At 44.4% G+C, this 72089-nt stretch overlaps 1 protein-coding gene across 1 annotated transcript; it reads right to left on the bottom strand.

The window, feature by feature from the left end:
* Positions 1 to 14946: 14946 nt before the first annotated feature.
* Positions 14947 to 70666, bottom strand: ppm1ba (protein phosphatase, Mg2+/Mn2+ dependent, 1Ba; the record flags this gene model as incomplete). Its single annotated transcript, XM_084321054.1, has 6 exons — positions 70597 to 70666; positions 48878 to 49781; positions 48121 to 48238; positions 24151 to 24262; positions 20743 to 20800; positions 14947 to 14976 (listed from the first exon to the last, which is right to left on the bottom strand). The coding sequence occupies exons 2-6, from the start codon at positions 49754 to 49756 to the stop codon at positions 14947 to 14949; spliced, it is 1197 nt and encodes a 398-aa protein (XP_084177180.1). The 5' UTR covers positions 49757 to 49781; positions 70597 to 70666.
* Between the last annotated feature and the right edge of the window lie 1423 nt (positions 70667 to 72089).

The raw sequence follows: 72089 nt of genomic DNA, 5'->3' as shown, positions 1-72089 counted from the left end.
TTCCTTGCATTGCAACAGGACATTTATTGAGACCTTTTAGAACATTTGTGTTGTCAAATTGAACCAACACGTGTACAGTACTATTACAAGACAGAACAGTCAACAGAGAGAGAGAGTGTGCTGTACTCAGTCCATGCAGTGGTAGTAGTAGTATTTGTAGTAGTATTGTTGATAATGGTTATATTACATCAGAAAGACCTCCCTCCCTCCTCTCCCAGCCCAAAGTGTGATAATATCTTAAACGAGTATCTAAGGAGTGTGCAGTGTGTGCTGGTGTTACGTTACACAATGTTAAAGGTCCCATGTCTTATAAATTGCCTTTTCCAGTGTTTAGCATTGTTTTCTAGCAATGTGGGGTTGTATCAATGGGGTCTGTGTCTTTAATTCTCATTTTGGCTCATCAGTCTAGTCTCGAGTTCACGAGATCCTCCCTCACTGAACTAAGCCATTCTGATTCGACTGTTTTGCTGACGTGAATAAGGCACTGGTTGTAGTCACCGCCCACAATCAACAATTCGCTCAACAACAGAGCGAGTGGAAATACCGACACTTCCTCAAACGGGTTGACGTGGCGCGGGTGCCGACAGAGAACGAGCGAGCGAGAGGGATACAGAGCATTTACACGGTTTATTTACACCCTCTCTCGTTCTCTCTCTGTCTGCACCCACGTCACGTCAACCTGTTGCAAAATATTATAGCGCACACGCGTATTCCGATCCGTGCAATAATATTCACGGGGGTATATATTCTCATTTGAAACAAGTTACCAATGCATTGTCCCGTTGTATTATGCCCCCCCCCGCGGCAAAATTAATTAGTCTCCCTGTCTATCTCTATATGTCTCTCTCTGTCTGCCGGTGCAGACTGTGGGTGACTGTCACTCAAAGCGCTTTGCGAGTATGGGCGGAGCCCGGCCCAAAACAGCTTGAAATCTTGAAGTGGAAAAATGCTGCTTTCGAGTACTTGATTAGAAATACAAAACAATGATTTAAAAAAAATAAAAACTTACAGATGTGTTCCATAGACTCACAGGAATTGTGTAACATTGCCAAAATAGTGAAAGGAATAGCAAAACATGGGACCTTTAAAAATAGAAAAGCATGTAGAGGGTAAATGACATCTCTACTCCAGAGGTCGGAGAACAGAGAATCACTATTCAATAAAAAAAACACTTGTTTTAAAAAGACTGTTTCTTGATTGGAGGGGGGGGGAATGTACTTGCACAATTGAACATTTCGTCATTCGTACGTTTTTTGACAGCTTCATTGGCACGCGGTCAAGTTGTAAGCCTAGTTAGTATTGACCGTATTCCATCATCATCATCATCATCACGGACATCTTGGTAGGCAAATGAGGTGATTGTAATCTAAACAACAGGTGATCATCATTAAATGACCACCTCACTGTAGCTGTGACACATCATACTATGAATATATCATACATTTCTACATGACAACATTGTGTTATTGTTTTTTTTTACCACCACACTGAACACACCCAGGGAAAATGAACCCTTCCCGCCCAAACTGAACACGCCTAGAGAACATTAACCCTTCCCACTCCTCCGGTTCTCACAAACACACCCTTCCCTTACACAAGACATGCAAAACTAAATAAGAGATCATCCCAACAAATGTAACGCAGTTGCAAAAAAATAAAGACAAAAATCTACAAATGTCAATCAAGTACCTATTTGTGGAATGGCACCAAAAGGGGGCGGGTGTACCACCAGCACATGAGCCAATCAGCGAGCAGTACGAGGCCTCTTCTGTTTACAGTATAGTACTGTCCCTACAAAAAGCATCGACTGCAAAACAAGCGTATATTAGGGCCTACGCTTTCCTATGTACCATAGAATCTATTGGAAATGTATGTTTTGAAAACCTATTGTACGCAATATATACGTGTGTGTATTTTGTCGTACGTGTGGAGGTTTAGAACCTTTTCCAAAGACTGGACAGAAGCTTTGCGTGAAGTTCTTTTGAAGGTTTAACAAATATTCACTTCCTGGGTTTTTGACAGAAATGAAAGGGACTTGGGGCCAACAGTCTTTAAAGACCCCCCCAGACACCTTTTAAGCACTTCAATTCTACATTGAATAACATTTTGTATAAATGAGACAATTTCCACTAAATTGTTCAATAAACGACTGTGGCGGGTGGCATTAATGAGAAAGGAGGAGGGGCCTCAATGAGCCAGGATCCGTTATAGGGGGCGACCTGCGGGAGGAACGTTAGTTGGAATTGTTTGTTGCGGCCGGTGCAGTGAGGTAGGTGCACACCTCACTCCGGGATGCAGGAACAAGCATTACACACTAAAGGCCCTCCCATAGTCGAGCAGACTGTACACAGAGCAGACTCCGCGGAGGTCCGCGCGGACTCTTTGAGCTTTGATCTCAGCGGACGTCTGCGTGTCAGAAAATAGGAGCTTCGCACTTTGCACTCTGCTGTGGGTGTGCTGTCCGCTGAGATCAAAGCTCAAAGAGTCCACGCGGACCTCCGCGGAGTTGCTCTGTGTACAGTCTGCTCGACTATGGGAGGGCCTTAAGGTAGGCATTGGTAGTATTATGGTTTAGGAATAGCGGGTTTTAATATGTGCTGTGCAATATGTGTGACATGGAGTGTTTGTTCCAAGTCACTTGCCTGGTTCCCAGCGGGATTGAAGGTAGTCGGTAGGATAATAGGACCACCGACGGACCAGGTAGTTTAATGTAGCACTTTGTTTTAGCATGTAATGTTGTCTAATAATTATGTGTGTTAGTTTTAATAATAAAGTGTTTTAATACTGTTGATATTAGGTTATGACGCTCCTCTAGTTCCACTGGACACAACTTTTAAAAGCGGTGGTTTTGAAACTGGATCACACGCGTCGTCACGGGCACAGCTAAGAAGAAGCAAGATATTTGTCGACATATCAACGAGAGAGGAGATTGAATCGTCCTCCGACTTGCTGACGCTGCAGTGTGTTGGCTAGTGTTCTTCTGCAAACATGGCTTCGAACAGCAGCAGCGTGAAACGAGAGGAGAAGTGGAAACGCATCCAAGTGGTCGTCAGGTGCAGAGCACTGGTCAGTGGTCCAGCTGCTCTTGTCGTGAAACACGTTTTTAGTTATTGTTTGGTAGTTATAATTATGTCTAATCCGCCCGGGCCAGTGGGCCGGTAGACGGGCAAAAAGAATTGGGTCTTTCCCTTGGGGCGGATTAGTTTTCTTTATCTACGTTTGTTTGTTCATTTGTGTGTCCGTTCCCCCCCCCCCCCCCCCCCCCACCATAACACCAACCCATGGTTATAATACGGGCAGGCCTAGTGTGCCATTATTATATGGATGCCGTGGTTAGGCACACGTGTGCCAATGTTTGATAAAGTTGAATCACCGAGTGGCATGATATCCGTTTACTTCGTTGTGAGAAGTTTGATATCTCTTTTTATACAGTTCTTGAAGTGGTATTTATTGATGTGTGATAAAGTTTCCTTCATTGTGTGAAGTGCTATTTATTGACATTTGATATCGTATGAAGTGCTATTTATTGACATTTGATATCGTTCTCCTTCATTGTGTGAAGTACCACCAGGTTGCCGTGAATCAAACCCTGCCCGGTCAAGGCTGATTGGGGTTCCTGACATGAGGTTGAAGTGGGCTTATAGTATTTTTGTCCACCCCTTTTTATATAATAAATGCTATTGTTAAATTAACCTACTCTTGTGTCTTTCTTAAAGCTAGGAACTTAGCGGGTGTAACACTACTTTAACACTTTCAGCGGCAGAGGTTGCTGTTTACTGTTACTGTTGAAAGGCCACCGCTTTAAACGAATGGGAATACGTGGCAGTGTTTAAAGCACTAAAGCTATATTATATAGTATAGCTATGGATCTAATAATATAGTCGATTGTCATTGAGTTTCTTCCGGTCAAGATGCAAAAAACAGGGCGGCTAAGTGGCGCAGTGGGCAATGCGCTCGCCACTAACGCAGGAGATGCTGGGTTCGAGCCCAGCTCTCGCCGTTGCTACCGGCTTGGCTGGTCGTTCATACTAACACAATTGGCAGTGTTAGGGGTGGGTGGGGATTGGACGTTGTGGACAGCGACTCCTACAGGTCGGTTGGTGCGCCTGTACAGCAGAATCAGGAAGTATCGGGGGCAGCGTGAGCCTCCCACGCGTTACTCCTCACCACAGAGATTGCGCTGTTCAGGTGAAAAGATGCGACAGCTGCCTCCTCGTGTACCGGAGGGGACACGTGATGCAAGGCTTGGTCCTCACTGCAGCCGACCAGTGGGAGGCATAGTCTACCAACGTTCGAGACAGGGGAGAGGAGAATTGAAGGGAGAATTGGCATTTTTGAAAAATAAGGAGAAAAAGTGGATAAAAAAAAAGATGCAATAAACAAAAATAAATTTGTGCTTTGATCGCCACCAACGGAACACGTTACACACACACGCTCCCATCGCAATTAAGGAATTTTTGGATCAACGCAATATTGATACCATACCTTGACTAGGATCCGTCCCGAAAATAATATTCCAATTATCTGATCGCCATTCCAAGTATTGATGTCGATCGTGTTGCCAACGTAATCCAGCAATGAACATGAACCGGAGGTGCTTGATTCTCGTCGATGCATGCGCTATAAGCGCTTGGCCACCCCCGACTAGTTAGACTCCGCCCACAGATCGACCCACACACCAAACCACATCGTTTCAAATGGAGTGCAATAGCGGCCGCAAGGCAGCAGTATTGGACTTTTGCGATCTCAGACTCATCCCCAGTGATAACACAGGCTCCCAGGATGTTTTATGAATGGAAATATCGAATAAAAGAAATAACGATGAAAACCCGACTATACTCAGGTTTTCGGGGGTCCTGGGGTTCAACGTTCGGTGAGTTAACCCGACTATCATCGGGTCCGGCGCTGAAAGTGTTAAGTGGCTTAGCAGCATCTCTACACATTTACCCTCATTGAGATGCAAGGGTCTATTAATATGCAAATTGGCAAAACGCACTCATTGATATTTACCAGGAATTCCAAGTTGGGAGCTTATATTCTTTCAAGACGTGTCGATACCTACTCAGCTTTCTGTGTAGCTGAAGCCAAAAGGTGTCGATCGGTATCGGCCGATATTCAGTATAAATATGAGATTGCTTTGCTTTGTAAAAGACAGAAATAAAATCATTCATTCATTAAAAAAAAAAAAAAATATGAGATAGGTGAATTCCGATGCTTTATTTTCGCCAATCGTGAAAACCGATTGAAAAACATGATCCAATTCTTAGCGGAGATCTCACTCGCTGAGTTCTGTCTCAGACACACAGAGCTGCAAACTCCCGCTCCTCCTCCTCCTGCCCCTCCCTTCCCCGTGTAAACAAGCTCCAGCAATAGTCTGCTCTAGTGCATGCAACCTCTGTGAGCTAACGTTAGCTACCGTTACTGTTTAAAAAAATTACCCAGTCAACTATTCACTTTTAGTTTAATACATGAGGCATTGTTAACGGTATCTAGCCGGCTAGCTACTGATAGCTCCTGATATCAACAAATGCTCCAGCAATAGTCTAGTAGTGCATGATAGCTCACGTTAGCTCACGTTCAAAACGAAATGTCCCATTCAACTAAATAGTTCACTGAGGCGTTGTCTTAACGTTATCTAGCCGGCTAGCAGTAGCTACAGATATCTCCTGATATCAATGTCTTATAACATTGATTCGATGCGTATTCGAGCTGAGGGCATGCTGAATGTGATCAATAGGGTCCAGCTGCAGCGCCGGAGAATCCTGGCCGTAGCTGGAGGCTACTCGAGTACACACAGACAGTGGAGCTGTTTGCAGATAGCGAGCATTTTGACTTGTTGCGTGGTGGCGATGTCTCGCAGATAATACAACTACAAGTATGATTATATAATATATATTTCTTAGTAAAAAAAAATATATATATATTTTTTTATACCAAAACGATCGATATCGGCCGATATGGCTCAAGACGATCGGTGATCGGTATCGGTGGCAAAAAACGTGATCGGGGAATCCCTAGTGTCAAGTTACCACATGTTGGACCATGAGAGCTTCGACCCGTTAGTGACATCATACATGTAACTCACATTTCAGGGAAGTACCGAAAAGTTTAGTCAAAGTCACGAATAAACAACCTGTATAGTGAAAGTCATGTCTCCTAGAGGAGTTAACAGCTAGATCTATAAATGATTGAGCTCTCGTTGATGACAAAACAATTGAACTTCCCTGACAGCAATAGGCCTTTTACCATAGAGACACATAGCGTGAGCACTTATAAAGTATCCTGTTCCTCACAGCATGACACCATGTGAGTCAGAAGATCTTATTCTACATGTATGACTAGGGGCGATTGACTGTTCTCTTGTCTATACTGCCACCTGTTGGCCCCCAATCTATTCTATCATGAGGTTACTGATCCCCATCACTCTTTCCACTAGGTGGCAGTAAAGTTCAGTGTTCCGACCACCACTGAATCTCAGATGAGAAAGCAGTGTTGTCTTCTGGGTAGACAACAGGTGGGCTTTTCTGAAGGTAGATGCTAGGAGGACGTTTTTAAAGGTGCTATAGATACATTTATTTATGTAAAGTAATCAAAAAATTAATAAAAATGATATATATACAGTATATATATATAGATCCACAGAGCTTTTAGAAAGGTGCGGAATAAAAGTATTGATTTTCCCCCCCAAAAAATATTGATCATGAATAAATAAATGTGGCGGGTCCAAAATTATTGTTGTTGTTTACATGTTGCAGCCATGTATCCTGTCCCTACTTCCTATTTCCCCACGTGGAATGCACCTGATTGAATAAATTACATAATGGTGCTCTAGTGCGACATCCAGTGGCTGAATGTTATCTATAGCACCTTTAAGTTATATTTTTTAATTTATAGGTAGTGGGAGTGATTAACTCATTCTGCATCTGCCATTTTCCTCATCCTGTTCTAGCTAGGCCACGCTTTAAATATAGGAGTGCGTCACCTTGTTTGTAGAGCTATATCTATATTATAGCTATGTCGACAATACTATGGTCATTTAACAGTATCTTCCGTCGAACATGCGCAAAAAATAATAAAAATTGTCATGTACACATTCGCGTGTTATCCCGTGGTGAATATAAGTATAGTTTCGGAGTGATCCGGGCTAATTCCTGGGAAGTTGAGTTATAGGGCGCTACATGAATTCTACTAAAAGCATTGGTGTTTCATCCCTGGACACGCTACTATTTCCAAATCAAATGTATATAATAGGTATTATGTTTCATCATGAATGCATGAAAGGGGGGGGGGGTCGTTTCTGATGCTTTGATTGCCAGTAACGGCATTTGTTGTGAACACAACACACGCTGATCAGCTGGATCGATATGAAAACATTGTACGATCAAACTGGAATTGACGTCAGATAGTCATTACCTTTGATCGGGGGTATTCCAAAAAGAATATTCCAATTGTCTGCTCGTGATTTTCAGTATTGGTGCCTATCTGGTCCCGGACATAATTTGGCACAACTTATGGAGTGTGCTAGATGCGTTTCGAAGTGGTCGGATGAAGCGATCTACTTGGCTCCGTTTAAATTCAGCGCCCGGAGGGGTTTAAACGTAACACACTGTCTGGAACAGGGGTTACAGCATTCTCGATACTAGTAGGATCTGGCCGGTACTGCACCCTCGGGGTCCCAGTATACATTTTAACGTATCTACCTGTACAGTGTAGAGGTACTGCCCCCTCTAGCTGTGTAGAGGAACTGCTCCCTCTAGCTGTGTAGAGAGGAACTGCCCCCTCTAGCTGTGTAGAGGAACTGCCCCCTCTAGCTGTGTAGAGAGGAACTGCCCCCTCTAGCTGTGTAGAGGAACTGCCCCCTCTAGCTGTGTAGAGGAACTGCCCCCAGCTGTGTAGAGGAACCGCCCCCTCTAGCTGTGTAGAGAGGAACTGCCCCCTCTAGCTGTGTAGAGAGGAACTTCCCCCTCTAGCTGTGTAGAGAGGAACTGCCCCCTCTAGCTGTGTGGAGGAACTGCCCCCTCTAGCTGTGTGGAGGAACTGCCCCCTCTAGCTGTGTAGAGGGGAACTGCCCCCTCTAGCTGTGTGGAGGAACTGCCCCCTCTAGCTGTGTGGAGGAACTGCCCCCTCTAGCTGTGTAGAGAGGAACTGCGCCCTCTAGCTGTGTAGAGGAACTGCCCCCTCTAGCTGTGTAGAGAGGAACTGCCCCCTCTAGCTGTGTAGAGAGGAACTGCCCCCTCTAGCTGTGTAGAGAGGAACTGCCCCCTCTAGCTGTGTAGAGAGGAACTGCCCCCTCTAGCTGTGTAGAGGAACTGCCCCCTCTAGCTGTGTAGAGAGGAACTGCCCCCTCTAGCTGTGTAGAGGAACCGCCCCCTCTAGCTGTGTAGAGCGGAACTGCCCCCTCTAGCTGTGTAGAGGAACCGCCCCCTCTAGCTGTGTAGAGAGGAACTGCCCCCTCTAGCTGTGTAGAGGAACCGCCCCCTCTAGCTGTGTAGAGGAACTGCCCCCTCTAGCTGTGTAGAGAGGAAGTGCCCCATCTAGCTGTGTAGAGGAACTGCCCCCTCTAGCTGTGTAGAGAGGAACTGCCCCATCTAGCTGTGTAGAGAGGAACTGCCCCATCTAGCTGTGTAGAGGAACTGCCCCCTCTAGCTGTGTAGAGAGGAAGTGCCCCCTCTACCTGTGTAGAGAGGAACTGCCCCCTCTAGCTGTGTTGATAGGAACTGCCCCCTCTAGCTGTGTAGAGGAACTGCCCCCTCTAGCTGTGTAGAGAGGAACTGCCCCCTCTAGCTGTGTAGAGAGGAACTGCCCCCTCTAGCTGTGTAGAGAGGAACTGCCCCCTCTAGCTGTGTAGAGAGGAACTGCCACCTCTAGCTGTGTAGAGAAGAACTGCCCCCTCTAGCTGTGTAGAGAGGAACTGCCCCATCTAGCTGTGTAGAGAGGAACTGCCCCCTCTAGCTGTGTAGAGGAACTGCCCCCTCTAGCTGTGTAGAGGAACTGCCCCCTCTATCTGTGTAGAGGAACTGCCCCCTCTAGCTGAGTAGAGGAACTGCCCCCTCTAGCTGTGTAGAGAGGAACTGCCCCCTCTAGCTGTGTAGAGAGGAACTGCCCCCTCTAGCTGTGTAGAGGGGAACCGCCCCCTCTAGCTGTGTAGAGAGGAACTGCCTCCTCTAGCTGTGTAGAGGAACTGCCCCCTCTAGCTGTGTAGAGGAACCGCCCCCTCTAGCTGTGTAGAGAGGAACTGCCCCCTCTAGCTGTGTAGAGGGGAACTGCCCCCTCTAGCTGTGTAGAGAGGAACTGCTCCCTCTAGCTGTGTAGAGAGGACTGCCACCTCTAGCTGTGTGGAGGAACTGCCCCCTCTAGCTGTGTAGAGAGGAACTGCTCCCTCTAGCTGTGTAGAGAGGAACTGCCACCTCTATCTGTGTGGAGGAACTGCTCCCTCTAGCTGTGTAGAGAGGAACTGCTCCCTCTAGCTGTGTAGAGAGGAACTGCTCCCTCTAGCTGTGTAGAGAGGAACTGCCACCTCTAGCTGTGTGGAGGAACTGCTCCCTCTAGCTGTGTAAAGAGGAACTGCTCCTTCTAGCTGTGTAGAGAGGAACTGCCACCTCTAGCTGTGTGGAGGAACTGCCCCCTCTAGCTGTGTAGAGGGGAACTGCGCCCTCTAGCTGTGTAGAGAGGAACTGCCCCCTCTAGCTGTGTAGAGAGGAACTGCCCCCTCTAGCTGTGTAGAGAGGAACTGCCCCCTCTAGCTGTGTAGAGAAGAACTGCCCCCTCTAGCTGTGTAGAGGAACTGCCCCCTCTAGCTGTGTAGAGGAACCGCCCCCTCTAGCTGTGTAGAGAGGAACTGCCCCCTCTAGCTGTGTAGAGGGGAACTGCGCCCTCTAGCTGTGTAGAGAGGAACTGCCCCCTCTAGCTGTGTAGAGAGGAACTGCCCCCTCTAGCTGTGTAGAGAGGAACTGCCCCCTCTAGCTGTGTAGAGGGGAACTGCCCCCTCTAGCTGTGTAGAGAAGAACTGCCCCCTCTAGCTGTGTAGAGAGGAACTGCCCCCTCTAGCTGTGTGGAGGAACCGCCCCCTCTAGCTGTGTAGAGAGGAACTGCCCCCTCTAGCTGTGTAGAGAGGAACTGCCCCCTCTAGCTGTGTAGAGAGGAACTGCCCCCTCTAGCTGTGTAGCTCCAAGGATCCAAATCATTTTGTGAAAATCTGACTTAGACCTATTCCTTGATTTTCATAATTAACACTTTCAGTGCCGTTCACGTAGAACTACGTTTCTGTCGTCCGATCGTTGAGTGCCGGAAATGTAGATCTACGTTTCTGTCACGGTATTTCTTTTATTATCTATATCCATTCATAATTCAGCGGGGCACCTTGTGCATACTGTTCTGAGTGTGTCTGAGCTGGCAGACGGTATTATACCGCCCTTTAACGCCTTCGGCCAGTAATGCACCCGGTTAGAAACGGGTTTGTTTATTTTCTATACCGAGCTGCGGCGTGGGGGCAGGTCCTAAACACTCCGGCAAAACACACGCTTATAGGGATGGCTTGGACAACTGACCCCGCCCGCCGGTTGAAGAGCAATGCCCAATAACGTCGGAGGCACAATCGCTGTGGATAACTGGAATGGCGATGAGATTATTGGATTCTTTTTTTTTTTCATTACTTCAGAGACCAGGTAAGGACACTATATATGAAAGCTTGCGTTGATCTGATATTTATTTCAACTGCGATTGAGCTATATGTGTTTATGTGTCTGGCTGTTCTGCCGTTGGGATGCAGAAGGGGGCGGGGGGGCACGCCGGTCTAAACCACATTGCATGCGTGCACCACAAAGGATAATAGTGATGATCTAGCGTTGATTTCAGGAAGATCCGATAATCAGGCGAAAAATTACGTGTTTATTGAATTACACAAAAACGCTGTTTTCGTGTCTTTTCCCTGGAATTGCTCAGAAGCGGCCGAACTATGTTCATATTCAAAACGGTATCAAACAGAAGTGTACGGATGAAAAAATAATCAGTTTTTTGCACGTTGACCAGAAGTAGCTCAATGAGACTCGAGGGCGTTATTAGACCCATAGCGATACTATAAAATATAGGTTTAGTTCTACAAACTACAACTACGTTTACATGGGGTTAATGGGCGGCACGGAAGTGATCACTTCCCGGAAGGGGCGTGGCACTCAATGTGTTAAGTAAAAACAATATATAAAACAAAACAATAAATAAGGGGATATTCCCCAGCCTGGCCTGTAGATATTATGAAGCCCAAGCCACTAAGCCAGTGTCCATCCCATCCTATGTTACACCGTCAGACCGACTGTCTGAAATGAAACGACAGCCACAGTACTCTGAAAACACAGCATTTATCAAAAATAAAGAATTAAAAAATATATATTAAAAAATGTAAAGGTGAAAGATAACGCAAAAAATCTTTGCCTCGTCATTTACTTTTGCAGAAAGAAAAGAAAACGCAGGTGAAATGGCCACGTTGGTGCAGTGTCACGAGATGAAAGAAGGCCAGCAGTTAAAGGTGGGGTTCTGTGTGAGTTAAAGGTGGAGCAGCTGAAGAGGATGAACCTAGTTGTTTCGTGCAAAAATGACCCGGAGACATTAGATCGACGCACAGGCCAAGATACAAGGTTTCAAAGGGTGCTCGATACCGCCGTCTAGCTGGATGCGGCCTGTATTGCACTTTGGCTATCTCAGACTCATTCCCTATGGTAACACCAGGCTCCCTGGATGGATAATGTATGAAAATACCGGAAAATAAGGAAAAACAACCCAGAAACATAAAAATACGTTTTTGGCACTCTACGGTCGGGGCACAGAAACGTATTAAGCCATTTTTAAGTTAAGTTAAGTTGTGTGTAACGTTAATCAATAACATTAAGAATAGAGAGCTGCAAATGGAAATAAATAAGCAGTCCTTGAGAGAACGGTTTCCTGGTTTACTGTCACCACCTTACAGAGGGAATTACCCCGAAGTCCAGCTAGTTATTAACAAGCACGTTACATGACCGGCACTTCGGCCCTGGAGTGTTAGGAGAACGCTCCCCTGTACTCCACTATGATTCAGATTAATACAGGGAAGGGTAACATTGGGGGCTCGAGTCCGGGATATGAAAATAAATCCTGATTTCATCTGTGAGTTGTAAACTGTATGGAAATGTGAAGTTAGCTCATGCTACTGGAAAACGGACGCACGAGGCAATTTGTCATTAAATTAACTGAGTTAAAAATGATGACTGGTATGGGATTTACTTTTTGTCGCGGTTGTTTGTTATCCATCCGCGGGTGCCTTGACACACGTATTGCAGTGATGCGGTTACCGCGACAGCCCTAACACACACACACACACACAGTGTATTGCACATGTAATGCGCACACACACACACGTTATGAACACACACATGCTACACACACATACCATGTACAGGCATGCAGACATACATGCACACCTACACGCACACACATACACAGTAGGCCACAATGAATACCATGGGTAGAAATCAAAATGAAACAAAAAGATAATTATATATATATGTGTCTGTGTGTGTGTATTGTATGTATTTTCTATAAAGCTTATGAGTCTGGCGATGGCTGCTGATGCAAACGATACTGTCCTTCAACTGCCACAAAGAAAGTCGAGAGGAAGAAAGAAACATAAAGAGGCTGAAAGATAAACATGTCGTAGTTCCGTGGATGTGACCAGAGACACAGGGAGGAGAGAAGGTGAGCAAAGAGCTTCCAGAAAAAGCAGCCACACATTTCAGTTCAAAACACTTCACACAGAAAAACAGTTAATGCCCATTGTGTTTGCCAGCCAGGCCAGAACCCTCCAGAGACAAGCTGATCCTGGGCCATAGTGAAGTCTACAACCAGGTCAGAACCTTCCAGAGACAAGCTGATCCTGGGCCACCATAGTGATAGTTAGTCTACAACCAGGCCAGGCCCAGGTCCAACTCCCCTGACCCAGGGACAGCAGTCCTTCTTGGGCCTCATTGCATCACACACAGAACGATTGATTTAGTAAATGATTGGTCTTCAAGCCAAAACGTCTGTGGTCTAAAAGAGGGGGCGCTTTGATGCTTCAGACCAGGGGTGACTTGAGTCCTGTGAGGGTGGGTGGGTGTGGGACCGCAGGGGGCCGTGAGGATAAGGCCTTGGGCCCCATTGGAGGTACAGGTGTACCTCAGGGTACCTGCCTGGGCCCTGTTTGAGGTACAGGTGTACCTCAGGGTACCTGCCTGGGCCCTGTTTGAGGTACAGATGTACCTCAGGGTACCAGCCTGGGCCCTGTTTGAGGTGCAGGTGTACCTCAGGGTACCAGCCTGGGCCCTGTTTGAGGTACAGGTGTACCTCAGGGTACCAGCGTGGGCCCTGTTTGAGGTACAGGTGTACCTCAGGGTACCTGCCTGGGCCCTGTTTGAGGTACAGATGTACCTCAGGGTACCAGCCTGGGCCCTGTTTGAGGTGCAGGTGTACCTCAGGGTACCAGCGTGGGCCCTGTTTGAGGTACAGGTGTACCTCAGGGTACCAGCGTGGGCCCTGTTTGAGGTGCAGGTGTACCTCAGGGTACCAGCGTGGGCCCTGTTTGAGGTGCAGGTGTACCTCAGGGTACCAGCGTGGGCCCTGTTTGAGGTGCAGGTGTACCTCAGGGTACCAGCGTGGGCCCTGTTTGAGGTACAGGTGTACCTCAGGGTACCAGCCTGGGCCCTGTTTGAGGTGCAGGTGTACCTCAGGGTACCAGCGTGGGCCCTGTTTGAGGTGCAGGTGTACCTCAGGGTACCAGCGTGGGCCCTGTTTGAGGTGCAGGTGTACCTCAGGGTACCAGCGTGGGCCCTGTTTGAGGTACAGGTGTACCTCAGGGTACCAGCGTGGGCCCTGTTTGAGGTGCAGGTGTACCTCAGGGTACCAGCCTGGGCCCTGTTTGAGGTACAGGTGTACCTCAGGGTACCAGCCTGGGCCCTGTTTGAGGTACAGGTGTACCTCAGGGTACCAGCGTGGGCCCTGTTTGAGGTGCAGGTGTACCTCAGGGTACCAGCCTGGGCCCTGTTTGAGGTGCAGGTGTACCTCAGGGTACCAGCCTGGTATACATTGGGCTGCAGACGGAAGTCCAGAATTCCAAAACTGTTTATAATGTAGTTGAGTAGATCAGAGTAGTCACTGTATCTTCTCTCACTGTTGACCTTTAGTGAATAAAATATTAGTGAAATTAAAACACAATTTTGCTGGGGACCTCCTGGAACCCCCTCAAGGCCCCCTGGGGAGCCCGACATTGAGAACCACTGGCCCCAGTACGGGAGGCCCCAGGCTGGACTGGTCTTCTACGACCAGTATGGGAGGCCTCAGGCTGGACTGGTTATCTGTCACGTCGCCACACTTCAAACGTCCTTATAAATAAAAAATAAAAAATAAAACGAACCAGAAAAGGAAAACTCAGCCAGCAAGCCACTTTAGTCCAAGTGGTGGGCGTGGCTTACTGACAGGTCGTCTAGCGGTGAGGTACTACTCCCCTCCTGCCACTGGTAATTGAGCAAGGCACCGCAGGCGTCCAGAGAGAGGGGCTGCCTCTGTGGCTCAGTTCAGTTCACTACGACTAACAACAATCACCACAAAGAAAGCAAAACCACAAAGCACAGAGGGGAGGGGGGGCATCAATCCCTTGCTCTTGTCATACGAACAACTTCCTCCCACCCTCCTCCTCCTCCTCCTATCCATTTTAGAAAAAAAAAAAAAAATCTAGATCCATGTTGTAATCCTCTGGGTCGGGTTGCGTTCTGTGGAGTTTTCCTGTTCCGATTGATCTCTCTGCGCAGCAGGTAAGACGGCGAGGGAAATCAATAACAGGTGAGCGTGGATGTGATCTCGGTGTGGGGGGGGGGGGGGGGGGGGGTGGAGACACACATCCTGGGTCGGTGCTGTTATCTGGGATCGGGCAGTTGAGCTGGACGGCTACCACGGGTCCTCCAAGTCAGCTCCATTCTGTAGGAGTCAGGAGAGAGAGAGAGAGAGAGAGAGAGAGAGAGAGAGAGAGAGAGAGAGAGAGAGAGAGAGAGAGAGCGCAGGGACAGAGAAGATAGAGACGATGAGAGAGAGAGAAGAGGGAGGGAGAAAGAGAGGGGAAGGATAGAGAGAGAAGAGAGAGAGGAGGGAAGGGAGAGAGATAAGATGAGAGAAATGAGGGGAAGAAGAGAAAATAGGAGAGGAAGAGTGTTCAGAGAAGACCGGTACAGAGGAGAAGAGAGGAGAGAAGAGAAAGGAGGAGAAGAGAAGGGAGGAGGAAAGAGGGATATAGGGTGAATGGGAGGTGGGGGGAGAGAAGAGGACACATTGTTAGAGACCAGGTCACTCCTCCAATCCAATCAGTTATTTATTTATTTATTGGGTTGACTGGGTTCCAAGTAATTTTTATATCAAGACAAGAATGACTTAAAGCCAACATGTCACAAAGACTGGTCTGGTCCGTTAAGAAGAATGACTTAAAGCCAACATGTCACAAAGACTGGTCTGGTCCGTTAAGAAGCGGAGGGGGGGAGGGTCCGAGGCCGCCTCAGCTTCGTGTGAGACGACAGGGAAACACGACGGACCAAGATAAATAAATAAAAGGCCGACTCTTAAAGGAGCGGTTCACCCAAACATTTAAAAGAAAAACAAACATATTTTTCCTTTTGCCAGAGTGCTATCCATCCATCCAGATAGTTCATATAATTTGCAGAGTTTTGAAGATATCTGGCGTAGAGAGATATCTGCTATCACTCCAATACAATAGATAGGATTTAGCAACTATTTACTACCGAAATACACGTACCCCCATAATAACAATAATAATAATAATAATAATAATAATAATAATAATAATACTATGATAATATAATAATAAAATACTGATAGTAATAACATAACAATAATAATAATAACAATAACAATAACAATAACAATAACAATAACAATAATAATAATAATAATAATAATAATAATAATAATAATAATAATAATATATGGGGGGTGTACCTTGGTAGGGAATGGTTCCTAAATTAAACTGTATGTATGAAGCCACTGTACTGGAGTGACACGACAGACATCACAGCAGATATCTCCAAAAATCACACGGAAACAATCTGGATGTTACGTCATGCCAATAAAGCAATTTTAATTAAATTTAATTGAATTGATAGATAGCACTTTGATATTATTTTGAGTGAACTTCCCCTTAACATTTTTAACTCTTGCGTGCAACTGTAGAAAGAGAGAGAGGGAGAGAGAGAGCCGGAGAGAGAGAGAGAGAGCGTGGTACATGCAGGTATGTGTCAAATGGAAGAGACAGACAGACTCAAGAGGAACATACACTCATCCTTAGCCTTGTTCACACACACACACACACACACACACACACACACACACACACACACACACACACACACACACACACACACACACACACACACACACACACACACACACACACACACACACACACACACACACACACACACACACACACACACACACACACACACACACACACACACACACACACACACACACACACACACACACACACACACACACTTTAGAGTAGATAGAGTGAGGAGGAGGACAAACTGACTGAGAAGTGAGGAAGAGGAAGGGAGGTCATTATAGAAGCATATTAGATGATCACTGACATGCCTGTGTGTGTGTCTGTGTGTGTGTGTATATATATAAATGTATGTGTGTGTAGGGGTGCGGATAGAGAGGGGTGATACAATACTTATATTAGGGCTGGGAGATATGGCCTAAAAATAAAATCTCTTGATTTAAAAAAAATAAATCAGATTTCCGATTTTAATAGATTTATTTTTCTCTTGAAAACTAGAAACGCCAAGGAAATCATTCGAATAAACTTTGTTTTTATTTGACACAGAAAAATGATCAAACTAAGATGAATTTCCCTATTGGGATTGAAGTGCAAACCTAACTTTCACCAATCTTCACTTAAAAAAAAAAAATAATAATAAAGGTAAAGGGTACTCTTGATCAAACAAAGATGAATGTCCCTATTGGGATTAATAAAGTGCAAATCTAACTTCACTTTTTGTAAAATATATATATATTGTTTGAAAATGGATTGAAATTTTTCAAAATCGTCCTAAATCATTCATTCGAATTAATCGATACAATCGATTAATCGCCCAGCCCTAACTTATATACGAGGTCACTTACATGCCTGTATGTGTGTGCACAATATGTGTGTGCGTGTGCGTGTGTGTGTAGGGGGGTAGAGAGGGGTGAGGTAACAGGTATGTGGTCACTTACCAAATGAAACAGGAAGGCTGCATTAATCAGAGGGTGAACACAGTTAGACAACTATATGCAGCATGTGTGTGTGTGTGTGTGTGTGTGACGTGTGTGTGTGTGTGTGTGTGTGTGTGTGTGTGTGTGTGTGTGTGTGTGTGCGTGTGTGTGTGTGTGTGTGTGTGGAGACGTATGCCATTTCTGAAGGCTAAGGTTCATAGAACTTGAATTGATATAGCAGCGGTCATTCCCAAGTCTCAGCTCCAGCCTGGAAGCAGCCCCCTGAATAGCTTCATTATATATTATTCAAATCAAGCGATTCTGAATTGTCTGAACTGAATCATAAAGAGTTATTTTAGAAAGAAATACTGCCTTTGTGGTTGTATGCCTCCGCCAACCAGTAACCAGTGGAGGCTAGGAGGGGCAAAGATAGAGTAGGAGGGGCTAACATAGAGTAGGATGGGCTACCATAGAGTAGGAGGGGCTAATATAGAGTAGGATGGGCTACCATAGAGTAGGAGGGGCTAACATAGAGTAGGAGGGGCTAACAGAGTAGGAGGGACATAGAGTAGGAGGGACATAGAGTAGGAGGGACATAGAGTAGGAGGGACTAACATAGAGTAGGAGGGACTAACATGGAGTAGGAGGGGCTAACAGAGTAGGAGGGACTAACATAGAGTAGGAGGTGCAAACTGCCGCAAGTCTCTGGCGATACATAAGGAGACGGGGCTTACGCTTAGGGGGCGGGGCAAACCAATGTAAGCTGATGTTCCTGCTGAGTCCAATGACGCCACCCGTGAGTCTGTATGACAAATAGTTAACGAAATATGAAAGGGGGTGTGGCTTAAGTGTAGAGGCAGGGCTTAAGCATGAGAGCGTCGTTGACTTAGACTTAGGTTAGATGGCACCGTTCCAAGGGACTTTTGACAACGAAAACCCCTTTTGAGCGCTGCCGCTGGGCCCGCTAAAATGCCAGCTAAAACGCTGTCGCCATTAGACTTGGACGTGCAAACGAAATCATTTGAAAATGCAACGTCGCCGTTTTCCTGTCGTGTAACCCTGGCCTTAGACCAATGAAAGAAGTAGTCTGTACTGAGTTCAATAACAACTCCCATATGTCTCTACAAAACAAACATATCATGAAATATGAAAGGGCCGGTGCTTATGCATAGAGGCAGTGGTTAACACTTTGAGTGCCAACGACGAGATTTCTCGTTAGTTCATACCGACCGTTGGGTGCCAACGACGAGAGATCTTTTAAAAAAATGTATTCGTGATTTTGATTTCCATTCATATTTCATCAATCTAGCCTCACGTTACCACTGCAAATTCTCTCTGAGCTCCATTGGGAAAATACCGCCCCCTATCGTCTCTCCCTGTGGTACTGCACCCCTTTGGATTGGATTGAATTAAATGCATGGGGGGGAAAATCCTGCTTCCACATTTGACTTCTCAGGCATGTAACTCGAGCCGATCGGATTCATTGTGGACCATCAGAACAGCGTGGAATCGGTGTTTCGACCACCAAGCGTTGGATCAATAAACGCGATCGATATTTGGAATGGCGATCAGGAATTGGAATAATCTTTTTGGAGAACATCTGATCTGAGGTATGGAATCTATTTTACCAGTCTTAGGATAATCAGAGCTTTTTTCACAGAGATATCAACGTGGGCCCTATGTGCGTGTGTGTGTGCTGATCAGGAAATGGATAATCGATTTTTCAGCCTGCTTCTATAGCGTGCATAAATACACATATACTATCGATAATCTAGCGTTTATTTGAAAACTATTCATAAATAGGCCGAAAAATTACGATGTTTTTTGTGTATTCCAGTATATTCCAGTAAAGGGCGATTATCACAGAATCTTTATATTTTCCTGAAACTTTCAAAAAACGAGTTTTTCAAAATGGTATAAAACGGAAATGAACCGATTAAAAAACAATCCGTTTCGACAATGTTGACTGCAAACAAGTCATTGATAAGCGACGGCCATATGCAACAGGGTTCTGGGGCACCGGACCCGTGGCACGGAAAGTGTTAAGCATGGGGGGCGTAGCTAACCTAGACCAAAGTAGTAGAAAGAAGTAGTCTGTATTGAGTGGACATTTGGGCTAAATTTGAAGAAATTCCCTCCAGGCATTCGAGAGATATAGTGTTCACGAGAATGGGACGCGTAAAGATTTTGCCCAACCCACTTTCAGTCCCGCCTTCGGGATCCGCGATCTGATTGGCCACTGACGTTTCTCTCAGCGCCAATCGCGTTACGCCTAACCCAACCCCAATTGAAAGTGACTGAAAACTTACCGCACTGAGAACTAGGCGTAACGCGATTGGCGCTGAGAGAAACGTCAGTGGCCAATCAGATCGCGGATCCCGAACGCGGAACTGAAAGTGGGTTGGGCAAAATCTTTGTGATTCAGGGGACTGGATCCTGGCAAACTCAACCCTACGTCATTTGAGCGGTAGACCTTAAAATGGCTGCCATATGATGTTTGATAATGCACGGCAATCAATAGGATAATAAAAAGAAATGTGTCCGAAATGTGTGAATTCTTTCCATACTGAAAGTGTATATTTATTGGTATATTTAGTGTGTTAAAAGAATGTACTTTTCCGAGTATACTTGTAATGTATTTTGGTGCTCCAGAATCAGATCATCCAATTATCACTATATGAGATTACCAATAAAATGCTATCAGCCACATTTCTTCTCTGCCCCCCCCCCCCCCCACTATCTCTCCCTCCATCTCCTTCTCCTTCAACAACATTAGGGCGACCGGTGGAATGAAACTCAATGCAGTCAACTGTCAGACCTAATAGAAATAGGTCTATACGCCTTTATGATATTATAAATGCTCTAGTGTTTTATCCGAGTGAAAATTACAACATATTAGGTTTCTTTAGGTTGAGATTGTTAAACTATTGGAAATATGAATGCAGTGTTTCAGTGCCATTTTCACACTTATTTCTCTCTCTCTCTGAAGACTCCTGTGACCATAAGTACTTTTGATTACTTCCCCTAACCATGTTTTCATTCATTTCTTAACGACCACAGCGCCTACAGATGCATTTGTGTTAACCCTTTCACTACCACACTACCAAACAGTTAACGCTTTTCACTGCGACAATACAGAAGGTTAACCCTTTCACTACCACACTACCAAACGGTTAACCCTTTTCACTGTGACAATACAGAAGGTTAACCCTTTCACAACCACACTACAGAAGGTTAACCCTTTCACTACCAGACTACAGAAGGTTAACCCTCTCACAACCACACTACAGACGGTTAACCGAGCTATAGTCACTTTTCCTTTTTTGAGAAACAACTCTACCCTTCGACAACAGCATCGACGAGGAGGAAATAGGGAAATATTTCACATGGCCTTTAAACAAATGGGACAATGACATCACGGTGGAATCAGTGTAAGTAGGAGTGTTTGTGTTAGAGTGTGTGAGAGCTACTCACCCCATCCTCCTCCCTGTGTGGATTCAGACGCTGATACACTGCTTCAATAACACTGCGTCTGGTGGGGGAACACACACACACACACACACACACACACACACACACACACACACACACACACACACACACACACACACACACACACACACACACACACACACACACACACACACACACACACACACACACACACACACACACACACACACACACACACACACACACACACACACACACACACACACACACACACACACACACACACACACACACACACACACACACACACACACACACACGCAAGCATGGTGAGACTGAGAATTGTACACATGTGTAATCATGCATCTATCCAAGAGTTGGACAGAGTAGAGGCTGCAGTGGACAGATGGAGGGAATAACAAGGAGGTTAGAGGGGGTGAGGTTAGATGGTTAGAGGGGGTGAGGTTAGATGGTTAGAGGGGGTGAGGTTAGATGGTTAGAGGGGGTGAGGTTAGATGGTTAGAGGGGGTGAGGTTAGGGGGTTAGAGGGGGTGAGGTTAGGGGGTTAGAGGGGGTGAGGTTAGGGGGTTAGAGGGGGTGAGGTTAGAGCCAGGGTTAGAGGGGGTGAGGTTAGGGGGTTAGAGGGGGTGAGGTTAGGGGGTTAGAGGGGGTGAGGTTAGAGCCAGGGTTAGAGGGGGTGAGGTTAGGGGGGGTGAGGTTAGATGGTTAGAGGGGGTGAGAATTAAACATTAAAATGTGATATCGGTATCGGTTTAAAAAAAAAGTTTTTTTATTTATTTTTTTACATTTCTATAACCTTTATTTACCCAGGCAAGCAAGTAAGAACTAATTCTGATTTTAATTATTGTCAAAAGTATGCATAATGTTTTGGGGGGGAACCCTGCATATATCGGTATCGGTTGATATCGGTATCGGAAATTAAGAGTTGGACAATATCGGTATAGGTAAAAAAGCCAATATCGAGCATCCCTAGTTGGCACCTTGTATGGTTGCCTCCGCCATCGGTGTGTGAATGTGTGAATGAATGGGTGAATGCGAGACATAAGTTGTAAAGCAATTTGTATAAAAGAGTTATATAAATACAGTCCAAATAAATGTAGTCCATGTTGGCGAATATGTTACATTTGTAATCTCTACATCCACTGCTGTAGTTTTATGCATAATAATCATGAATGCATTGATTAAATATTCCCCAACAATGTTTGTAATGTCAATATGCATATATTATGGTAATAATGAGCAAATCCAAAGATAATTTGCATATTGTATTGTGAAACTTTCCCATATCAAATTCAATATTCTCCACCAGCCCTGAAATGTCATTACAATATGATCAGCCTAGCCTATCAAAAGTTTATTCAACAAAATATGTTGGAATTGTATTGTAATTTGGCTCAATTTGGTGCAGTTTTTTTATTATTGTGTTCCACTGACTTAATGATAAAGCTGTGTGACTTTTTCTGACCCAGTGTGTCGAGCAACAAAATCTCTGCATTGCTAGGTCCTATTCTCATTCTCATTCTCAGGCTGTGTGACATACACTCGTAGAGACATCTCTGTGTAGGAGTGTGTTTCAGGCTGTGTGACGTAGAGGCAGCTCTGTGTAGGAGTGTGTTTCAGGCTGTGTGACGTACAGGCAGCTCTGTGTAGGAGTGTGTTTCAGGCTGTGTGACGTACAGGCAGCTCTGTGTAGGAGTGTGTTTCAGGCTGTGTGACGTACAGGCGTAGAGGCAGCTCTGTGTAGGAGTGTGTTTCAGGCTGTGTGACGTACAGGCAGCTCTGTGTAGGAGTGTGTTTCAGGCTGTGTGACGTACAGGCAGCTCTGTGTAGGAGTGTGTTTCAGGCTGTGTGACGTACAGGCAGCTCTGTGTAGAGTGTGTTTCAGACTGTGTGACGTACAGGCAGCTCTGTGTAGAGTGTGTTTCAGGCTGTGTGACGTACAGGCGTAGAGGCAGCTCTGTGTAGGACTGTGTTTCAGGCTGTGTGACGTAGAGGCAGCTCTGTGTAGGAGTGTGTTTCAGGCTGTGTGACGTAGAGGCAGCTCTGTGTAGGAGTGTGTTTCAGGCTGTGTGACGTACAGGCAGCTCTGTGTAGGAGTGTGTTTCAGGCTGTGTGACGTACAGGTGTAGAGGCAGCTCTGTGTAGCAGTGCGTTTCAGGCTGTGTGACGTACAGGCAGCTCTGTGTAGGAGTGTGTTTCAGGCTGTGTGACGTACAGGCAGCTCTGTGTAGCAGTGTGTTTCAGGCTGTGTGACGTACAGGCGTAGAGGCAGCTCTGTGTAGGAGTGTGTTTCAGGCTGTGTGACGTACAGGCGTAGAGGCAGCTCTGTGTAGCAGTGTGTTTCAGGCTGTGTGACGTACAGGCGTAGAGGCAGCTCTGTGTAGGAGTGTGTTTCAGGCTGTGTGACGTACAGGTGTAGAGGCAGCTCTGTGTAGCAGTGCGTTTCAGGCTGTGTGACGTACAGGCGTAGAGGCAGCTCTGTGTAGGAGTGTGTTTCAGGCTGTGTGACGTACAGGCAGCTCTGTGTAGGAGTGTGTTTCAGGCTGTGTGACGTACAGGCAGCTCTGTGTAGGAGTGTGTTTCAGGCTGTGTGACGTACAGGCAGCTCTGTGTAGCAGTGTGTTTCAGGCTGTGTGACGTACAGGCAGCTCTGTGTAGGAGTGTGTTTCAGGCTGTGTGACGTACAGGCAGCTCTGTGTAGGAGTGTGTTTCAGGCTGTGTGACGTACAGGCAGCTCTGTGTAGCAGTGTGTTTCAGGCTGTGTGACGTACAGGCAGCTCTGTGTAGGAGTGTGTTTCAGGCTGTGTGACGTACAGGCAGCTCTGTGTAGGAGTGCGGCACTGTTGTTAATTCTTCCGCCTAGCCCCACCTCGCATTGTATGTGTGTTAGGGCTGTCCCCGACTAAGGATTTGGATGGTCGACTATGATTGGCCAAAATTTGCCGTTAGTAGACTATTGGTAGACAAAAAAAAGTATAATATTAAAAAAAAAGAAGAAAAAAAAATCATCATTCCATTTGGGCTGTGGGGGTGCTTAATGTCTGAAGGAGTCGACTGAAGGCTTCTTGTCCTCTGCAAAAGCATGCAATTGGTCCACTAATGGATACATCTTGATATTTGTCTAGTCTAGTGTGTTCATTAGATGGGTGAAATCCTCTTTCAGTGCCTCTGTGCCTGTTTTCGTAGGCAGTTAGCCTCTGGTATGCGTGCCATTAGCGTTAGCCACGCTTCTAGGCCTCTTTTCTTTTGGAAAAGATAAAAAATAATAATAATAATAAAAAAAAATTAAATTTAAAAAAATATATATATTCGACTAAGAGGTTGGCCAGTCGACTACGGCTCCTTTCGACCGATTAGTCGACTAATAGGGGTCAGCCCTAATGTGTGTAAGTTGGTAATGAGTCGTACTTGCTGGCGAGGCCTCCCCCTGGTGGTAAATTGAGGATGGTGTCCGTGGACAAGTTCCTCATCACTGTCACAAGGTCTGGAACACCCTCGTCGGCTGAGCGAGACAGCATCTCTACAAAACACAACACAGGGACAGATGAAGCTAAATGAACCAACAACACAGGGACAGATGAAGCTAAATGAACCACCAACACAGGGACAGATGAAGCTAAATGAACCACCAACAACACAGGGACAGATGAAGCTAAATGAACAAACAACACAGGGACAGATGAAGCTAAATGAACCAACAACACAGGGACAGATGAAGCTAAATGAACCAACAACACAGGGACAGATGAAGCTAAATGGACCAACAACACGGACAGATGAAGCTAAATGAACCAACAACACAGGGACAGATGAAGCTAAATGAACCAACAACACAGGGACAGATGAAGCTAAATGAACAAACAACACAGGGACAGATGAAGCTAAATGAACCAACAACACAGGGACAGATGAAGCTAAATGAACCAACAACACAGGGACAGATGAAGCTAAATGGACCAACAACACGGACAGATGAAGCTAAATGAACCAACAACACAGGGACAGATGAAGCTAAATGAACCAACAACACAGGGACAGAGGAAGCTAATTGAACCAACAACACAGGGACAGATGAAGCTAAATGAACCAACAACACAGGGACAGATGAAGCTAAATTAACCAACAACACGGACAGATGAAGCTAAATGAACCAACAACACAGGGACAGATGAAGCTAAATGAACCAACAACACGGACAGATGAAGCTAAATGAACCAACAACACGGACAGATGAAGCTAAATGAACCAACACCACAGGGACAGATGAAGCTAAATGAACCAACAACACGGACAGATGAAGCTAAATGAACCAACAACACAGGGACAGATGAAGCTAAATGAACCAACAACACAGGGACAGATGAAGCTAAATTAACCACCAACAACACAGGGACAGATGAAGCTAAATGAACCAACAACACAGGGACAGATGAAGCTAAATTAACCAACAATGAGGGACAGATGAAGCTAAATGAACCAACAACACAGGGACAGATGAAGCTAAATGAACCAACAACACGGACAGATGAAGCTAAATGAACCAACAACACAGGGACAGATGAAGCTAAATGAACCACCAACAACACAGGGACAGATGAAGCTAAATGAACCAACAACACAGGGACAGATGAAGCTAAATGAACCAACAACACAGGGACAGATGAAGCTAAATGAACCACCAACAACACAGGGACAGATGAAGCTAAATGAACCAACAACACAGGGACAGATTAAGCTAAATGAACCAACAACACAGGGACAGATGAAGCTAAATGAACCAACAACACAGGGACAGATGAAGCTAAATGAACCAACAACACGGACAGATGAAGCTAAATGAACCAACAACACAGGGACAGATGAAGCTAAATGAACCAACAACACAGGGACAGATGAAGCTAAATGAACCAACAACACAGGGACAGATGAAGCTAAATGAACCAACAACACAGGGACAGATGAAGCTAAATGAACCAACAACACAGGGACAGATGAACCAATGTCATACTAGACAAGTGACTATGTAACAAATGCATGTGAAATTAAACCATATCTGAAAAAGTGCCAGATCCACACAGTGGCATTTCAAACAATCACCCCCCTCTCAAAACTAGAGCTGGGAAGAAATGTCTTTTAGCATTATAATTGTATTATTATAATTAGGGCTGTCAGTTTATCACGTTAATTAGATTAATTAATTACACAGCAAATTATCGCGTTATGAAAATTTACTCAAAATTAACACTTTGGCTGCCAGGAGCCGTGTTAAAGCGTCATTCCCGGCCATGCTCAAGTTGCCGAGGACGCTTTACAGCGTCTTTAATATCAATATTTCAAAAATCTGGAATCGGATTAATATTTCCCCTCCGCTGGCCTGAGATCCACCAGGAGGACCCACTGAGCTCTCTGGCGGTTCAGGAGCGCCATCTGGTGGCCGATCGGCGCAATCGCTTAACAGGAAGCGCAGTAGAGGTTTTGCTGGACGGCCGTATTACTTCCGGGCACTCGGTACATGTCCCAGGACTCTGGCTCGTCACACTACATGGCGATCGATTGCCAATAACTCGATAAACAACATGATTTGGACGTATATACCATTATACAAGCTGGAGATGGACCGGGTAAATCGCCATCCCATAATGATACAATTTCTACTCTACGATGATCGCCCAACGGCGCGCGGAGACTGGGGTGAGTTTTAGCGTGTAACGTTACCGTCTTCGATACTAACTGCTATTATCAACATTTGACCCACATTAGATGATTGGTATAACGCTGCCCACGGAATTATAAACGCCCCCTCGCCCATCCGGTCAACATCAGATGACGTGTAGTAACTTCTAGAAGTACGTCTAGTTGGAATTTTTTATATCGCGCTGATTGCCATCAAACTGTATTTCATCATCAATATAATGCATTTGGGGCTATATATCACGTTCTGGAGAAAGCTGCAGAAAGAGATGAAAACATACTTATACATTAGACCATACTTTACTATGAATATGTGAATGAAAAAGTTTAACGTTGCTACACAATGAACAATACATATAGGACTTTGAATGGGCCCTAATAATGGCAATGTAGCAATAGAATTTAAAAAGTTATAGCCCTGCAAAGAAGGGGACTTTCTCCATAGACAAATAGAGCTGGCAATCTATGGTATATCATGAATTTAACCCATGGCAGCCAAAGTGTTAATTACAAAACAAATATGTTTTTTTTTATAGTTTTTTTTTGTATCTCATTCATCCCATGAGAATGTAGAATACACATTTACAGACTTTTTTTTAATATGGTCCATTTGCATGTTCTTGGTATCTGATTCTAGGGACATCTATGAATCTCAGGGAATGTATTCCCAGTGTCAGAAATACTGTGGGCTAGATCCACAAAGAATGGATTGCACGGTGCAAGTTGTACCCTTACTTACAATTCATTATGAATTGAAAATGGGGGACCCTGATGTAAACAAGACGAAAGTCTTTCTCTGGTCTGCATGCCCTTAACAATTGTGTGTATTGAGCCGTACTGTATTGTACCCATTCTGCAATCTGTTAACACTATGATCGCCGGGGACGAGTTAAGACGTCATTCCTAGCCATGCTCATTCTGCCGAAGACGCCGTAACTCGTCTTTGATGTCAATATTTCAAAAATCTGTGAGCGAAATCATATTTCCCCTCCGGAGCCCTGAGACACACTGCAAAGCTACACTCAACTCTCTAGCGGTTCAAGAGCGCCATCTGGTAGCCGATCGGCAGATCGCCAACCGGAAATGAGCCTTTGAACCGGTAGTGCTCATCCATATGTGGTCCGGGCACTCGCTATCGTTAGAGAGACTCCGTCTTGACACAGTGAACATCGATCGGTGCAAATAACTCGAAAAAACAACATGATTTGGACGTATATACTATTATACAACCTGGAAATGGATCGGCATTTCTCCATCCCATAATAGAAAAAATTCTGTTCCACGCTCATCTGCCAGCGGCGCGAGGAAGCCACGGTAAGATTCAGCGTTATATTCTAACGTGTTCCATATAAACTGCTATGATGAACATATGACCCACTCTGGATGAATCATCTAACGCTGCCCACGGAATTATAAACGATCCCCCGCCCATCCGGTCATCATCAGATGATATGTAGAAACTTCTAGAACCACGTCCAGTTGAATTTTTTTTATCGCGCACAGATTCCTACCAAACTGTATTTGATCATCAATATAATGCATTTAGGGCTATAAAATCACGTTCTGAAGAAAGCTGCAGAAAACGATAAAAACATACTTATACTTTAGACCATATTTTAGTATGAATATGTGAATGAAAAAGTTTAACGTTGCTACACCCTGAACAATACATATAGGACATTGAATGGGCCATAATAATGGCAATTTAGCAATAGAATTTAAAAAGTTATAGCCCTGCAAAGAAGGGGAACTTCTCCATAGACAAATAGAGATGGCGAGGGATGGTAAATTATGAATTTAACCCATGGCGATCAAAGTGTTAATAACATTTTCATTCAATCAATCAATCTGCGCGGTGATTGATTGAATGAAAATCTTATTTTGAGTCAATTGTAATGAACCAAATGAGAATATCAATACATTTTTTTTTTATCTTTGAATAACACCATGCTCAAATTGACTAGACCTGAAAGATCTAAGCAAATTAATAGATGGATGATTAAACAGAAGGTTTTGTAGATACAGTACTGAATTCTGCCATCTGGACACATGCAATTTGAAATATGATTATAGAATATCAGGCATAAAATGGTTATGCGATTAAAATGCGATTAATTAATTACAAATCCTGTAATTAATTAGATAAATTTTTTTAATAGCCTGACAGCACTAATTATAATAAAATTGCAATTATTTCTATATATACTTATATATTTATTAAGATATATATATATATATTGATATGTTGTTAATATATTTTATTATCATTTATATGATTTAATTTGTCATGCCATTTTATTCATTTATTCCTTCAATTATTATTTTAATTATTATTATTGTATTATGGTATGTCTTGTTATATGTGGAATAAAAAAAAATGTATCACAAAATAATTATATATTACATCCTCAATTTTATAATCTATATTACTGCACATTACTTTTTCATCAATTAATACAAGCAGTCAGATAAATGAACTCTTTTATTTAGAAAGTTCTAAAATCAGAATGTCAAAATAAATGTATTTACTATAGTGTTGCACGATACACCGATACTAGAAAAGTATTGAGTTACCCAGCTGTTAAAAATGGTTCAATACTCCATTTTATTAGTATCGATACTTTTAGAATAGCCTGATGCTGTATTATTTACGAGTTGAGTGGATGCATGACCGGATCACAAGCTTTGCGTAGTGGGCGTGCCAACAGTATCAGCTGAACACACCAAGAAGGGAAAATAGTCAAGAGATATCGCCGAATGTCTTATTTCATAATACAAAGTTTCCAAATGGACGTTTGGATTAAACCAAGTTGTATGCAATGATGGAACAGTATTTCCCAGTGGAACACAAGTCACTTAACGTTACACAGGTTGTGCTATGCATGCTTAGCTTGCCAACGTTAACGTCAACAAAGACGTTGTTTCAACAAATGTCTTCACAAAATGGATTACCATCCAAACGTTATTGAAGACTCATGTGACCAGTAAGTAGGTACTACGTACGTCTAACTTTTACTAACCATTTTTGACCGCAGCAATATGTGCAAATGTTCTACGCATTAGCAACGCATTAGCGACAAAAATAGCAAACCGTAAAAATTATTTACGAGCTCATGCGACAGTTCGATGACCTAAACCAGGGCTATTCAACTGGCGGCCCGCGGGCCAGATCCGGCCCGCGGGATGATTCTGACCGGCCCGCCAAAGATTACATGATAATAATTTTTTTTTTTTTTTTTACTTTTTTCTTTTCATGTCAACGTTAACACGCACAATTTAGCCAAAAGTCACTCAATTAATGACAGATTTCATTGATAAATTGAGGGAAAACTTTGCAAGTCGATTTGATGAATTTGACATGTCCAGAGAATTGATGCATTTTGTGAGCAACCCATTTGCCAATGTAGCTGCTATTTCCACAAAAGGACAAGAGTTCCTTGCATCACTTCACATTGATGAAGGTCTCCTGCAACTTGAAATAATTGACATGCAAGCATCATCTGCTCTGAAGCAGGCACTTGAGAATGAATCCACCACAACATTTTGGATAAAGTGTATTCATGTCAAGACATTCCCCAAAATAAAAACGCTGGCAATATCTGTGCTAACAATGTTTGGCTCAACATACACCTGTGAATCCAGTTTCTCTCACATGAATGCCATTAAAACAAGCAACCGTGCCCCTTGACAAATGAGCATTTGCATCACTGTTTGCGGGTAGCCCTCACTTCCTATGAACCCTCTTTCTCTGCCATTGCCCAGTCAAATAAGTGCAATCGCTCTCATTAGATGTGTGTATGCAGGGGCGTAGCTGGGGGGGGGGGGGGTAGCTTAGGATGATTCCAAGGGCTGGGGGGGGGGGCCCAACATTTTTTTTTTTTTTTTTTACTAGACATCACTCACGTGTATTATTGATGCTCTCATTGATACTATGTTTGTTTCTGAAGTGTGTGTGTGTGTGTGTGTGTGTGTGTGTGTGTGTGTGTGTGTGTGTGTGTGTGTGTGTGTGTATAGAGAGAGAGAGGGGGGGCTTTGGTAGACTATTGCATTGGTCCATTCATTGAAGATGAACGCAATGCGACATCCTTTACTAGGCTCACCCACCAACAGTGCAGGTGCTGAACTGCTGATCCGAATGTATAGGTAAAAACCATATTATGCGTTTTCATCAATAAAAAAATGGCCAAACAAAATTCCGCTTGCGCGCTTACGCACGCTCGCATTCACTGGGGGTGTTGTGAAGGATCAGATTAAACCGAATATGTATATTTATTTATATATATATATTTAATTGTATTTGTATATCGTTTGATATCCCCTGTATATTCCTTGTACAATATGCATTGAATATCCCCGTTTCTACTAAACAGCCCATAATAGTTTCATTCTACCATTGGACTAGAACCTGGCGCCAGGTTGCCATACCCCTAGGTTCAAGTTCAATCGTGCCGCCTAACATGTCGAGGCAGCCCCCGGTTCCGCGCAGTAATATGCCGGGCGAAATACGTGTGGTACTATTTGTTCATAGCGCATATATATATGACGCTCGTAAAGTAGAACTTCTTTTAGTCCAGTTCTTTACCCTCCAACAGAGTGACAGACGCAAAAGCCTCCCCACGAAGCACGTGCGGTGTAGTAGGGCCTACTTGGCCCAGAATAGGCATTGAGATATCGTGTAGATTAATAGTTGAATGGTCATAGTTTGGCACCATACCGTCGAGTTGGACGTATTCTATTAAGCTAATAATAGTCTATTTATGTATGGTGCATCGTTCGGTTCGAGTTCTACAGTTATCAGTACCCCCATCGTTCCTGACGTTATCTGGACGCTTATCCAGGCTGGTCAGACCCCTAGTGGTGATTGCATCCGAGGAGCTCCGGGTCAAGAGCGACTGGACCTGTATATTGGATTACTCTACCCGACGACGGCGAGCCTTCCACGGCTCTTGGATTATGCTTTATGTGCTTTGATTATTCCATGGATAAAGGCCAACACTGTCGAGTGTTGGAATTACCCCCCGGAGAGGACTACAGGTGAGGCGGCGCTCTACACGTGAGGTCGCACCACGTCTCTCCGTTGTGGACCGGCAGATACCGTTCCACAGAGGGTCCAGCTGTGTTCGTCTACGGCCCGAGGTTCTGTGGGCACTGGGTCTAAGACTTTGGATTCTCCCAAGACACCGTCGGCCAGATGGGATACCGCCAGCGACTTCTCTAACCCCCCCCTTCTACTGTCTTACAACCAGCGGGACCCCCCCCCCCCCTTAGTGTATCCAGCTATAATTATTTAAGTACTATCGCTATCGTTTCCTAAATATTCCAGGTTGTATACTTACTCCCTGCGCAACCAGAGATTGGACATTCAATGTTGATTTACCTACGAATACTCATTTGCCATAAAAGTGCATACTTAACATTTCAAATCATAAATGTAATTAAGTGAATATTGTGTACACCCTTTGCTGTATTAAATATTCGATTTGGTCCATTTGTGTTGGTTCGTTTCATCAGGTGGGAAAGTGTTCATCATACTTATATCTTGTACTGGGTGGCCAGAAGTTAAAGTACATGAGGTAGTGGTATTAAATATCATATCTAACAATACAGTCAGGGAATTGTACCCCTCAGCTACAATTGGTCCTTCGAGCCGGATGGTAACTAGTGTAATATTAATATAGTGTTATTAATATCGAAATGGCCTATGATGAACACTCCACGAAACGATCCTCCTAACCTAGAACGCCCGCGGCGCAGACGACAGACACCTCAGTACTTAGAGGCTTACACTGTCAGTCAACTACCTAGCCTTCGACAAACGGTAAACGTAGTAAAAGTAGAAAGTAAAATTATGTCTGACCTTAACGACCAGGTTTCCCCGACCACAGAGGCCCTAGTAGGTCCTAATGTAACTGACCAAGCCCACGGTGGAGACCAGGAGGGAATTGACATGCCTTTACCCCCCGCCACTACTAAATAAGTAGTCCCCGACACGCCCCGGGAGGAAGACAACCCTACAGAGAGAGAACTCTGCACGGAAGAAGAAGAGGAGAGCGCAGAGGAACTAGAGCTCCAGGACTCCCCAACGAGTACCCCCAGGAGCGGTTCACGCAGGAGCGGCTCACCTCCACTACCGCCTTCCCCCAGCGAAGCGGAGAGGATACTACAACAGGCGTTCCTCGTCAGCCTGACAGCCTCTACCGAACACGATCGGCTCCAAGCACAGACGCTTAGCGAGCGCGAACGTCTCCAAGCCCAAGCGACCAGCGAGCGCGAACACCTCCAAGCACAGCAACGGAGCGAAGAACAGCGCACAAGTCTGGAGATGAGACGCTTCCAGATGGAAGAGAATATGGCAAGAGACCGCGCCGACGCCCAGCGCACCGCTGCCGGTGCCCAAAGAGACGCAGAGCGCGACAGACTACAAGCGCAACTAATAGAGCAGCTGATCAAAAGGACAACTCCCTCTCCCTCCGCCAGGGGCTCAAGGAACTCGTCGAGACAGCAGTCAAGAGCAGCGTCACCGCAACGAGCAAGCGACCCTGAACTTGACCAACAGACCGAGTCTAGACCCCCCGCAGACCCCCTTCCCATACCGGTCCAAGCGAGACCCAGCTACAAGGAAGGAGCGGCCTACACTGCGGAGAAGCTAAATAAACGATTACAAGATCTGGAAGATTTGATAGAAGAAGAAGAGGGAGAAGAGGAGAACCAAGCCCGACGACAGCACAGTACTCCACCGGACCAGGAGGTCCCATACAGTCCAGGCTATACCCCCGCGGCGCTGCGCTACAGACCCCCGACTCTATTTACGGGTGAGCACGACGCACGACCAGCCCCGAGGAACAGTACCTGGACCAGCGGGCCATGGTACCCTGCCAGTACCGGCCCACAGCGAGGCGCAAGAGGGGACTCGCCCAGGAGGTCTCTCCCCCAACGCTCGCCGATGTATTCGCCATCCACGGCGTCATACACCGCCACGCCATCAATCCCAGACTTCGCCTATGAGAGTCGAGCACAGTACACGGAGCTCCGGATGTGCTTAGAGACAATGCTGGCGGATGTCATTGATGAACGCCACAAGTATGCAATATTATTGAAGCACCTGAAAGTACAGCGAGCACACAATATAGCGCTAGCCTATGCTACCTCCTCGACCCCATACACAGCGGCCCTTGCAGCGCTGGATCAAAGATATGGACGTATATGGGATTACGTAATCCAGGAGATAAGGCATATTGACCGCCTACCCCCAGCCACAGACAATCGCTCACTAGATGACCTGTCAATCAAAGTGCAGTCCCTGGTGGGGATGCTGGGAGCTCAACGGGAGAAGGGCAGGCATGAGCTGTACGCCAACTCTAACGTTGAGAGGATTTTGGAGAAGCTGCCACCCGCAAGACAGGAGCGATTTCGGCGGCAGAGGGACTACCGAGATCCCGACGGCCCCGAGCCATCCCTCCTTGATCTGGCCGACTTCCTGGCGAGAGAGGTCAGCAGCTTACGACTGGACACCTTCGGGCGGAGCACGCCAAGCTCCAGAGAGGGACCCAGGAGAATAAATGATGGAAGAAGATCGGTGACTGTCATGCACCAATCAGAGTCAGTACCGAGCAGTAAGAGTCACAGCACCCCCTCGAGGAAGGAGAAGTGGAAGATAGCGTGTCCCTACTGTGAGAAAGAACACTGGCTGTCACAATGTGACACATTCACAAAGATGAATGCAGAAGAAGTGAGCCAATGGATAAAGTCCAACCGGCGCTGTTATCGATGTGCGCGGCCCCACATGGCAGCCGAATGCCGCCTAAAGAAAAGGTGCAGCCGGTGCGATGGAGCCCATCTAGATATACTACACGATAGTAACGGAAGACGGCCTACACCTGCACCACGGAGCGGCACCAAGGCAAGTGTCATGTACATTGACCCCGCCAGCAGCAACGGAGCTCAAGTGCTCTTAAAGGTAGTCCGTGTGACATTGAGCTACCAGGATAAAGTCATGGACACTTACGCCGTCCTTGATGACGGGTCAGAGAAGACCCTTCTGCTCGCCTCCGCTGCGACTCAACTGGGACTGCGGGGGAGCAAGAACGAAATGACGATTCGGACAATAAGAAGAGATTTAAAGACGATAAAGGGCGAGAATGTCTCCTTCACTATCGCAGCCAACGGGCAGCCAGAGCGACAGTACAAGATCACAAATGCTTTCACCAGCCAAGAAATAGGACTCTCGCAGTACACCTACCCTGTCACCAAGTTGATGGATAAATATGTGCACCTGCGCCAATTACCTATCCCGCTCATAAACGGCGCTGCTCCGACTAGGGGTGGGACGATACATCGATCCAGATCGATACATCGATGTAATTATCAACGATCGAATCGGATCGATGCAATGTAATAAGATCGATTCATATCGATACTCTTATTTTGAAAATCCTGTGGCGAGTCTCATATCCGCCCAAGAACAACAGCAGTAGCTCCGTGTGTGTAGACGTTACAGCATAGCATTCTCCCTTTCTGTGTGTGTGCGCGCGTCTTTGGAAAGACCAGATGAGGTCAGAGGAGTTTGATGTTTAAATGTTATTTAAACATAAACAATATAATACATAATAAATGTAGGCCTATACATGATCATGCAACATCAACAAATTGTTGTAGGAACAGTTTGGGAGAGGAAGGTAGGGAGGGGTTTTAGGTTGAGTTTTGAGTTCCAAAAAATGGAGCTTAAAGTTTAAAGCTCAATATATCAAAACGTGGCACTTTACAGTGAACAGGAGGTCTATTTGTATTAAAAACAATAGATTGATTTTCCTTTAAATGTCTGGAAGAGCTCAAAAATACAAATGTCAAATGATATTTTCGTAACTTTTTTTTAGTTGATCTAAATGTTACCGATTGTGTTAAATGGGCATATGATATCATCTCATATCGATTGCAGGCACCTGAATCTAATCTAATCGTATTGTATCGTGAGAGACTGTGATATCGGCAAATATCGTATCGTTGTCCAAAGAATCGATATCGTATCGTATCATGATGAAACTGGTGATTCCCACCCCTAGCTCCGACCATGCAGAACTCAGTCCCGATTGACCGGGTCCATACCGGTCCCCGAGGCTGTCCTGCAGCCGTCGAGACCCGCTTAGGATGGACATTACAAGGCCCCCTCGCTAAATCTCTCAACCGAACAGCAGCCACTAGCTGCTTCCACTCCAGAGTGAAAGAAGGAGACACCACTCTCCTGCAGCATGTCGAGAGGCTATGGACCCTAGAGACAATGCCCTTTAAGAACGAAAAGAAAGACATTCGCTCTAAAGAAGACATTTACGCCATCCACCTACTCGAGCAGGGGACAAAGAGAGTCACAGTCGGCGGAGTGATGAGATACGCAACTCCACTCCTGAGGAGAGAGGGAATGCCCCCCTTTCACGCAAAGAAAGACGCCACGGAGCGCTATCTACTGAACACAGAGCGGCGCCTAGCCAAAGACCCCGCTCAACAGAGTGTGTACCGAGCTGAGATTGAGAAGCTAATCACAGCGGGACACGTAACAAAGATTGACATTAAAGAGGCCGATCAGACGACCGAATCATGGTACGTGCCGCATCACAAGGTCCATCACAATGGCAAGGATCGCATTGTGTTTAACTGCAGCTACCAGATCGGATCCCAAAATCTGAATAAAGAGCTCTTGCCCGGCCCCACACTCGGCCCCTCCCTACTAGGCGTGCTACTGCGCTTCCGCCAGGACAAGGTGGCTATAAGCGGGGATATCAAAGGGATGTTCTTGCAAGTGAGACTAGTAGAGGAGGACAAGCCTCTGCTACGGTTCCTATGGAGAGAGAAGATCGGAGATGAGAACCCATCCATCTACCAGTGGGAAGTACTCCCCTTCGGAACCACATGCAGCCCGTGCTGTGCTACATTTGCACTACAGAAACACGTCACAGAGGACCCAGCAGCAGATGAAGAGGTCCAACACAGTGTGAAGAACAGTTTCTACGTAGACAACTGTCTACAAAGCGTCTCGACTCAAGAAGAAGCCGAGGCTCTCCTAATCAAGTTACGCGCCTCCCTAATCAAAGGAGGCTTTGATCTCAGGCAGTGGGCCAGCAGTGACCCGCACGTATTGCGCAGCCTCTCCTCCGCAGACAAGGCTGCCAGCAGCGAGACCTGGATGGCGACAATCCCAGGAGAAGCCCAAGAAATGACACTAGGATTAGTCTGGCGCTTCAAAACAGACTCGCTCCACTATAGACACAAACCCTTGGCTCCAGAGCAAGGAAGGTCGGCGGCGATACCGACCACCAGACGGAGTGTGTACAGAACACTCGCCAGACAATATGACCCGTTGGGATGTATTCTACCTTACACCACCAGGGCAAAGATGATTGTACGAGCACTATGGGACAAGGACCAGGGCTGGGACGACCCAATACCCGCACACCTTGCCTCAACATGGAGAGTGGGAGACGGAACTCCGCTCACTCCCAGGTGTCAACATACGCCGCAGCTACTTCCCATCCACAGTGAGGCCAGAGACATGCGAGATTGAGCTACACGTCTTCAGCGATGCCTCCGAAGTAGCCTACGGATCGGTTGCTTATTTGCGTGCCCAAGAGATGGGAGGAGAGATACACACTGCTTTCATACTGGCCCGCTCAAGGATAGCCCCACGTAAGCAACAATCTATCCCACGTCTAGAGCTCTGCGCAGCCCTCGCAGGAGCGCATCTAGCCACGTTAATCCAACGTGAACTCACCATTCCGGTGCATAGAACAATCTTGTGGTCAGATTCCACGACAGTACTCACATGGATTAAGTCTGATTCATGCAGATACAAAGTCTTCGTGGGAGTCAGAGTCACCGAGATTCAGGAACTAACAGAAGAAGCAAGCTGAAGATATGTGGATACCAAACACAACCCAGCTGACGTCATCACCCGGGGAATGTCCCTGGATGACCTAACCCGTCACAACATCTACAGTGACGGACCAGCATTCCTCCAGCTCCCGGAAGGAGATTGGCCCACGCCCACCCCGAGGGAAGCAAGTAGAGAGGAGGCTGAGAACAAGAAGCCTATGTTCTGTGGACTGAGCACTGTCGCCTCCACAGACCCGAACATAGATGACTGCATTACCCTAGAGAGTGCGCAACAGAGGACATTCCTGCGGCACCACCCAGAGATTCAGTCCACCACTGACATGTCAGCAGCTGACTACGAAGAAGCAGAACTTCTTCTACTACAACGAGCCCAGAGAGACTCGTTCCCCGATGAGCTAGACTGTCTACAGGGAGGAAACCCCGTCCCATCAGACAGCAGACTGATTCACCTGGCACCAGAGAGTGACGCACATAATCTCATCAGAGTGGGTGGTCGCCTGCGGAGAGCCCCCGATCTACCAGATGACATTAAGCACCCGATCGTCTTGAACAGCCGACACAAGGTCACAGAGCTGATCATAAAGAAATACGACGAGGATGTGCACCACGCCGGAGCAGAGAGAGTCTTCGCGGAGATCAGACGTCGTTATTGGATATTACAAGGGAGAGAAGCAGTACGGCGCTTCCAGCGAACCTGTCTAGACTGCCGTAAGTGGCGCGCGCAGCCCAGCATACCACGGATGGCTGACCTACCCCCCTGTCGCCTCCGAATCGGCGACAAGCCATTCCACTCCACAGGCATGGACTGTTTTGGCCCGTTGTATATAAAAAGAGGAAGAGGCACAGAGAAGCGGTGGGGTATTGTATTCAAATGCATGACCACCAGAGCGATACATATCGAGCTCCTTCCGACCATGAGCACAGACTCATTCCTTATGGCCTTCCGGAGATTCATATCACGGAAAGGACAACCGTCTACATTGTTGTCTGATCACGGGACCAACTTCAAAGGCGGAGAAAGAGAGCTGAGAGAGAGCTTCCAAGCTATGGGCCCAGAACTTAAGACCAGGGGAGGAAATTAGGCCACTTTACTGGCCAAATGCTAGTATTTTTTACATTTGGCTGGTAAAAAAAATCAGATACCCGCCAGTTGGCTGGTAAGCCAAAAAGTTAGTTTCCTCCCCTGCTAGCGAGTATACAAAAAAATAAAACATTCTGCAATCACTGCACTGGCAAACGGTGCGCGTCTTCTGAGTGTTCGCTTTAGTTGACAGTGCCACGAGAGCACTGCACAAGACCACCCGCGGACATATAATGTTTAATAAACGTTTGCGCAGTACTGGCCAACCCGCGGACATATAATAATAAAAGTCCTGCGGTACTAGGCTAGCCATCAGGAGCACTCGCAAACAGATAACGTTAAACACAGCAGAAGATGGAAAACAGACAGACTGACCAACGGGGAACTGCATCCAACCCTAGTACAACCCTCGAGTATAAGTTACTAAGGACACATTTAAATCACAGAGGTGTAATGTTAGTCTACTGGAACTGTATACAGTGGTTAGCTTCTAGTTAGCGTTTTAGCTATAGCTGCTTGCTAGCTAACGTTAGCCCCGTGTGCTCAAAGCAGCCAGCTAGGTGTATCTGTTATGACTATAATGTTTCCAAAAAAGCACCGGACTACGACGTAAGGTTAGACATTTTATTTCATGCTCAAAAGCCCCTGGCTTGCACATCGCAGTCACGAAAGGGGCTAGCTCAACCAGTGCACTGCGCACAACAGCACACCAACCCAACTGACGTTACCACAACACTTGACGGTACTTCACAGCACTGTCGTAAGACCACCGTGCTGTCTTAAAGGCACAGTGTGCCTACCCAGATGCATACACAACATTGACGCGGCTTGACATACAAAGAAGTAATTATCACAATTAGCGATTTTTTTTGTCTGGTAAAAAATCTGTTTGGCTGGTAAAAAAAATCAGATACTCGCCAGTTGGCTGGTAAGCCAAAAAGTTAGTTTCCTCCCCTGCTTAAGACCCACCTCGCTCCAGCCCAGGTTGACTTCCAGTTTAATCCCCCGAACGCACCCCACTTCGGTGGAACCTGGGAACGAGAAGTACGTTCTATAAAGACAGCCCTGTATGCCGTACTCGGAGCCCAGACTGTGGCAGAGGAAGTCCTAATGACAGTCCTCACGGAGATCGAGGGAGTATTGAACTCCAAACCCCTCGGTTACGTCTCCAGTGATGTAGCAGATGTCGACCCAGTCACCCCCAACACACTCCTAATGGGGCGGCTGGACCCCGCGCTACCCCAGACAATGTACAGGCCCGAAGAAGCGAACGGCCGAAGAATGTGGAGGTACAGCCAAGTACTAGCCGACAAGTTTTGGAGCAGCTTCCTACTTCACTACCTACCGTCTCTACAGACCCGCCAGAAGTGGGTAAAAGAGAGAGACAATTTGACAGAAGGAACAGTCGTCATGATAGTTGACCAGTCACTCCCCAGAGCTATGTGGCCGGCTGGCCGCATAAGCAAAGTGATCACCGGTGCCGATGGCAAGGTCCGAGCAGCTGAAGTACTCGTCCAAGGGCGCACCTACACACGGCCCGTGGCGAGGCTCATAGAACTGCCCCGACTCCCAGATACTATCGATGATGACCATGACCCTATGACTTTGTGAGTTGACTGACCTTACAGCGGACCTTGAGTGGAAGACAGTGCGGTTAATCTGTCTCTGTTTAGCTAATTAGGTGGGACTAATTAGGGGGCGGCTGTTGTGAAGGATCAGATTAAACCGAATATGTATATTTATTTATATATATATATTTAATTGTATTTGTATATCGTTTGATATCCCCTGTATATTCCTTGTACAATATGCATTGAATATCCCCGTTTCTACTAAACAGCCCATAATAGTTTCATTCTACCATTGGACTAGAACCTGGCGCCAGGTTGCCATACCCCTAGGTTCAAGTTCAATCGTGCCGCCTAACATGTCGAGGCAGCCCCCGGTTCCGCGCAGTAATATGCCGGGCGAAATACGTGTGGTACTATTTGTTCATAGCGCATATATATATGACGCTCGTAAAGTAGAACTTCTTTTAGTCCAGTTCTTTACCCTCCAACAGAGTGACAGACGCAAAAGCCTCCCCACGAAGCACGTGCGGTGTAGTAGGGCCTACTTGGCCCAGAATAGGCATTGAGATATCGTGTAGATTAATAGTTGAATGGTCATAGTTTGGCACCATACCGTCGAGTCTATTAAGCTAATAATAGTCTATTTATGTATGGTGCATCGTTCGGTTCGAGTTCTACAGTTATCAGTACCCCCATCGTTCCTGACGTTATCTGGACGCTTATCCAGGCTGGTCAGACCCCTAGTGGTGATTGCATCCGAGGAGCTCCGGGTCAAGAGCGACTGGACCTGTATATTGGATTACTCTACCCGACGACGGCGAGCCTTCCACGGCTCTTGGATTATGCTTTATGTGCTTTGATTATTCCATGGATAAAGGCCAACACTGTCGAGTGTTGGAATTACCCCCCGGAGAGGACTACAGGTGAGGCGGCGCTCTACACGTGAGGTCGCACCACGTCTCTCCGTTGTGGACCGGCAGATACCGTTCCACAGAGGGTCCAGCTGTGTTCGTCTACGGCCCGAGGTTCTGTGGGCACTGGGTCTAAGACTTTGGATTCTCCCAAGACACCGTCGGCCAGATGGGATACCGCCAGCGACTTCTCTAACCCCCCCCTCCTACTGTCTTACAACCAGCGGGACCCCCCCCCCCCCCTTAGTGTATCCAGCTATAATTATTTAAGTACTATCGCTATCGTTTCCTAAATATTCCAGGTTGTATACTTACTCCCTGCGCAACCAGAGATTGGACATTCAATGTTGATTTACCTACGAATACTCATTTGCCATAAAAGTGCATACTTAACATTTCAAATCATAAATGTAATTAAGTGAATATTGTGTACACCCTTTGCTGTATTAAATATTCGATTTGGTCCATTTGTGTTGGTTCGTTTCATCAGGTGGGAAAGTGTTCATCATACTTATATCTTGTACTGGGTGGCCAGAAGTTAAAGTACATGAGGTAGTGGTATTAAATATCATATCTAACAATACAGTCAGGGAATTGTACCCCTCAGCTACAGGGGGCCTACAAATAAATTCTCTCATGGGGCCCAGAATCTGGAGCTACACCCCTGTGTGTATGTAGGCTAGGCCTGTCTGCCCCCCACCCCCCTGATGTTTGAGAGTTAAGAGTGGACAATAAGTGCTAATAAGATGCTGTGATTTGCTGTTGTTGCACAGACATGAAGCACTTTTTCATAAGCTCAGCTGCACTATAAATGTGTTTTTTTGTTCAAGTGTTGATGTTAGAATGTTCAGATGCACATCATGCACTTTTTTGTTTTTTATTTAATTTTTATATTGAAATGTTGAAGAGGAGATGTTGCAGTTGTTGCACAGTCATAAATGAAGCACTTTCTGCAGGAGATGTTGCAGATGTGGCACATAAATGAAGCACTTTTTTTTTGAAAAGTATACTACTTTTGCAATGTAGTTAAATAAAAGTTGTGAAAATGTGGTTGCGTGTTGTGTCAAGTGTACATATATTCATAGCACGGGGAGGCGCCGTGGCAGTCCGGCCCCTGGCCCCTTGGGTTTCTGACAATGTGGCCCCCTGAACAATTTAGTTGAATAGCCCTGACCTAAACTAATGTTAGCTGCTAATGTCAACCAAGCTGGTCCCAGAGAGGTTTATGTATCCTACAGTCAGGGTTAGTGTGAGTGAGTCTCTCTCTCTATTTTTATTTACACAACGTTAGTAGGCTATAATAATCGATTATGTTCCATCACTGCAGAATCGTCCACGTCGCGATGCATTTTAGAATCCAGACATTTCCACACCCCTACTCAAAACATTGCCATATTTGCTTGAATGAAAAAAGGATCATTCAATTTTTGAATTTGTCTGTTTTATAAAAAAGAAATTCCATGCAAATGTTCTGTTACCAACAGACATCAAGTGATTTTGGCATTAGTATTTCAATTGTTACAGATTTACAGGATCAAAAAAGATATCAAATTTACCACAAATATCTTGTTATTTATCTCGTTATCAAATGCTGGAGAAGACGGTAAGCTAATTTCCCAAAATGTTGGCATGTTCCTTCAACACATTCAGCGCCAAGGACGAGTAAACTCGTTTTTAGATAATTTTTTTATTCATTACAGGTTCACAGACCTCGTGTTACCATAGGAAATCATTCTGAGATTCCGAGAGTGCAATACCGGCCGCATCCTGCTAGGTGGCAGTATCGCCCACCCTTTGAAACCTTATTTCACACGTGTTACATCTAAACCCCTCCGGGTTTAGGACTATCTGACGTCAATTCCACCTTGATCCTACAATGATTTCATATTGATCCAGCTGATCAGCGTGTGTGGTGTCCAAAACTAATGCCGTTGATGACGATCAGAGCATCAAAAAACGTAACATAATACCCATTATATACCTTTGAATTGGAAATAGTAGCGTGTCCAAGTAACGCCTAGTCAAATTCACATAGCGGCCTATACCTAAGCTTTTCAGGAATTAGCCCAGATCACTCCTAAACTATACAATATTCACCATGGGATAACGCGCGGACGTATACAGGCCTTTTTTGCATGTTCGACGGGAGAAAGTGACTGTCAAATGACCATAGTATTGTCTCCATAGCTATAATATAGAATATAGATATAGCTCTCCAAACATAGTGACGCACAGTGAAAATAGGCTATGGAAAGCTGGCACATTAGCTACAGGGATAAGGGTAATGGCTGGCGCTGAAAGTGTTAAGTAAGAAATATAGCTAGGGTTCCAAAAATCTGAACGTTGCCTTTAACCCCCAGGCTCAGGCTACAATAAGCAGCCAATAATCACTTTACCATTGTCACTGTCTACAGCTGCCTAACACGGCAACAACCTACATCAACTATAGTCTACCCATGTAACTCTGTATGATAGCCATGTACAATAATGCTGTATATACTGTAGGGGTGGGATGATACGCATTCGAACCGTGTACCATACGGTACGACCCCCACGGTTCGGGGCGTCTGTGTATCGTACGGTTCAGATGACGCGCAAATAAAAAAAAATCATTTGGCGGAGCCGGGAGAGGTGAGCACTGGCTGCAGGCAACAGTTTGTGTAAAAATGGCAAGCACAATAGGGATGGGTACCGAATTCGGTACTTTTGAGGTACCGAACCGAAACACGTCGGTACTACCGAGTATCGAATCAAGTGAGAAACCGAAAAAAAAAAAAAAAAAAAAAAAAAAAAAATTTATTAATTTTTTTTTTTTTTTCATGTCAACGTTCACACGCACAATATATGCTTACCTAGGATTTGACTTGATTCAACAACAAAGCAGTCGGAGCAATGACAAGCCGAAAACTGTCGAAATTGTAGTTATTTGAAGTTTGGATTTTTTTTTACGACTGAGGTAGGTAAATAAAATTTCGACAGTTTTCGGCTTGTCATTGCTCCGACTGCTTTGTTGTTGAATCAAGTCAAATCCTATCATATTTTTTTTTATTTTTTTTTTAAAGTACCGAAAAAAGGTACCGTTGGGTACCGGTATCGATTCACGGGTACCGGTACCGGTACCGGTATCGGTTCAAATGTGAAAGGTACCCATCCCTAAAGCACAATATAAATCAATCTTCATTACGACTTTAAAAACATAGCCATTAACATTACATAGGCCTACACACATCTTGCCATAGCGTTAGCAGTTTGTACAACACAACGCACGTTTTAACTATGGTAGCCCGACGCAGCCCGCCAGCTAATACTGTACAGTCAATGAAATGTTACTGTAGCTACTAGCTAGCAGAGGAGGAAATCTGAGAGGCGGGGTGTTTAAAGACAATGATAGGCGTTTATTCAACATCCAAGAAGGCTAACATACAACTGTGTTTTACTAACTCCAACCGGGACTATTGCCGCTGTCCCACTGCATGTTGATGTTATGAACTCCTCTGGAGCTGATAACATTGCCTGAGCTGAAGGTCCGTCGCGCTAAAATGTCCCTGTGGACCCGCCAACCCATAGATAGTTCCAACTCACCGAATTACGTAATCCACCACAGTTGCACTCAATATTTAAATAATGTTAGTCTAAATAAATGTAGACAGATAATGTACGTATACGTATTTTAAAAATAGAATGAACAGAGCAGTGTTGTTTTTAAACAGTACAGTGTGTGTGTTAGTTTGATGTATGATAAGAAATCCAGCCATATTCCTTTCATTGTATTTCAAATACTGCACTTTAGTTTTTTTGTGTTTATATTAAAGAAAGGAAAGTCTAGTGCTGGCTGAGCATATTGTTTGTTTGCACCAAGTTAATACTTTGACAAATGTAGCCTATATTTTTCAGTCAGTTCGGTCTTTGTGTGCCAAACATTATTTAAGGCTGTAAACACTGTAAACCTTTTTTATTTTATTTATAAATGAGAAGCATGTTTAGATTTTTGAGTGTAAACATTTTTTTTAATACAAATTTACGACCGTATATCGAACCGAACCGAAAACCGTGACCCCAAAACCATGATACGAACCGAACCGTCCCACCCCTAATGTATAAATATATATTTATTAGGGCTGTCAAAATGTATGCTTTAATTTTAGAGATTAATTTAAATTATTTAAAGCATTAAAATAAAATTATCTAGATTAATTTATGGAGTGAAAAATCTTCAACATTCTGAACTTTCAGCAGTATATTTGCTCATTCTTTTTTTGCATTGACTCATGCACCTTTTTGAAAATCATCTGACATGAAGATGGAACACATTTAGTTGTTAACACTTTAAGTGCCGAAAACGTGTTTAGGCGTCTTTCCTAGCCATGCTCAAGTTGCCGAGGACGCCCTAACTCGTCTTTAATATCAATATTTCAAAAATCTGTGATCTAAATCATATTTCCCCTCTGCAGCCTTCACACAGTTCTGACCTCCTCTCAATCCTCTAGCGGTTCAAGAGCGCCATCTGGTGGCCGATCGGCAGAAGCGCCAAACAGGAAGTCATGTGGATGAAGTGGTGATCACCCATATTACTTCCGGCCACTCTCTATAGCTCCCGCGACTCCATCTTGAAACACTGGATAATAGATCGCTCGCTCTAACTCAATAAACAACGTTATTTGGACGTATATACTATTATACAACCTGGAAATGGACCGGGTATTTCGACATCCCATAATGGAAAACTGTCTACCCCACGCTGATCGCCCAACGGCCCGAGGAGACTGGGGTGAGTTTTAGTGTGTAATATTACCGTGTTCGATACTAACTGATCTGATGAACATATGACCCACATTAGATGAATGGTATAACGCTGCCCACGGAATTATAAACGCCCCCTCGCCCATCCGGTCAACATCAGATGACTTGTAGTAACTTCCAGAAGTACGTTCAGTTGGAATTTTTTATATCGCGCCGATTGCTATCAAACTGTATTTCATCATCAATATAATGCATTTGGGGCTATAAATCACGTTATGGAGAAAGCTGCAGAAAGAGATGAAAACATACTTATACCTTAGACCATATTTTAGTATGAATATGTGAATGAAAAAGTTTAACGTTGCTACACCATGAACAATACATATAGGACCTTGAATGGGCCCTAATAATGGCAATCTAGCAATAGAATTTAAAAAGTTATAGCCCTGCAAAGAAGGGGAACTTCTCCATGTTAAATAGAGCTGGCAACGGATGGTATATCATGAATTTAGCCTTAGGCAATCAAAGTGTTAATATGATTTATATTACTGGTAGTTCATACAAGACATTATCTTCCTCTAAGCCAATCTGCACTTTAACATAGGCCTGGGTTGTTTTTATTTCTGTTAGCGCCGCGGATATAAGAAAGAGGTCTAGCTGAGTCAATGTTGATGGTTTTGTTGAACATTTGTATTTCACAGGAGAGAAACTGTATTCAAATAAAGCTATTAAAATAGTCTTTGAATCTAAATATACTTTCTTTGTGTTGATTTTACATTAATTCCATGATTTTACTCAAGTAAATATCTGCTTCGGTTAAGTAGAAAAATGCTATTTTTAATCTAGATTAATTACAGAAAATTGAGAGATTAATTAGTTAAAAAATGTTTATCTATTGACGGCACTAATATTTATATATCTATATTTACCATATAGATATTTATTCACACCCGTCTGAATATACCTGCATATATTCCTGTTTACATACCTGTAATGCTATGTATCTGTATATATCCCATATACCTAAATTTGTTAGTTATACCGCTGGCCAGTATGGCTATTACCAGTGATTTTATACCTATATCACTGTACATAAATCACAATAATACTGCAACACTGTACATAAATCAGAGTAGCATTGTTACTCAGTAGTACTCATTATATATATTCCAATTGAATCACTTGTACGCTGTATATTGTTATTGCACTTTACTGTCAATGTTCTGAAGGTCCAGATTAATACTGAAAGTCTGCGTTTATTATTTTGTATAACTTGTATATTGTTTATATATATAAGATATATATCCAACGCCATCCGTTTGCACCATAGTATTCTTCGCTCGCCTCATTGGGTCCCGCCCTTGACATTGGAGGCGCCACTAGACGAGCCCCCCAGACAGAGTTCAAGACATGTCCGGGCAAGTTCAGACTTGCCCATAGCAGGCGCATTGATTCTGGACAGGTAAAGCGGCTGCGCCCTAGAAATCAGTCTGAGTATATATATTGTAGATGGCGCAAGCAGCCGGCAGAGAGTGAACAGTGGAGGAGTGAGCGTGTGGAGCAGTAACCTAACAGCAGTGGAAGTAACGAGTCGGCAGTATCAGAACAGGAGAAGCAGCAGAGCGAGATCGTAATACGTCCGGTACAGTTGTACACAGACCTACCAGTGGTGTATCGTTACGGATAGCTAGTAGCTACTTAGATACGACTATAATATTGTAGAGCCATTATTGGCGCAGTATAGTGACTTGTGTAAGCGAAGTAACGTGGAGAAACGTATAGTTAAAACCATCTGCGTTTGGATCTAACTACTCATTGAAGACCGTCCTCGGGCTAGCTTCCAGTACAAACGAAGCTAGCTAGCTACCATCTATGCCATCGGGCTTTGGATTAATAGCTATTAACCCTGCCATCGGGCACTAGGATTACAAGGACCGGTTCCGTACGAGACCCCTTTTTCTTCAGTGACCACAGGATTATCCGACCATTCTTCAATTCCTCCGGAGCTTACAACTCCAGAGGGAAATCATCGTCTCCAGCTACCCCCTTGCTTTGCCCCGTATCACCTCTTCTCACTCCCTGCAGAGCTCCGGTCGAGTATTCTTAACCTAGGAAATATTCCTTCCCACTGACTTTGATACTCTGACATTCTACTATTAAAAGAGAAACATGATAATTCAGTTGTATATTGATATGACGATTAAAATACTGTAAACTTGGTATCCTTGTCCCCGTGCCGTCAATTGAGTGTCTGCCATATTTATCTAACTGTACTGTCTGGCAAGTAATAATCTTTAGTAGTGGTTTAATCTAAACAATCTTTTAATACAGTGCGGGTTGTGTAGCCCCTTAGCTACAGTCAACTTCTTTTAGTTGTACTGTACTTGCGCTGTATGATAACAATACATTTGAATCTAAATCTAATCTTTGCACATAAACATCACTTGTAATTTCCATCCATCCATCCATCCATCCATCCATCCATCCATCCCTCCATCCCCACCTTCCACCCGGGACTCCAGATATGTGTTGAGCTCAGCATCTTTCCTCATGGCCTCCTCACACACTTTGGGAGCGCTGGGTAAACACACTAGAACAACACTCATGTTGTCACGACTACCCTGAGGAAGAGAGGAGAAGAGGGAGAGTTAAGACAAGATCACAGAATATAAGGGTGGCTACGTGGTGCAGTGGGCAAGGCGCTCACCACGAATACTGGAGACTGGGCTCGAACAGGTACGCCTCCCTGTTCGAGCCCAGCGCTCCACATTGCTTTCAGTTTAGCTGCTCGTCCGCACTAATACACATTGGCAGTATTAGGGGGAGGGAAACTGATGGGTGGGGATCGGGCGTTGTGGACAGCGACTCCTACAGGTCGGTCAACATGTCAACATGTTGGTCAACATGTTTTATCTAATAAAATAAAGTTCAGTCTGTTCATCTCACTTCAATAATTTTTATTGCAGAACATGGTATTTTCTCAAGCAGACAGATGTCAACACTAATCTGTGTTGCATGTACCTGACAAACTGAACTGTTGTATTACAGTCATATTCCAACTTAACTGAATGCACATGTGTGGACTACTGTACTATTACAGGTATTGAAATGAACAATGCAACTTCCTTATACACATTTTCTTTTTAATATCGATACTTGGCGTCCCTGTATCGATACAATATCGCCACGCAAAGTATCGCGATACTACTACGTATCGATATTTTCCCCCACCACTAGGCGTCAGTAGCCTCTGTGCTGACCTTGTGTAGACAGGTGTCCAGCACCTCGTTGCAGACCCTCTCCAGATCGTCAGACACCTCCAGCCGGGACCGGATGAACTCGCACAGCTCCTCGTTGGACATGACGTCCCAGATGCCGTCGCAGGCCAGCACCAGGAACTGGTCGAGCTCCGGGGCCCGCGCCATCTCCACCACGTCCGGCTCCGGGCTCACCAGCTGCTCCGTGGGGCCCTTCCCGTCCACGCACTTGTAGTCGTAGTCCCCGAGGGCCCGGGACACGGCCAGCGAGCCGTTCACCCGCTGGATCATCACCGAGCCGCCGGCGTTCTGGATGCGCTCCTTCTCCCGCGGGTTGCACGGCTTGTGGTCCAGCGTGGAGAAGCAGACGCGCGAGTCGCTGTAGAGCACGGCGCGGGAGTCGCCGCAGTTGATGAAGAAGAGGCGGTCGGGCGACAGCAGCACGCCCACCGCCGTGGAGCCGCTGCGGTCCATGCCGCTGCGCAGGTCCGAGAAGCTGCGCATGTGCTCGTCGATGCGCAGGAAGCCCGTCCGGATCCCGGCCTTCACGGCCTCCGCCGTGGGCGGCGCCGGGACGACCGCCGTGGAGCTGTCCGAGGAGCCCTGGGAGCGTGCTGCTGTGCCCGTGGCCCCCGGGTTGCTGCCGAGGATGTGCTCCAGCAGGTGTTTGGAGCAGTAGTGGGCCACCTTGGAGCCGGCGTGGCCGTCGTACACCGCGAAGAAGGACCAGTCGGCCAGGCCGGGCAGCCCCACCGCGGCCGTGTGGGCGTCCTCCATCTCCACCCTCCAGCCCTGCATGGAGCTGAGGGCATAATGCAGCCCGTTGCCCTCGCCGTGGGAGTTGTGCTTCTCCGTCTTGGGCTTGTCCAGGAAGGCCCCCATGGCTCCCTCAGCACACCACCACTACCTATGGAAGAGACAGACAACCCCAGATTACATTCTGACCGAAATGTTTTTTTGGTTGAATGGTTGGCCATAGGGTTGTAGTCTTTCGTCCCTGTTTGATACCCAGTTTAAAACCTGACAGTCTTTCTTCCTGTTTGATACCCACACAGTTTAAAACCTGACAGTCTTTCTTCCTGTTTGATACCCACACAGTTTAAAACCTGACAGTCTTTCTTCCTGTTTGATACCCAGTTTAAAACCTGACAGTCTTTCTTCCTGTTTGATACCCACACAGTTTAAAACCTGACAGTCTTTCTTCCTGTTTGATACCCACACAGTTTCAAACCTGACAGTCTTTCTTCCTGTTTGATACCCACACAATTTAAAACCTGACAGTCTTTCTTCCTGTTTGATACCCACTCAGTTTAAAACCTGACAGTCTTTCTTCCTGTTTGATACCCACACAGTTTCAAACCTGACAGTCTTTCTTCCTGTTTGATACCCACACAGTTTAAAACCTGACAGTCTTTCTTCCTGTTTGATACCCACACAGTTTCAAACCTGACAGTCTTTCTTCCTGTTTGATACCCACACAGTTTAAAACCTGACATCTATCTTCCTGTTTGATACCCACACAGTTTAAAACCTGACAGTCTTTCTTCCTGTTTGATACCCACACAGTTTAAAACCCGACAGTCTTTCGTCCCCGTTTGATACCCACACAGTTTAAAACCCGACAGTCTTTCGTCCCTGTTTGATACCCACACAGTTTAAAACCTGACAGTCTTTCTTCCTGTTTGATACCCACACAGTTTAAAACCCGACAGTCTTTCGTCCCCGTTTGATACCCACACAGTTTAAAATCCGACAGTCTTTCGTCCCCATTCGATACCCACACAGTTTAAAACCTGACAGTCTTTCGTCCCTGTTTGATACCCACACAGTTTCAAACCTGACAGTCTTTCATGACATGTGGACCGGCACAGGTTCCTTCTAGCGGACTGGACATGTGGACCGGTTGATCCTACGCTCACGGTGGAGGCAGGAGAGAGAGATGGAAACTCTTCATGAATTCCAGGAATCAGGGCGGCTACGTGGTGCAGTGGGCAAGGCGCTCACCACGAATACTGGAAGCTGGGCTCAAACAGATCATCTCCCTGTTCGAGTCCAGCGCTCCACATTGCTTTCAGTTTAGCTGGTCGTTCATACTAATACACATTGGCAGTATTAGGGGGAGGGAAACTGATGGGTGGGGATCGGGCGTTGTGGACAGCGACTCCTACAGGTCGGTTGGTGCGCCTGCGCAGTAGAATCAGGAAGCGACGGGGGCGGGGCCCCTCCAAAGCCCAGACCCCCGACGCTGAAAGATCGAGCTGCGCAGGTGGAAAGATCATGCGACTGCTGTTACCTCAAGTACCGGAGGGGACTTGTGCTATGTATGACTTAGTCCATATTGCAGCCGGCTTGTGGGAGGCAAGAAACAGCGTTCAAAGACAGGGGAGGGTTGAATTGGACGATACGAAATTGGGATGGGAGAAAAATAGAAAATGAGAGAAAAACTGGATTAAAAAAATGAATTCCAGGAATCATGGGGTAAATGGAGCAAACGATATACAAATAATAATTTTTGTGCAAAGTGCTCCTTTAATGTCTGGGTTGTGACCCAACACCGTGGTGTTGTGTGTACTGAGGTACAACACAGTTCCCCAGGAAATAACTTCCTGTATTGATGAAGAGGTTCAAGAGTCTCTGGTCCATATATTATGCTAATAAACATACAGTTCAATCACAAGGGTTGCCCATATAATCAAAGTGCATTCACACAGTCCTCGGTGTGTGTGTGTGTGTATCTGGTGGCTCTCCAGAATGAGAGATCACGCGACGGAAACCAAATAGTAGATTCAAACTAGCACCTGACCCTCATAAACACACGGATGGACAGAAAGAGAATGAGAGAAAGACACACACACACACACCTGCTCCCTGACTCTGCCTTTGATCATTTTGCAGCCATTTGATCCTGTGTTGCACACACGCACCTAGTTACTGACCGGATATCAAAGGCCTGGGTCCTGGGAATTACCGTCACCTGGACAACACACTTCCTGTTTTCTGTCCGAGATGGATCATAAGGTAGAGCATCTGGATAATGTCACAGACACACACACTTCCTGTTTTCTGTCCGAGATGGATCATAAGGTAGAGCATCTGGATAATGTCACAGACACACACGTGTAAGCGCTGAACTCTCTGGGGGGGATGTGATGTCGTCACCCAGAGTCTCATGGTCTCCATGGTGACACAGCTTGGAGTGGCAGCTGAGTGGTTGCTATAGCAACAAAAGCAGTAGGTGTTTAGTGGTTGCAGCGCCGTGCGACACAAGGCCCATTGCTATGCCACTGTGTGTGTGTGTGCGTGTGTGTCAGTGTATGGTTCATGGCAAAGGCTGCCATTGGCTCATCTGCTTATACAAACACAACCTGTATTGGGACGTCCAAGACAGAGAATGGCTGATTGGTCTGTGAGCTCCCAGTAGCTAGCTAGCGGGTCGTACCACGTCTCATCTCACCCTCCAGACAGGCAGATTAGCTTTAACCCGTTCACTGCCACACGACAGAAGGTTAACCCTTTACTATCACACAACCGACGGTCGCGTGGCAGTGAAAGGGTTAACCCTGCTCTGTGTATTGTCACAGTGAAAGGGTTAACGGTTTTGGTAGTGTTTCCCTATGTTGTTGTCGAAGGGTAAGAGTTGTTTCTCAAAAAAGGAAGTAGTTACTATAGCTCGGTTAACCGTCTGTCACTGTAGTGTGGTTGTGAAAGGGTTAACCTTCTGTAGTCTGGTAGTGAAAGGGTTAACCTTCTGTAGTGTGGTTGTGAAAGGGTTAACCTTCTGTATTGTCGCAGTGAAAAGGGTTAACCGTTTGGTAGTGTGGCAGTGAAAGGGTTAACCTTCTGTATTGTCGCAGTGAAAAGGGTTAACTGTGTGATAGTAAAGGGTTAACCTTCTGTCGTGTGGCAGTGAAAGGGTTAACCCTCTGTGAATTGTCACAGTGAAAGGGTTAACCGTTTTGGTAGTGCGGCGGTGAAAGGGTTAACAAGCAAACTCGATTAGCTGCTAATAGGATCCAGACAGAGTCACATTAACCTACACCATACTGGCTCTACTCGCAGGCTTTCAAGTTCAACATTGGTGATATTAAAGCGATCGTTGCTGTTTTTTGCGTCTTTCCACTGCATTTGACTTGCTTTCCATCTTGACAATTCATGCTCAACTACCGAGTTAATCTGCTATTCATTCTAAACAAACAGCCGTTGCTGCTGGTGATGGAAAACACATGACTTCCTGTGTGCCGAATGATTTACCCGGGAATGTCCTGCCACACACCAGTGCTTAGAACAGCCAAGAACAGGGAAGATAAAAGCATTCATGAACTGGATATAGGCCTAGGTAGAATCACTATTGTGTTCCATCAGTTGGTAAGAGAGGGTGGCCTGGTGGCGTCTACCTTAATGATAAGCAAGCAGTGCAAAAATGCGGAAGCATTCGTCACCGCACGCCACTACGGTAAAGCGCCTTTCTTTTCAGGCCCGCTTTGGGAGCTGTCGCGCGGAAATAGGCTGTCTATTGCCATTCTCTTTGACAAACTCTAACCTTAACCAGCTCCTTAACAGCGCCTAAACTTAACCGTTCTAACCTTAACCAACTCCGAAACAATGCCTAACCTTAACCTTAACCATAACCATGCCTAACCTTAACCATAGAAAGAATATTGCCATTCTCTTTGACAAACTCTAACCTTAACCAGCTCCTTAACAGCGCCTAAACTTAACCGTTCTAACCTTAACCAACTCCGAAACAATGCCTAACCTTAACCTTAACCTTAACCATGCCTAACCTTAACCGGCGAAAGAATACACGTTAAAAAAAAATCACGTTAAAAAAAATATATTTTATGGGATTCGAACTCGCCAGCAAACGAGCTGTAGGATCCACAGCCATGCAGTCTTGCCAATTGAGCTATTTCTCGATACTGAATAAGGGGCGGTGACTTATATATATTGAGCTCCGCTCGTGTCGAACCAAGGCGGGATCTCATGCGCATGCGCGGGCACCTCGCGCGAGCACGCCGGCGCACGCACGCACCTGAGCGAGCACGCCGCCGCCGGTGCACGCACCTGGGCGCTGGGCGGCGGAAAATGAAAGGCGCATTACCGCACGCCACTACGGTAGAATGCTTCCGCATTCTTGCACTGCTTGCTTATCATTAAGGAACAGGCGGCCTGGTGGTAGAAACTCTCCTTTCACTGCTGCACTACCAAAACGGTTAACCCTTTCACTGCGACAATTCACAGAAGGTTAACCCTTTCACTGCCATACAACGGCGGGTTAATAACCCTTTCACTGCCGGCGACCGTCGGTTGTGGGATAGTAAAGGGTTAACCTTCTGTCGTGTGGCAGTGAAAGGGTTTGGTTAATACTGGTGGTAGATGCAGCCCTGCTCCTGTATCGTCTGCCAGATGGTAACAAGGAGAACAGAGGACAGTCTGTGGTCCTTGATGATGATGACCGCTGATGAGATGTCCTGGATAACCAGGAGTCTGTTGCCTGTGATGTGCTGCTGGGCCTCCACTGCTCTCTGTAGTGATCTGTGGGCAGGACCGTTCCCGTACCACCAGGCCGTGTGGCGGCTAGGGCTGAGCCCGAACGTTCGAACCTTCGTTCGTTACGTTGGCATTCGAAATTCTAAATCAACATTAGAATTTAAAAAAATATATATATAATAATAATTTTCTATTCATTCTGTTTAAACCAATGGGTTTTTTTCTTCAGAGTTGCAGATTAGGCTACACTAATATTATAGTATTAAAACTGATGAGTTATATTCAGATTATTAGATAGATATTAACAATTAAGATATTAGAAAGTTGATTTAATTGATTTAGTTGGGCTGGGGCTAGGGCTGGGCGATATAACGATAAATATCGCGATATATTTTAATAATCGATATCGAATATCTAAATTAAAAAAAATCGAAAAATCGTTTTAATTTTTTTTTTTATACCTGCAACAGGGCAGTTTTAAAACCAGAGACAGTGGACAGACTTGTCTTTCTTGCCTGCAACTTAAAGTAATGGCTTTGCTTGTCCAAATGACAATACTGACCAAATTCAGATTTATTTTTCTCTTGTCCATTTATTTTGTTTGCTTTCTAATTTAAAATACATTTTGAAACCGTCTGTACACAGTAGGCTATGTGTGCTAGCAGAACTAGACTCCAGTCACGAGTCACAGTGCACATGGTGGTTTGTCCACCAAAAAAGCGCCAAAAGATCGAAAATAAACTAGCAGAGCCAGAACTGTTCAACTCCTCTGGAGCCACAGCCAGCAGAGAAGCTGGTTTACTTTAGCTTTTAAACCAGCTGCAGCCTGAGAACTGGAGTGTGAGGGGATGTAACACTAAAGATGGCGGCAATGACAAAGAATTGCTGCAAAATAAACATACATCTGTTGTTAAAATAAAAAAAAAAAAAAAAAATGTTTTTTCTTTTTTTATATATACTTATAACAATTCGATAATTATCGATATCGAGAAATAAAATAAAATTATCATATCGTTATTGCGATATGATTTTTTTCCATATCGCCCAGCCTGGGGCCTCTCCCTGGTCTGGGGCTGGAAAGTTGATTTAATAAAAGAAAAAGACTAATTTAGTTTGAGGATATTTAAAAAAAAAAATATATATAATAAAGAAAGAAATAATAATAATCGTGATTATTACATGATCATTTATTAGGGATGGGTACCTTTCACATTTGAACCGATACGGTACCGGTACCTGTGAATCGATACCGGTACCCAACGGTACCTTTTTTCTGTACTTTAGTCTCAAATTTTTATTTACCTACCTCAGGCCCCGTTTAGACGGAAACGCTAGCAGGTGAATCCGCAAAAATATTTTTTCGGATGTGCCTTTCGTTTATACGGAAACGGCATTTTTACGGGGGGGAAACCGCAAAAAAGTGAGACTACCTTCCAGGGTGGAATTCCTAGAAACGCAAAACCTTTGCGCTCTCGTCTAAACTGTCAAACCGTATAAATCTGTTAAAACGATGACGAAAGGGTTGTCACGGCTCTGGTCGCGCGTACTGCTTACGTCACAGGTAGCAGGTATGCGCCAGTAGCCGAGAGGTAAACAAAGCAAGTATGTCTGACTATATCAACGGAGATCACTTGAAGGCTACATTGGCAGTACTTTTAAAGACACAAGAATCTGTCCCGCGGCTATCACAACTATTATGACTGGACCCACTGTCTGTGAGTGACTCTGCTTTGGTCCAATCACATTCCCCACCCACACTCTGCGAATCAGAGGCAGAGTAGGGCGGGTCTTCACAGCACGTCATGTGACATATGCGCCAATCGTGTGACAGCGGGGCTCCGTTGTCTCGAGTTGTTACAGCCTCGTCTAGACGGAGAATTCCACCCCAAAACGCTTGTCTAAACGCAAAATTAAAAGTGAAACCGCAAGACGACTTTTGCGGTTTCTGTTCAGACTTCCATCCCAAAACGCTCGTCTAAACGTAGCCTCAGTCGTAAAGAAAATTATCCAAACTTCAAAAAACTACAATTTCGACCGTTTTCGGCTTGCCATTGCTCCGACTGCTTTGTTGTTGAATCAAGTCAAATCCTAGGTAAGCATATTATTGTGCGTGTGAACGTTGACATGAAATAAAAAAAACGGTAAAAAAAAATAAAATAAAAATATGTAATTTTTTTTTGGTTTCTCACTTACTCGGTAGTACCGACGTGTTTCGGTTCGGTACCTCAAAAGTACCGAATTCGGTACCCATCCCTATCATTTATATTATCATGCAGTTCAATGCGATGAAGAATAATTCCAGGTGATATGAATTCCTTTCATATGGCAAAGCCCTGGCTGGAATAGAGTGACTCTGGCAGGATTTCACACTAAGGTGCCAAGATGAACATATCACTGATGATTAGGGGTGTAACGGTACACAAAATCCACGGTTCGGTACGTACCTCGGTTTTGAAGTCACGGTTCGGTATTTTTTCGGTACAGTGTATTTCCCGAAAGTTTTCAATTAACCTTTTTATTTTTTTTTACTAATATAATAATAGCATAATAATGCAAGGAAACCGTTTCAAAGTGCAATAAACCTTTATTTAACATTGGAAGACATTTTAAATATCCTAAATAAAAAAAATGCTCAGTTTGATTGTTTATTATAAAACAAACTGAAACAACAAACAAACTGGAAACAAGCCCTCTGTCTGGCTTTTTGTGTCATCCTTTTAACATGTACATGTATTATTAATGTAGCTTGCGGTACCATGTACAAAATGTTAGTATGAGGAAAAAACTGTGGAAACGTAATAGGCAGTGTTCCAAATAAACACCAAAATATATACTAGGCCTGCCACGATAACAAATTTTGCTGGGCGATTAATTGCCCCCGAAAATATCGCGATAAGCGATATTATTGCGACCGGTTAGAGAATTTTTTTTTGAGAAATTTATTTCCCAAAACTTTTATTTTGAAGCCCACCGCTCCGTCTTTTCCGGTGTTTTAGACTTTTATTTTGAAGCCCACCGACCGGACCGGAAGTATTGTTGTGATTATCCTAGCTTGCTGATGCTGCTGGTGGACTGGGGCCAGCTAACGTTAGCTTGCTGATGCTACTACTACTTCGACATGCTGCTAATGGGCTGGGGCCAGCTAACGTTAGCTTGCTGATGCTGCTGGTAGATCGACATGCTGCTAGTGGACTGGGGCCAGCTAACGTTAGCTTGCTGATGCTACTAGTAGATCGACATGAGCTAATGATAAAACAAATGTTGAGATTGTTGGTGAACAACTAACTTTAAGTTAGTTTTAACGTTAGCTACTAACGTTAAAACGCTAACGTTACACTACAAATAACGCTACTTGGTTAAAAGGAGCAACACTATTGAGAAATGTAGTTAAGCTATGTGGTGTTGCCCCACGGAGCTCCTGTGCTGTGCTCTCTGCTCTGTAGTAAGGCCAGCGGCCCGCCTCCCAACACGGACAGTGACTGACAAGGGGCACTGGTTCCGCCTCATTAAAACAAACGCGCAAATAGCAATTAATCGCGCCCGTCAAAATCATTGCATTAATTTTAATTATCGCGGCAATTAATCGATTTATTGCTTATCGCGGCAGGCCTAATATATACTATCTCTATTGGAATGGAGACTTCAGCACAGGATAAACTAGGGATGGGCAAAAATAATCCAGATCGATTGATCACATGATGTACTCGAGTACTCGTGGAGGAAAACGCTGTACAAAATAAACTTCTTTTCCGGTGTTTTAGACTTTTATTTTGAAGCCCACCGACCGGAGCTTTTCCGGTGTTTTAGACTTTTATTTTGAAGCCCACCGACCGGAGCGGAAGTATTATTGTTATTATCCTAGCTGCCTAGCAGAACGTATTGAGCCGACAACTTGTCTCGTCCGGTTCTGTGTTTTTGAGCTAATGATAAAACAAATGTTGATTGTTGGTGAACAACTAACTTTAGGTTAGTTTTAACGTTAGATGCAGCTACTACAGGCAATCAACGATGAGGAGGAAGCGTCAAAGCCGTATAGAATAGCCCTGTGTGCGTACTTAGGCACGACTCGAAACTACCTGTTATAATGAATTAATTCATGTTTAACTTGTCCCCGTGTCCAGTCCTTTGACTAGCCCCACCCGTTCATTGTAAACAATGATGCATGTAATTGTATTAACGTTATTGTGTGTTGTAGGCAGCTATGCTATACATTGTATTTCGTTTGTTAGCTATTTAGCTAATATTGAATAGCATCAACGACGCTAGATCTTTAATCTTTATTTAGCAGTCCAGTTTTTCCGGGCAGTACTAGCGAGTAACTACTTGGATCTAAAAATAGCTAGCCTACACTACAAAAAAAGGTTCCATACCGTTGCAATCGCTCGGTGCACAGCCCGTACTGTAACGGAGGACCAGATTGAGACGGTACAGTACGTATCCGCGTACCGTTACACCCCTACTGACAGGGACCGAAACTAGAGAGCGCCACCCGCCATTGGTGCTCAGTTTTTACGTTTGGCGCCTCCCACTGAGAGGTGTGACCGCCGTGTGGCGGGCAATCAAATAGTCATGTGAAAACCGAAAATCATGATCCAATTCTTTAGCGGAGTTCTCACTCGCTGTCTCAGCACAGACATGCAGCGCACCGTGCACTGCTGCTGCTCCTACCCCTCCCCACCTGTTTCTGTATGCCTGCATGTAAACAGAGGCTATGGCCTCCGACAGTCACCGTGACGTTAGTCTAGTCAGTGTGGGACCTTCGTGAGATAACGTTAGCTACCGTTACAAAATGATCCAGTCAAATATTCACTTAGTTTAATACATGAGGCATTGTGTAACGTTATCCAGCCGGCTAGCTACTGATAGCTCCCGACATCAACAAATGCTCCAGCAATAGTCCAGTGCATAATACCTCCGTTGGCTAGGTAGCTCACTAGTCACTACGAAATGTCGCAGTAAACTAAATAGTTCACTGAGGCGTTGTCCCAACGCCATCCAGCAGTAGCTACAGATAGCTCCTGACATCAATGTCCTACAACAACATGCGTATTCGAGTCCCTGGCTTACATCGCATGAGTGAGGGCTGCTGAATAGGGACCAGCTGTAGCTCAGGAGAATCCTTTTGCATGCTGAATGTAGCGTTTAGGGTCCAGCTGCAGCGCCGGAGAATCCTTGCTGGAGCTGGAGGCCTAGGGCTGTCTTAAATGCTTCGAAGCTTCGAACGTTCGATTCGATGGCACAAGCTTCGAACATTAAAAAAAAAATCGAAGTAAAAAAAAAAAAAAAAAATTAATTAAAAAAAAAAAGAAAAAAAATCAACGTTTTTTTTTTACTTCGATTTGTGTGTGTGTGTAGGTGTGTGTGTGTGTGTGTGTGTGTGTGTGTGTGTGTGTGTGTGTGTGTGTGTGTGTGTGTGTGAACTACCCATCCCAGTTAGGACAGCCGAATCCCGTCCAATCTTTCGCCGTCGACTAAAGACTCACTTCTTCAACCATTATCTGAAATGATAAAAAAAAAAAAAAAAAAATCTAACCGTGACTAACCTTACTGTCATGCACTTGTCCTAATAAACTAACCTACACTGTAACACGCAACACTTTGATGAACATTGTTACTCAGCTGATAGAGTTGTACCCTTCTTGCTGTCTTGTCGTACAGAACTTGTAAGTCGCTTTGGATAAAAGCGTCAGCTAAATGACTAAATGTAAGTATGTGTGTGTGTGTGTGTGTGTGTGTGTGTGTGTGTGTGTGTGTGTGTGTGTGTGTGTGTGTGTGTGTGTGTGTGTGTAGGTGTGTGTGTGTGTGTGTGTGCGCGCACCTTGTAGAATTCCACACATAAGAAAGAAAGATACTGGGATGAATAAACAAAATAGGAAATAAAATGTAGAAATGCATGCAATACATAAATAAATATGAATCTCCATATATGAAATATAACATTTAGATAAGGTGCTACTGAGATGTTTTGGTGAGTTCTTTGTTTTTTTGTGGAAGTTGCCCTTCTTAAAAATGCATGAACATTCACTGATAATTGGTCTGTAGTGGAGTCTACAAGGTCTACATTGCCGGACCATGTAGAATCCGGACCTTGTAGACTGACATAATTCTGTGCATAGTTTAGTCTACACAGGCCATATTTCAAATAATCAAAATCTTACTTCATTCATCTTAAACATTCTTGATTTGGGGGATTGGTAGTTCCCATGAAATCTGAAGTTGTTCAAACGACAACAGCGATCCACCTTGAATTAAATCACACAGCCGAGTGAAACCTTGTTGGATGCGTCAGTCACGAAAGGGGCTACTTAATTAATTAATCCAACCCACTTTATTTATAGAGCACATTTAAAAACAACAACGTTTACGAAAGTGCTGTACAAGTCCCACAATGAAGTTTATTTTTTTTCGAAGCTTCGAATTAAAATCGAAGCTCGGCCCCGAAGCTTCGATTGCCAAAAAAAGCTTCGAAGGTCAGCCCTATGGAGGCCACTAGAGTATACACACAGACAGTGGAGCTGTTTGCAGATAGCGAGGTGGCGATGTCTCGCAGATAACACAATCACAAGTATGATTATATAATATATATATTTTATTAAAAAAAATATATATAAAATAATAATAATTTTTTTTTTTATAAAAAAAAAAGTTGGCAGGTAAGAAATATGCTTGGCGGGTAGATTCTTCCCATCTACCCGCCACTGGCCGGTGAGTCAAAAAGTTAATTTCGCTCCCTGCCTACTGATGATGCCATTTCTGGGGCCACACACACGCGCACTCACACACTCACTCACTAACCCCACTGCCCAATAAAATAACAGACAACTCCTGCACTTGTGTTTTAACAGGTTCCACAAGGAGACTAGACTGAATGAAGGTCTCCTTGTCTTTAACAGGTTCCACAAGGAGACTAGACTGAATGAAGGTCTCCTTGTCTTTAACAGGTTCCACAAGGAGACTAGACTGAATGAAGGTCTCCTTGTCTTTAACAGGTTCCACAAGGAGATAAGACTGAATGAACGTCTCCTTGTCTTTAACAGGTTCCACAAGGAGACAAGACTGAATGAAGGTCTCCTTGTGTTTAACAGGTTCCACAAGGAGACAAGACTGAATGAACGTCGTGTTTAACAGGTTCCACAAGGAGACAAGACTGAATGAAGGTCTCCTTGTGTTTAACAGGTTCCACAAGGAGACAAGACTGAATGAAGGTCTCCTTGTGTTTAACAGGTTCCACAAGGAGACAGGACTGAATGAAGGTCTCCTTGTGTTTAACAGGTTCCACAAGGAGACAAGACTGAAAGAAGGTCTCCTTGTGTTTAACAGGTGCCACAAGGCGACAAGACTGAATGAACGTCTCCTTGTGTTTAACAGGTTCCACAAGGAGACAAGACCAATAATATGCAAATGGCCCTTGTAGAAGTGGAGCAATATTCCATTTACTTATGTATTTTAGGCGGATTTTCAGAAAATAGGGCTCTGGGCTTAAGAGGTTAACAGACTATTATGTTACCTGGCTAGCTAGCCAGCGGTACCCAGCATGCCATTCAGCAGTTTAACAGTTAATAGGGCTCCCCTTTCAATTTAATACACTACACAGTGCAGAGTGCAGATGCTGGTAAAAACAAGGGAAAATATATATTTTTAAGACAAAACAAGTCGCATAAACTATTCATTACCCTAGCAGATAATGCAGTACATTTTATTTAAAGGGCCGTACTCTTTTTGACATGTGGATTCCAAGTCATTCGTTCCTCGCATGGTAGTTTAGACAGATGTTAGCCTGGTAGTTTAGTCAGATGTTAGCCTGGTAGTTTAGTCAGATGTTAGCCTGGTAGTTTAGTCAGATGTTAGCATGGTAGTTTAATCCGATGTTAACATGGTACTTTAGTCAGATGTTAGCCTGGTAGTTTAGTCAGATGTTAACGTGGTAGTTTATAGAGGTGGGAATCACCAGTTTCATCACGATACAATACGATATCGATTCTTTGGACAACGATACGATATTTTCCGATATCACAAAGTCTGCCACGATACGATACGATTCAGGTGCCTGCGATCGATATGAGACGATATTATATGCCCATTTAACACAATCAGTAACATTTAAATCAACAAAAAAAAAGGCAATGGAAATATCATGACATTTTTATTTTTTATCTCTTCCAGACATTTAAATGAAAAACAATCTATTGTTTTTAATACAAATAGACCTCCTGTTCACTGTTTTTGGTTCGTTTTTTTTTTTTTTTCGCTATTAATATCCTATCACAGCGCTGTATTTTGGCTGGAAAAGGCATATTGGGAGTCAGAAGGTGCAGTACCGGCCTGATCCTGTTAGTGGGGCTATCTCGAAAATGCAGTAACCCCCCCTCCTTCCCAGTCCCTAGTGGACCTCTGCTGCTCTCTATCAGCTTAGCTTAGTTAGCTCACGCTAACGCAACGTTAATTTCGGTATTTAACGCGACGTGGGCATAAAGGAATGACGAGGATGGAAAGCATGTTAGATGCATTTGACCCCTTGTGGGGAAAAAAACAACAGGCACTTATTTCGGGCAACATAGGCGGACTCTGAAGCCACTGTCTAACGTCTCCACACGCTGAGCTGCGCTGAGCTACTGTTGTTGTTGCAGCCAGCCGGGCGGATATGCTCACGAGGGGATTTTCAAAATAAGAGTATCGCAATATGAATCGATCTTTTTACGTTGCATCGATCCTATTTGATAATAGATCAATATATCGATCTGGATCGATGCATCGTCCCACCCCTAGTAGTTTAGTCAGATGCTAGCCTGGTAGTTTAGTCAGTTGTTAGTAGTGATGCACCGATGTGAAAATTGTGGCCGATACCGATAACCGATATTAATATTGCTGTTCTGGCCGATACCGATATTTACCGATGTCGATATCTCTGTATAGAAAACACTTTTTTATGATAATCAAATAAAGAGCTATTTTCCAAAACGCATTTTTTTTTTACTTTTGTAACTTATTTTCAGAAATGACTGATATTTTGAAACTATTTAAGGCCAAAACATGTAAAAAGAAGAAAAAAAATATTAAAAAAAAAAAAAAAAAAAATATTAAAAAACGTTTTTTTTTTTTTTTTTTTTTTTTTTTTTTTTTAATATCGGCCCTATCTTGATATCGGACCGATACCGATGTGTAAAAAAACTGCCATATCGGCCGATATTATATCGGCGGCCGATATATCGTGCATCACTAGTTGTTAGCATTGAGTTTTAGTCAGATGTTAACCTGCAGTTTAGTCTGATGTTAACCTGCTGGTAGTTTAGTCAGATGTTAGCATGGTGTTTTAGTCAGATGTTAGCCTGGTAGTTTAGGCAGATGTTAGCAATGCATGGTAGTTTAGTCAGATGTTAGCCTGGTAGTTTAGGCAGATGTTAGCATGGTAGTTTAGTCAGATGTTAGCCTGGTAGTTTAGACAGATGTTAGCCTGGTAGTTTAGTCAGATGTTAGCCTGGTAGTTTAGTCAGATGTTAGCCTGGTAGTTTAGACAGATGTTAGCATGGTAGTTTAGTCAGATGTTAGCCTGGTAGTTTAGTCAGATGTTAGCCTGGTAGTTTAGACAGATGTTAGCATGGTAGTTTAGTCAGATGTTAGCATGGTGTTTTAGTCAGATGTTAGCCTGGTAGTTTAGTCAGATGTGGTGACTTTCATGGGTTTATGTTGAAGACACATTTTTAAATATGATGCATTATGAATTGAAAATGGGAGACCCTGATGATGTAAACAAGACGAAAGTCTTTCTCTGGTCTGCATCCCCTTAACAATTGTGTGTATTGAGCCGTACTGTATTGTACTGATTCTGCAATCTGTTAATAAAATTTTCAATCAATCAATCAATTTAAGGGTGGTGAATCAACAACAAAAACAACAATATTTTTCAGTTACGACAATAGAAGGGTGCCTTGATTATTTGTATGAAGGCAAGAATTACTTATAACCCAAATGTCAAAAAGACTGGTCTAGTCAGCTCTAGCCCTATTTTCTGAAAATCTGCCTGAAAGTACATGCCCAAGTAAATGGAAGATTGCTCCACTTCTACAAGGTCAATAGCATCTAGGAACATCTATGGACCTCAGGGAATATATTCCCAGTGTCAGAAATATTGTCTCTGTTACTATGCTTGAGTACATTAATTGTGATGAAACAGAGGAGAATACAAATTATATTTTTTCTTTGCATCTTTGACAGTGAATAACAGAACACCATGTTAAAATTGCGGGTGTTCAGAGTTCACTCGCTGAGCTCGTTCAGTACCTTCTTGAGATCAAGGGTACAAGAAATCTAAGGAAATGAATAAAGGGAAGATGATTAAACAGAAGGATTTGTAGATACAGTACTGAATTCTGCCATCCGGACACATGCAATTTGAATGATAATGCATTTGAATATAGAATATCAGGCCTATAAATTACCTTATTATGGCCAAGTCATACATCTATGGATAATAGGGCCAAATCTCCTCTTTCAAATGGCAGTGTTAAATCTGGATTTAGTAATTTCGTCGCACAGAGAGTTCACATTATTCAGAGTAATTCGGTTTTTTTCTGAAGATTTTTAAAACATCTGTAAACAAACGTAGTGCTAAAAATATACACATTGACTGCTGTTTTGATAGGGTTATGGTCTTTAGTCTTGGCTACATTTGAAAAAGAAACACAACATTAATTAATACGGTCTGTATTGATCGATTTATGACGAACAGCAGGGTCCCGCAATTGGGCTTAACAGGTTAACACAACAATATGAATGGCTTGACTGACAACATACACATGGTCAACTTATCCTTCTGCTGTCTTGTCTGAACAGCTAACCAACTAACACTGACCTAGATAACTCTCAGCCTGAGTCACACTCACTGATAACAAGATATTAGTGTTGCATAAGTCATGACTAGCTTAAGACCTTCAACTCTCACTCACTCACACCAACGCTGGGCCAAAGAGGGAGGGGCGCCCCAAACAGGAAGTGCTCATCCATATGAGCTCCGGGCACTCGCGTCCGGTAGCCGGACTCCATCTCAACACACTGGATGATCAATCGCTCGCCCTAACTCAATAAACAACGTTATTTGGACGTATATAGTATTATACAAGCTGGAAATGGTTCATCAGGATAAACATCCCATAATCGAAAACGGTCTACACCACGCTGATCGTCCAACGGCGCGAGGAAGATACGGTAAGATTCAGCGTTATTTTTGAACGTGTTCCATATAAACTGTTATGATGAACATATGACCCACACTAGATGAATGATATAACGCTGCCCACCAGGGTTTCCGTTAGAAAAAATTGTTGTCGGTCTCCGTGACCTGCAAGATTTCAATCTACCGGACAAATGAGATTAATTCCGGTCATAGTTTAGAATAAAGAATGTCATCCTCAAGGCATGTAGATTTATAATATTATTACTTAAAACTAGGCTACTTTTGCGTATACAGTCATTAATTAATATATTCCAAATAAAATAAGTCCCTCGATACTCCGTGCTGCTGCTGACTTGAACTAAAATAGACCGCGTATGTGGGCAGTCGGTCCGACACTAAACAGCAGTCTGTTATAATCACATTTTTATGAGCTAACGAATTCCGTTATATTGGACATTTGTATTAATTATATCAAGCGAAGAACTGAGAAAGCAGAGAGACGGCAACATTATCGTGGTTTGCGTGACGACTCTCTCCACCTCGCAACGACTTATTTGCAAAGAGTATGGCGCTGCAGAGAAGCTGATTTAGCTGTTATTGGCTCTTTTCTGGAAACCGCACAACAGCGCCCCCCACCCAACATTGGCTGAAAATGGCCGAATTGGAGTACTGATGGAATACTGCATTGTGCCGTTGCCTCTCTGGCTCTGCAGCTTCACATGCACTCGCACACCCAGCACTAAGCTCTCGCCGACAACGTCGTTGTCATTATTAGAAGCAACGAGGAAACAAATGTAATGATCGTTTCGTTCATCGCATAGGCTATTTAATTTTAGCCTATTTTAATACAATTCAAATAATCAAATTGTGCTTAGACTCAGGGAATTATTTTCACCGGACATTAAGACCGGAGATATTAAATAAGTCGGACTTCAACAGATTTTGCCGGTCAAAAACCGGTAATTACCGGCTAACGGAAACGCTGCTGCCCACGGAGAATTATAAACGACCCCCCGCCCATCCGGTCATCATCAGATCATACGTAGATCATTCTAGAAGTACGTCCAATTGAAATGTTTTATATCGTCCCGATTGCCATCAAACTGTATTTCATCATCAATATAATGCATTTGGGGCTATAGATCACGTTCTGGAGAAAGCTGCAGAAAGAGATGAAAACATACTTATACATTAGACCATACTTTACTATGAATATGTGAATGAAAAAGTTTAACGTTGCTACACAATGAACAATACATATAGGACTTTGAATGGGCCCTAATAATGGCAATGTAGCAATAGAATTTAAAAAGTTATAGCCCTGCAAAGAAGGGGAACTTCTTCATAGACAAATAGAGCTGGCAACAGATGGTATCAGCGTTTCCGTTAGCCGGTAATTACCGGTATTTGTCCGGCAAAATCTCTTGAAGTCCGACATATTTTATTTCTCCGGTCTTAATGTCCGGTGAAAATAATTCCCTGAGTCTAAGCACAATTTGATTATTTGAATTGTATTAAAATAGGCTAAAATTAAATAGCATATGCGATGAACGAAACGATCATTACATTTGTTTCCTCGTTGCTTCTAATAATGACAACGACGTTGTCAGCGAGAGCTTTAAAAACGTAGGTCTCGGTTCGCTTCATCGGACCAAACGCGAACCAAATATAGGAAGTGATTATTATTACCACTGCTCGCAGCACTCACTGCAAAACAAGCACACTGCATCTAATCTCTCTATCTATCTATCTATCTATCTCTCTCTCTCTCTATCTATCTATCTATGTCTGTGCATCTTGGGAAGAAGGAAGAAAAAACGCGGCTTATTATTATTACTGAGGCGCGCGGCTTATTATATTATTAAAACGGCTACTTGTGGGCACTCATAAAAACACCGTGGTCTACAAGTTGTTTAGCGAGAGGATGGTGGTAAAGTAATGTGCTTCAATAGAACAATGGATCAATGCCATGTCAAAACTCGGCTCCGCTGATCTGGGCTCCGCAGTACACACACAGACACACACACACGCGCGCGCGCACACACAGGATCGCAGCCACACACACATTTCCACTGTCCAATAGACAAGCGCCCTTTTCGACCGCGTGACATTGAGGTGGAGAGAGTAGTCACGCAAACCACGATAATGTTGCCGGCTCTCTGCTTTCTCAGTTCTTCGCTTGATATAATTAATACAAATGTCCAATATAACGGAATTCGTTAGCTCATAAAAATGTGATTATAACAGACTGTTTAGTGTCGGACCGACTGCCACATACGCGGTCTATTTTATTTCAAGTCAGCAGCAGCACGGAGACGGAGTATCGAGGGACTTATTTTATTTGGAATATATTAATGACTGTATACGCAAAAGTAGCCTAGTTTTAAGTAATAATATTATAAATCTACATGCCTTGAGGATGACATTCTTTATATAGCCTGCCTATCTCAATTGTTTTAAAGCTCAATAAACTATGACCGGAATTAATCTCATTTGTCCGGTAGTTGAAATCTTGCAGGTCACGGAGACCGGCAACAATTTTTTCTAACGGAAACCCTGGATGGTATATCATGAATTTAACCTCCGGCAGCCAAAGTGTTAAGAGGATCCAGACCAGTGGCGGCTCTACCACTAGGGGCGCTAGGGCGCCGACCCACCTGCTGGCCAGCTGCTGTTAAATCAGAGAACAAGACAATAAAACTTTTTCGTTTTTGTGTTTTATAGCCCTATAAATAATATAAACATGTTTAAAATTAATAATATTTACTCATTTTAAGTATGTTTGTATTTCCAATGCACAATATAACGTTATTATCTAAATTAAAAAAACATCGGTTTCATGGGCAGGAAGTGACGTTTTTTTTTTTTTTTTCGTATTTCTCGCCCGGGCAAGAAGCGACAGCGCTCTGCGTGCGCGTCACAGTTTGATCGCTGTCTCCGTCACAGCCAATCAGTGCATACGGCGTTGTGCGTTGAAATATGACTATTATGTTGGAATCCGAGCGCGATTTGAAGCGGTCTAGCCAGCAGCGTGTGAACTTCCGTGAAGAATTTCCATAGCCGCATTTCGCGGAGACGCTCTCTGATTGGCCGACGCGATGCCAGTTTTTTTCCATTGCCGCATTTCTCGGGTTGGTTAGAGAGAGAATGCAACTCAGTCGACTCGTCGTCAACAACAACAGCAACTGTTACTACACTGAGCTTAGGCACTCTTTCAAAGTTGGTTAAGGTTAGAGTTTGTCTTAGAGCATGGCGATAGAACGCCAGGTAGTTTGCAGGCTGTTCGAGGCGAAAATGGACGAAGACACAGCTCTTGGCTAACTAACAACAAGCTATATTATGGAGGCAGTGTGGAGGGACATGTATGGACAATGGATGGACATCAACACAGGCTGGATGGACAATGCCATGGAGTGGATATACTTTATCAACAAGCCAACAACAAGGTAGATTAGCGATCTTAACTCTAGTTTAATACATGATACGTTGTCTACTGATGCCGTTGTACTGCTAGCTGTTAGCTCCGTTAGCTTAGCTGGCCACTTAGTGCATGGAACGGAGTAACGTTAACGTTTAAACGTTATGTCGAGGTCATACAATACTACAGTCGACATAAGGTTAACGTTACCCCGTTTCCATTAAGTGTTTAAATAGCAGCAATCTTGTTGAAAATGTAACTACTAAAATGCTCTCTGATGCTGCTGATGCATAATGAATGAATGGTGAGTTGTTTAAAATGACAACATACATGTGTGAATTATTTGATTTGATTGATCCGAGAGACAGAGAGATCGTCTATGTTTGAATGAATGAATGAATGAGAACTTTATTAACAGATTGCAGAATGGGTACAATACAGTACGGCTCAATACACACAATTGTTAAGGGGATGCAGACCAGAGAAAGACGTTTGTCTTGTTTACATCAGGGTCCCAGATTTTCGATTCATATCGATAGTTTAATAGCTAGCCTTGGCTCGTTTAACAATATGCAAAATATGTGTACAGCCCTGTACTCATACTGAAGTTATTCTTGGTATATAATAGGTCTGATTGTGTAACGAATCGATTCCACGTCGCGCTGTGTGTGAGAGAGAGAAGGAGAGAGGGAGAGATCTGCCTGCGTTTGTAGACGGGCGAGTTTTGTTTCTAACTTTTCTATTTATATATTGTGTTTCAAGTTGTGAATTAGAGTCTAGACTATACTTTATTTGACTGGTTGTGTGTTGTTGTAGTAACAGCTGAGCGACTCGTTCATAAGAGCCGATTCATTGCCGTGAGCGTGAGTCGAATCGCTCACGTCTTGCCATGAGTGTTGCGTGGTACTGTACTGTACTGTACAAAATATTTGGTATAGCGCCCCTAGTGGCGAATACCCACCGGCCGCCACTGATCCAGACCAGAGAAAGACTTTCGTCTTGTTTACACCAGGGTCCCCCATTTTCAATTCATGAAATGAACTAACGTTATAACACTCAACAGACAACAAAAAAAGTGTTCATTAACGGTTAGTGGCTTTGCTGTAACATCTTTGGTAACGACGAGACAAGAGGCTGGCAACACAGTTGACAGTGCAAAAAAAATAGGCAAAAACAGAAAACACAACAGCAATCAATCAAAACAAGCTGGCCCCCTCAGGGGTTGACTGTCCCTGTTTGAAACTCCACTTTTTACCATTAGTCTTGCTGATTGATTGATTGAAAACTTTATTAACAGATTGCAGAATGGGTACAGTACAGTACGGCTCAATACACACAATTGTTCAGGGGATGCAGACCAGAGAAAGACTTTAGTCTTGTTTACATCAGGGTCCCACATTTTCAATTAATCATAACATATATGACATACAGATAGACAGTACTGCTACATCTATACATTTATGACATACCAGATTTACAAATATGCAGTACTGTTTGTGATACAAATAGTCTCAAAAAGAGAGTATATACATTTGACGAAGAAACTATACATGCTAGTAGCTTAGCTAGCCAGCTAGGCTAATGTCAATGTATCTTGCGTTAGCACTAGGTGTAGCTACACTATCTTTGTTTGTATTTACTTACTTTTGTAATAGGGACGAACTCGCCTCGACCGGTCCTGTTTGCCTCCAGGTGTTGTGTCGCCACTGTGTTGGTTCTGTTTGGTTCTGCTGGCTGGTGTTGTTGTTAGCCGTGTGTTAGCAGCATGGATGCAGCTAACGTGTTGTTAGCCAGCCCTCTCCCTCCAGCAGGGCCCTGGTCATCATGTTGGACATGGTTGTTGTCACGCGAGACTGCGCCACGGGATTAAGAAAATAATAATAATGATAAATAAATGTATGGTTTTGGACGGCCAGCTAATGTTGACTGGACTGAATGTATGAAACAGATGCCGTTCTTCTCTCAACATCCAGTTTTGAGAGTGACATTATTTTTTCTCCTCTCTTCAATTATTGGTCAGACTCACTTTGGGGAGGGATATGGGATATGATTGGCCGTTGTGTACGTCAGTCATACCTGCCCCCTAAAATATTGAGATGCATCCAGCTGCAGGACCACAGAACCCCCACACTCTCAGGACCGCGACACTTTGCGTACCTAACACTCTCCAGAGTGACCCTCGCTCCCATTGGCTGATTTGGGTCACGTGCGGGGGAAAGTTGCGGCACGCCGAATATACCCACGGTAGAAGTTTTGCCTCGATTTGATTGATTGATTGAAAACTTTATTAACAGATTGCAGAATGGGTACAATACAGTACAGCTCAATACACACAATTGTTAAGGGGATGCAGACCAGAGAAAGACTTTCGTCTTGTTTACATCAGGGTCCCCCATTTTCAATTCATCAGGACATATGACATACATGACATACAGATAGTCAGTACTGCTACATCTATACATTTATGACATACCAGATTTGCAAATACAGTACTGTTTGTGATACAGAAGGAGTCAGGAAAAGGGAGTATATACATTTGACGTAGAAACTGTACATTGGAGGAGGTTGGGTGGGGGGGGGTTGGGTACACTGGGATATTGACAACCATACTGGGTAATCTACATTGGAGGTGGTTGGGGGGGGGGCACACTGTATATACAAGCAAAACTGTACATTAAGGGGGGGGGGGGGACACTGTACAAACAAACAAAATTGTACATTGGACTATTGACAACCATACTAGGTAAATTACTGTACATTGGAGGGGGTTGGGTTAGGATATTTACAGGGGCCAGTGTTGAATTGCAGTCTCCCGTAGGTGTCCCTTGAGAGAGGTTTTGAAAGTGGGTAGTGATCCACATTCCTTTACAGCTTTGGGTAGGGCATTCCACATTGATGTGGCATAATTGCGAAACGTGTTTAGTCCCTTATTTGAGCCGAATCTGGGTTTAACATGATTTGTGGAGCTCCCTCTGGTGTTGTGATCGTGGTATTCACTGACCTTTGGGAAGTATTTTGACATGTACATGGGTACCTTGGTCGTGTAGTGTATCTTGTAGACCAGGCCCATTGCAAGTTGCTGTACTCTGTCGTCTACTCTAAGCCATCCTAGGTTGTCAAAGTGGGCAGGGGTGAGG

Source organism: Notolepis coatsorum, assembly GCF_963971535.1.
Source record: "Notolepis coatsorum genome assembly, chromosome: 9".
Taxonomy (NCBI): Eukaryota; Metazoa; Chordata; class Actinopteri; order Aulopiformes; family Paralepididae; genus Notolepis; species Notolepis coatsorum.
The sequence above is the reverse complement of the archived record's forward strand: the minus strand, read 5'-3'. Positions and strand labels throughout refer to the sequence as shown.